The sequence below is a fragment of the Manihot esculenta genome, chromosome 14 (genome assembly GCF_001659605.2).
Source record: "Manihot esculenta cultivar AM560-2 chromosome 14, M.esculenta_v8, whole genome shotgun sequence".
Taxonomy (NCBI): domain Eukaryota; kingdom Viridiplantae; phylum Streptophyta; class Magnoliopsida; order Malpighiales; family Euphorbiaceae; genus Manihot; species Manihot esculenta.
In genome coordinates, this window is record NC_035174.2 from 17,172,937 (window position 1) to 17,245,025 (window position 72,089).

Below are 72,089 nucleotides of genomic sequence, written 5' to 3' on the forward strand. Positions count from 1 at the left end.
TTTTAGGTTGTTGCATTAGAATCTCACGAATATGATGCATTGCATTCTATGTTGTTGATGTGGATGAATGTTGGATGATCCATTAGCGCTCAATATGTATGATGATTAATGAAAGTCCAAGGCTGCCCATGTCCACGCGTCCTGGCATTTTATATGTATGATGATTAATGAAAGTCCAAGGCTGCCCATGTCCACGCGTCTTGGCATTGTATGTTATAATTAAGAGGAAGTCCTGCGGAGCTCCGTTGAGGGCCGGGCATATTGGATATGTAGAGGGTTATTGGTGACAAGTTCATCCGTGATGTGAAATGTTTGTGTTGTGATGCATTCCATGAAAGTATGATTTTTATATATGTTTTATTGTTCTGCTCACTAGGCTTTTTAGCTCACCCCCTTTCCCTTAACTCCCAGACTTGCAGGTTTAGGATAGACAAGGGAGTCTTCAAGGTTGAAGTATGTTATACCTATGTAATAGTATTAGTAGTGGACATGTATTGAAAAGATAGTTTAAGGATGTTATGTAATGCAAAGTAATGTATCGAGGTTTAGAATTTGTGCTTGGTCCCAATGTATAATTAGTCCACTTTAGTACATGATCTCTTTTAATGAAATGTTTTTCTATGATGAGAAATGATAGTCCAAGCTTGATGTATGTTATGATAACCCGCCAGAGCATTTGATGAGAGCTCTAGTTTGGGGTTTTATGTTTATGGTATAGTGCTTGCACAGGTCAGGCTTGGAATATGAAAAGATTTAAATTTTTATGAAAATGTATGATCAGGTATGGGATTTAACAGGTACAGGATGTATGTTAGGCTTGTTACGGGTCTCGGCGACCTTAAGTCGATCTGGATCCTAGCGCCGGTAGCGGTCCGATTTCCGGGTCGTTATAGATTGGTATCAAAGCCCTAGGTTCATATGGTCGGACCTAGATAGTGTGTCGGGCTCATAGATGTTATAGAAGGGCAAGCACAATAGGAAAGAAAATTATGTCCACTAGGATAGGATGTAGAGTCCTATCTTGATAATGATGTGAAATGCCATGATTTCACACATGTGCATTAATGATATGATATTTATGTGTGGGTTCATGTGTTTCCACATGAACCATTTGATGCTAATATTTATGTGTATGTTGTGTTGCTTTCAGAATCAGAATGAGAGGCACTCGTCGATCTGCACGATTGACTGGAGTACCACCGGAGAACGAGGGCATGGATGCCCGTCCTCCTGCATTGCCAAGGGCAATGTCATGCAGATCTGGTAGAGAGAGAGCAGCAAGGGACCCTAGAAGGTCTTTTGATGCTAGTAAAAGGGGTACAAATCAGGGTGAAAGTTCAGCTGATGTGAGGGAAGATATGGATGTGGATCAGAGAAGAGATGGAAGATTGGGTGTAAGCATGTATGAGGAAGGTTCAGGGGAGTCACAAGGAGGCGCTCAGGCCTTGGGGTTTGGTTATCCACCCCAATATCCACCCTTTCCTCAGGGCTCGGGATATCCGATGGGGGGTACATCGGATTTCTCTAGCTTTAACCCATACCCTTCCTACATGCCATACCCTCTCTTTTACCCACCACACCCGCAGCACCCTGTGTATCCACCCCCACCCTTCTATTCAAATCTAGCAAACCCTACCCCAGGGAATGTTGCACCTCCTCCTCCACCAGCAGAGCAACCTACCCCAAATGTCCAATTTCCCAAACCTAGCTCTTCTGGGGGGGACAAGGTGAAGATGACTGATTACCTTAAGCTGGATGCTCCCTGTAATACCCGGCTAGATTTTCGGCATCGAAATCCCTACTTTTCGGTGGAATCTCCGTTGGAATCTGGAATTCTGAAGATGCCAGAGTCTTCTAGAGGGGTAAAATGTGTTTCTAAAATGTTTTCACATGATTTTATGGTTTTAATCGGAAAAAGAAATGGAGTTTTGAAAAGAATAGGCCAAGGAGGAAGGACCCAGGTTCGGCCGCCGAACATGGGGTTGTTTTGGGAGTGCTTTAGGCCTCCGAAGACTTTGAGGGAAGAAACCAGGTTAGGCCGCCGAACATGGGATAGTTTAGGAGGCGAGTTAGGCTGCTGAAGGTGGTGAAGTTGTGGAAGCAACTTAGGCCGCCGAAGGTGGTTGACTGGCCACCTATAAAAGGCCCTCAGACCGAAAATTGGCGAGTTTTCTCTCCATTCTCGAGCTCAGGTGTGTTCATGTCCTCCTTTGGTTGATTTCATGTCTTTCCTTCAATCTCCCAAGGTTTTTACAAGTTTTATGGTTGTTTGAAGAGCTTTAAAGCTTAGATCGAAGTTTTGGAGCTTGGAGATCTTTGAAGCTTGGATTCTCCATATCTTCAAGTTAGGGATCGCACCAACCCTCAATCTTCAAGAGATAAGTGTAGATCCTTGCTTTCCTTCATGTTTAATAAAGTTTTAAGTAAGTTTTACGGAAGTTTTAATGCTTGAGTATGGGTAGATATGCATGTTAGGGTTTATGTGGGTTTTATGCCCAATGTATGTTATGTGATGTTTGTGTTGAGAGGTTTAAGTTAGTTTATGGATGTTGGAGTGTGTTTGCATGTTGGGAGAGAGCATGTGAGGTTTTGGGTGGTTTGGAGGTTGGTTTTGCTTGTGCCAGATTCGGACCTGCTGTTCAGAGGGGACCAGGTTCGGCCGCCGAAACCTGCATGGAAGGCAGCTTTGGCCGCCGAAACCTGCATGGAAGGCAGCTTTGGCCGCCTAACGTGCCCCCGAAGGCCAGGACTTTCGGATCTGTGAGAGGCTTCGGCCGCCGAACCTGCCGCCGAAAGTGGCCCCGAACCTGCATGGCTTTCGGCTCTGGAAGGGACATTCGGCCGCCGAATGTGCCGCCGAAAGTGCCATGTCCAGCCCTTTCATGGTTGTTTTCTATGCATGTTTTGAGGATGTTTTAGGGGGTTTTTGGGGAGTTGTTTATGAGTTGTTTAGAGTGTGTTTAGCACCTCATTCGAGTCCACCTGTGTAGGATCGGACCCGAGGGACCGAGGAGGCCAACAGAGTTAGCTGTCGCAGAGTCAGTCCAGCGTCTGCCAGAGGTGAGTAGAACTAACTCAAATGTTTTAAGCATGTTTCACGCATCATGAATACAATGTATATGTAGTAGGTTGCTTGCGTTAGAAATCACGAATATGCTGCATTGCATAATTTATTATTGATGTGGATGGACCACCCCAATAGCTCTAGATATGATATGTTAATGAAGTCCTGAGGAGCCCGAAGGGCCGGGCATAATGAAGTCCTGAGGAGCCCGAAGGGCCGGGCATAATGAAGTCCTGAGGAGCCCCTTGAGGGCCGGGCACCATGATATGTTACAGACAGAGGGAGTTTTGGTGGTCATGTCCATCCGTTATGTGAAATGTTTGTGCTGTGACGCATTCCATGATAGCATATGATATATTAAATTGTTTATTGTTCTGCTCACTGGGCTTTTTAGCTCACCCCTTTCCCCTAACCCCCAGGTTTGCAGGTCAGAGGTAGTCTAAGAAGACGTCAAGGGTAAAGTTATGCTTATGTAATAGATTAGTTGTAATACCCGGCTAGACTCCGATATCGGAATTCCTACCGTACGGTGGAATCTCGGGTGTCGGAGACCTCTAGAAGGGTAAAATCATGTTTTTATAAAATGTTTTAAGGTGTTTTATGTTTTTAATCAAGAAAGAAATGAGTTTTTGCATGAAAATAGCCTTGGAGGAAGACTCAGGTTCGGCCGCCGAACCTCAAGTTCGGCCGCCGAACATGCATGCCTTTGGGAGCGCTTTTAGGCCCCCGAAAGCATAAGTGAGGGAAGTCCAGGTTCGGCCGCCGAATCTCATGTTCGGCCGCCGAACATGGCATGCATGCGGAGGTACGTTCGGCTCCCGAATGTGGCCTGGCCAGCGACCTATAAAGGGGTCCCTTAGCCGAAAACGGGCGAGCTTTTCCCCATTTTCGGCCAAGGTGAGCTCTCCGCCGCCCCTCACCGATCTTGAGTTTCTTTCTTCAAATCTTTCACGATTTTCACTAGTTTTCACCTTGTTTTGAAGATTTTTGAGCAAAAGGACAAGTTTTTGAGCTTGGAGACCCAAGGAGTTAAATCTCTCCCAACTCCAAGTTAGATCGCCTCTACTCTCGATCTTCAAGAGGTAAGAGTCGATCTCTAGCTTATGATGTGTTTTAAACAAGTTTTATACAAGTTTATGGAATAGAAATACATGTTTAGGTTGTTTTGAGTTTATGGGTTTAATGTGTGTTCTTGAGCAATGTGGTTATGTTGATGTGTTGTAGTTGGGGTTTAGGCTAGTTTGAGACCCCTATGAACTTGTATGCTTGATTGTGTATGTTTGGGAGTGTTGTAGAATAGGTTTATGCATGTTTGAAAGGTTTGGGAGGCGTTTGTGCATGTTGGAGCTGAGTTTCTGCCACTTTGGAGAAACTCAGGTTCGGCCGCCGAAGCCTGCCCCCGAAAGAGGACTTTCGTCTCTGGAAGGCAGTTTCGGCTGCCGAAAGTGCCGCCGAACATGCATGAGTTTCGTCTCTGTCTGGGAGTTTCGGCCGCCGAACCTGCCTGACTTTCGGCTCTGGAGGGACTTTCGATCGCCGAACCTGCAGCCGAAAGTGCCCTGTCCAGCCCTCTTTCGCATATTTTTCTATGAATTGTTTCATGATGTTCTAGGGGGGTTTTGGGGAGTAGTTTAGAGTTATGTTCATGTATGTTTGGTCCCTCATTTGAGTCCACCTGTGTAGGTTCGGACCCGAGGAACCGAGGACCCCAGCAGTGAGTCAGCTGCTCCAGTGTCTGGTCAGAGCTATCCAGAGGTGAGTGGAATAACTCATTACATTTTAAAGCAAATAATGGACATTTTAGCATGATTCACACATCATTAATGCCATGAGATATACTAGGTTGTTTGCATTAGAATTCACGAATATGTTGCATTGCATACTTTATTGTTGTTGATGTGAATGAACGTTGGATGATCCATAGCCCTCGATCTATGATGTGACGATGTGATATGTACGGTACGGAATGTAAGACCAGTGGGACCCATTCTACGTTTGCTGGCACTATGTAAGAGAAAGACCAGGACCCATTCTACGTTCTGGCACATTGGAATGTTATGTTATGCTATGTAAGAGAAAGACCAGGACCCATTCTACGTTCTGGCACTATTAGATATGTAGAGGGCTATTGGTGACAAGTTCATCCTTGATGTGATATGTTTGTGATGTGATGCATTCCATGAAAGCATGAAATATTAATAAAATGTTTCTTTTATTATTCTGCTCACTGGGCTCTAGTAGCTCACCCCTCTCCCTTAACCCCCAGGTTTGCAGGTACAGGGTGGACCAGGAGGTTAGCAAGAGTAATGAAGTCTTGTCTATGTAATAGCTAGTGTGGACATGATAAATGAATATGATGTTATGTAAAAGTACAGTATAGACATGTATTATAATGAGGCTTATGGATGATAGAGGTGTGCTTGACCATAGAATGTTGTTATCCCTTTAATACATTATCTTAGATGTTTTATGATGTTTATGTAAACCAACTCAACATATGTTATATCGCCCATTGGGGCACTGATGAGATCCCACAGAGGGGTCAATGTTTATGATTATGACTATGTTTAGTGTATGTACAGGTTGAGTTTGGTAAAAGAATGAAAGGATGAATGTATGAAAGCTAAAGTTTTAAAATTTTTATGTATGGGTTTAAACAGGTTTACAGGTCGTATGTCAGGCTTGCTACGGGTCCCGGCGGCCTTAAGCCGACCTGGATCCTAGCGCCGGTAGCGGTCCGATTTTCAGCTCGTTACATTAGTGTTTTAGTGTGGACATGTATTGTAAAATTGATGTAATGTATTGCAAGATAATGTAATGAAATGTAACGTAAAACAGAGTTATGTTTATGGATTAGTGTTGTGCTTGGCCCTAAGGCTTGGTTAGTCCCTTTTTAGTACATGATGTATGTAATGGTTTAATGTTGAGTTGAGTTTGAACCAAACTTGTGGCATGTGTTTGCTTACCACGCTAGGGTATTTGATGAGGACTCTAGTGGAGGTTTTATGCTTATGGTTTTTGATGCATGCACATATTAGGTTTTTGGTTCATTGGATGTGATCCAAGCTTGATGTATGAAATGTTGACCCAGCTAGAGTATCTGATGAGGGCTCTAGTATGGGGTCCTTTTATGTTTCCAGTTATGTAGCATACAGGTCAAGCTCGGTTTGTACATCAGATGTTTAAGTTTTTATGTTAATGTTTTGATCATGTATGGGATTTGACCAGGTGATAGGATATATGTTAGGCTTGCTACGGGTCCCGGCGGCCTTAAGCCGATCTGGATCCTAGCGCCGGTAGCGGTCCAGTTTTCGGGTCGTTACACTCCCAAGTATGAGACTGGTGATGATCCATTCGAGTACCTCAAAACGGTGAAAATGATAACTGATGAGTTGGGAGCAAGTGAGAGTAGAGCCATTCAGATGGCGGGTTTCACACTAAAATGTAAGAAAGTCAGGGATTGGTTCAAGAACTATGTGGACCCAAGGGTGGATAGCTTATCCTGGGAGGAATTTGCAAATGAATTTGCAGGATGGGCTTTCCTTGATAGCTCCAAGGAGCTGAAGATGATTGAGTTCGAGCAGCTTAGGTAGACGGAAGAGATGAGTGTAGATGAATACACAGACAGATTTCTGGAGCTGTTGCCGTTTGCAGGGCAAGCTTATGACACAGACCGAAAGAAGGCTAGGAGGTATATCATGAAGCTTCATTCCAGGTATTCCTCCTTGATTCAGTCAGCAGAAAGGGAGAGTTTCCATGCCATTGTGGATATAGCCCGAAAAATGGAGGCTAGTGCAATCATCGAGGGGAAAGTTAAACAGTCAGTGGCACAGCCTTCAGGCTCCAAGACTCCGAGCAGTGTAAAGATGGAAAGATCCAAGTCCAAGAAGAACAAGTTCTGGAACAAGATTAAGTCCGGTCTAGGAATGGGAGGTGGCTCAAGCTCTGGCTCGGGCGGTTCTACTTGTATGAAGTGTGGTAAGCCACACAAAGGAATCTGCCGGGCTGGGATGACTGCATGTTTCAGATGTGGGCAAGAGGGGCACATGGCTCGGGAGTATCCTAGAGCAGCTTTTATGGCACAGTCCCAGCAGACAGGTTCTGGTAGTGTAGCCCAACCAGTAGCTCCAGCCACGACTCAGGGCAGTAGTAGAGGCAGAGGGAGAGGGGCAGCCTCTTCTTCAGCAGGTTCTCGGGGTGAAGGTCCATCAACACCAGCACGGATTTTCACCATGACTCAGCAGGAAGCGAACACATCCAACACCGTAGTGTTAGGTAATCTCATCATTGGTTGTTCAGATGTGTATGCATTAATGGACCCTGGTGCATCTCATTCTTTTGTTGCTCCGAGGGCAGTTGAGAGGTTGGGTTTGATGGTCTCTGGGTTAGAGTGTCCTCTCTGGGTCAGTGGGCCCAAATGTGATCCATCAGTGGCAGAGTTAGTTTGCCGGTTTAGTCCTGTATTTGTAGAGGATAGATGCCTTCCAGCCGACCTAGTGGTTCTAGATTTGACAGATTTTGACGTCATTCTAGGGATGGATTGTCTATCTACCCATGGTGCTATCTTGGACTGCAGAGACAAGATAGTCAGATTCAGAGGTCAGGATGGGTCAGAGGTCGTCTTCACAGGAGACAGGAGGGGTACACCTAGAGGTCTGATATCAGCCCTACAGGCTCGTAGGTTGCTTAGGAGGGGATGTCAGGGGTACTTGGCTCATGTGAGAGAGCTAGATAGTCAGGTCAGGGAACCAGCCTCAGTGCCAGTAGTCAGAGAATTTTCAGATGTCTTCCCAAACGAGCTTCCAAGACTACCTCCTGCTAGGGAGATATAGTTTGAAATAGAACTGATGTCTGGAACCAGACCAATCTCTATCCCTCCCTACAGGATGGCACTAGCAGAATTGAAAGAATTGAAGGATCAGTTGCAAGAGCTGGTAGATAAGGGTTTCATCCGACCGAGTACCTCACCTTGGAGTGCTCCAGTACTGTTTGTGAGAAAGAAGGATGGATCCCTCAGACTTTGTATCGACTACAGGCAGTTGAACAAAGTCACTACCAAGAACAAGTACCGGTTGCCCCGGATCGATGATCTATTTGACCAGCTAGCTGGGGCAGGTTGTTTCTCCAAGATAGATCTGAGATCTGGGTACCATCAGTTGAGAATAAGGGAAGAAGATGTGCCGAAGACAGTATTCAGGACCAGATATGGGCATTATGAGTTCCTAGTAATGCCGTTCGGGCTAACCAATGCCCCTGCAGCATTCATGGATATCATAAACAGAGTTTTCAATCAATATCTAGATCACTTTGTTATTGTCTTCATCGATGATATCTTAGTATATTCCAGAAATGCAAAGGAGCATGCCCATCATCTGAGGACGGTTTTGCAGACCCTGAGGGAGCATGGCTTGTATGCCAAGTTCTCCAAATGTGAATTCTGGTTGAGGAGCATCTCATTCTTGGGGCATGTTGTGTCAGAACAGGGAATCGAAGTGGACCCCAAGAAGGTAGAAGCTGTAGATAACTGGCCTAGACCCACTACAGTGACAGAGATCAAGAGCTTTTTGGGTTTGGCAGGTTACTACAGGAGGTTCGTTCAGGACTTCTCGAAAATTGCTGCTCCTATGACCAGATTAACTAAAAAGAATCATAAGTTTCTGTGGTCTGATCAGTGCGAAAAGAGCTTCGAAGAGCTGAAGAAAAGGTTGACATCGGCGCTGGTGTTAGCTCTGCCTACCAGTAATGAAGACTTCACAGTGTTTTGTGATGCGTCCCATGTGGGACTGGGTTGTGTGTTGATGCAGAATGAAAGGGTGATTGCTTATGCTTCTAGGCAGCTGAAGAAGCACGAGTTGAATTACCCTACACATGACCTAGAGATGGCAACTGTAATCTTTGCACTCAAGATGTGGAGGCATTACCTTTATGGGGTTAAATGTGAGATCTTCACAGATCATAAAAGCCTGCAGTACATCCTGAGTCAGAGAGAGTTGAACCTGAGACAGAGAAGATGGGTAGAACTGCTTAGTGACTATGATTGCAAGATTCAATACCATCCGAGTAAGGCGAATGTTGTGGCAGACGCCCTAAGCCGGAAATCACTTGGCAGTTTGTCCCATATCGCAGCAGAGAGGAGGCCGATGGTGAGAGAGTTCTACAAGCTCATTAATGAAGGTTTGCAGTTGGAGTTGTTTGGTACAGGTGCTTTGATAGCCCAGATGAGAGTGACACCCATGTTTCTAGAGCAGGTGGCTCAGAAATAGCATGAGGACCCAGAGTTAGTGAAAATTGCCAGGACTGTTCAGTCAGGCAAGAATGAAGAGTTCAAATTTGACAGCAAGGGGATCCTCCGCTATGGGAACAGATTGTGCGTACCAGATGACGTAGGTCTGAAGGGAGACATTATGAGGGAAGCTCATAATGCCAGATACAACGTTCACCCTGGGGCCACCAAAATGTACCAAGATCTGAAAAGAGTTTATTGGTGGCCAGCTATGAAAAGAGAAGTGGCACAGTTCGTGTCAGCCTGCGAGGTTTGTCAAAGGGTGAAGCTGGAACATCAGAAGCCGGCTGGAATGTTTAATCCACTACCGATTCCAGAGTGGAAATGGGAGAATATCGTTATGGATTTCGTGGTGGGGTTACCGGCAACATCCAACAGATTAGACTCCATATGGGTGATCGTGGACAGACTAACCAAATATGCTCACTTCATCCCTGTTAGGAGTGGCTACTCTGTGGATAAATTGGCGCAGGTATTTGTTGATGAAGTAGTCAGGTTGCATGGGGCTCCTGTTTTAATAGTGTCTGATAGAGGACCCCAGTTCACCTCCAGGTTTTGGCGGAGTCTGCAAAACGCTATGGGTACCAGGTTGGATTTTAGCACTGCTTTCCATCCTCAGACTGATGGACAGTCGTAGAGGACCATCCAGACAATTGAAGATATGCTCAGAATGTGTGTGCTAGATTTTGGCGGTTCTTGGAGGCAGCATCTACCTTTGGTGGAGTTTGCCTACAATAACAACTATCATGCTAGCATAGGGATGGCTCCATATGAAGCTTTGTATGGGAGGAAGTGCAGGTCACCGGTTTGTTGGGAAGAAGTAGGAGAGAGGGCCTTGGCAGGCCCAGAATTAGTAGAGATCACCAGCAGAGTGGTACCCATTATCAGAAAGAGGATCAGAACTGCTATCAGTCGACATAAAAGTTATGCAGATGTCCGCAGGAGGCAGGTGGAGTTTCAGGAGGGGGATTTGGTATTGCTCAAGGTGTCTCCTATGAAAGGGGTGATTCTATTTGGGAAGAAAGGTAAGCTAGCTCCGCGGTACATCGAACCCTTTGAAATCTTGCAAAAGATCGGGAATGTATCGTATAAGCTGGATTTACCTGCTTCTATGGAGAGAATCCATCCAGTTTTCCATGTTTCCATGTTAAAGAAGTTCATGTCAGATCCGGGCAAGGTTCTTAGCGAGCCTGATGTGGAGATCCAAGATGATCTCACCTATGTCAAGCAGCCAGTGCGAATCCTGGACACGCAAATCAGAAGGTTGAGAAACAAGGAAATCCCGATGGTGAAAGTCCTTTGGAATCACCACAACGTCAAGAAGTGTACCTGGGAGACACGGGAGTCCATGCTCCAGCAATACTCCCATCTCTTTTAAGGTATGTGTTATAGGTTTATGTGTTTCTTGATGTTCTATGCTATGCATGTGTTTGTTTGGTGAACATTCGGGGACAAATGTTCTTAAAGGGGGGAGAATGTAATACCTGGCTAGACTCCGGTATCGAAATTCCTACCGTCCGGTGGAATCTCGGATGTCGGAACTCTCTAGTAGGGAAAATATGTTTTTACAAATGTTTTTCATGTTTTTAATGATTAATTTTGAGTTAAGGTTTTAAAGAAAAGAAAAGAAAGAGAATGAAGGAAGAGCCCAGGTTCGGCCGCCGAACCTCATGTTCGGCCGCCGAACCTCATGTTCGGCCGCCGAACATGGCATGCATGCGGAGGCACGTTAGGCCCCCGAAAGTGGCCTGACCAGCCACCTATAAAGGGGTCCCCTGTCCGAAATGGGTGAGTTTTCTCTCTCCATTTCCGGCCAAGGTGAGTCTCCGGCCTCCCTTGTCGATCTTGTCTTCTTCCTTCAAGTCTCTCATGATTTTTAACGAATTTTATCTTGGTTTGAAGATATTTGAGCAAAAAGAGTGAAGTTGGAAACTTGGAGACTCCAGGAGCTCGATCTCTCCCATCTCCGAGTTGGATCTCCTCTCCTCTCGATCTTCAAGAGGTAAAAGTAGATCTTTAGCTCATTCCATGTTTTAAACAAGTTTTATAAGATTTTTTGGGGTAGAAATGCATGTTTAGGTTAATGTTAGGTTTATGGTTAATGTATGTTGTTTGAGTTGTTATTTGTGTTGTTGTTGGGGTTTAGGATAGTTTGAGACCCCTATATGCTCATGTATGTGTGTATGCATGTTTTAGAAGTGTTGAATGTATGTTTGGAAGGTTTGGGATGCAATGTGTATGTGAGAGGCTGAGTTCTGCCATTTCTGGAAGAACTCAGGTTCGGCAGCCGAAGGCACTTTCGGCCGCCAAACCTGCTTGTGGTGGCATGCTTTGGCTGCCGAACCCTGCCTCCGAAAGTTGGACTTTCGGCTTTGGAGGGCAGTTTCGGCCGCCGAACCTGCCGCCGAACATGCATGAGTTTCAGATCTGGAGGGAACTTTCGGCCGCCGAAGGTGCATGACTTTCGGATCTGGAGGAGGGTTCGGCCGCCGAATGTGTCGCCGAAGGTGCCCTGTCCAGCCTTCCTTTGCCTGTTTTGCATGAATGTTTCGAGATGTTTTAGGGGGTTTTTGGGGAGTTGTTTAGAGTCATGTTAGTCTATGTTTGGTACCTCATATGAGTCCACCTGTGTAGGATCGGACCCGAGGAACCGAGGACCCCAGCAGTAAGATAGCTGCTTCAGAGTCTGTTCAGTGTCAGCCAGAGGTGAGTAGAGCTGAACCATGTATTAAAATAATAAAGTTTTGAGCATGTTCATGCATCATGAATACCATGATATATTTTAGATTGTTGCATTAGAATCTCACGAATATGATGCATTGGATTCTATGTTGTTGATGTGGATGAATGTTGGATGATCCATTAGCCCTCAATATGTATGATGATTAATGAAAGTCTAAGGCTGCCCATATCAACGCGTCCTGGCATTTTATATGTATGATGATTAATGAAAGTCCAGGGCTGCCCATGTCCACGCGTCTTGACATTGTATGTTATGATTAAGAGGAAGTCCTGCGGAGCTCCGTCGAGGGCCGGGCATATTAGATATGTAGAGGGTTATTGGTGACAAGTTCATCCGTGATGTGAAATGTTTGTGTTGTGATGCATTCTATGAAAGCATGATTTATATATATATTTTATTATTCTGCTTACTGGGCTTTTTAGCTCATCCATTTTCCCTTAACCCCCAGGCTTGCAGGTTCAGGATAGACAATGGAGTCTTCAAGGTTGAAGTATGTTATGCCTATGTAATAGTATTAGTAGTGGACATGTATTGAAAAGATAGTTTAAGGATGTTATGTAATGCAAAGTAATGTATCGATATTTAGAATTTCTGCTTGGCCCCAATGTATAATTAGTCCCCTTTAGTACATGATCTCTTTTAATGAAATATTTTTCTATGATGAGAAATGATAGTCCAAACTTGATGTATGTTATGATAACCCGCTAGAGCATTTGATGAGGGCTCTAGTTTGGGGTTTTATGTTTATGGTATAGTGCTTGCACAGGTCAGGCTTGGAATATGAAAAGATTTAAATTTTTATGAAAATGTATGATCAGGTATGGGATTTAACAGGTACAGGATGTATGTTAGGCTTACTACGAGTCCTGGCGACCTTAAGTCGATCTGAATTCTAGCGCCGGTAGCGGTCCGGTTTTCGGGTCGTTACATGTTAGTACCACTTCTGAGCCAAACCTGTGAGTGTGGATGAGAACACTCGGCACAACATGAAGTCATTAACGTTTTGAAGCTACATCGTTGTCCTGAAGATAGCCAAGTGACTTCTGAGATCAGCTATTCCGTCATACTTATCCAAACTTGGCAGTTTGAACTTAGTAGAGAAAATTTCTGCTTGGATCTCTTATGACAGGGGCGAGGCATCGTCTAGGCCGTAGTCCTCCTATCTTCTGGTACCTTTGCACTCATCCTTTAGAGTCTCGTCCGATGATTCTTCATCCTCCAACTTAGCCTTCCCTTTGGACTGCATTTGGATCGCTTCCGTTTGAGTCCTTGGGGTCTCAATGGAAGCTACCTCCCTTATCCTGGGAGCCATAAATTAGGCCTCCTTCCGAGTCTTATACTCCTCGAGAGTTGCTTGCACCTTTTTGATGTACTGGAGCATTTGCTCACTATTTTGATTATTGAGATATGTCTCATTGACCATAGAGGGTGTATTTTGTCCACTGCTAGGGGTGAAAAAAATGATGGCACCTTGTTGCTAGTAGTCTTAGTAGCAGCTCGTGAATTGTCAGCCATTTAGAGAATGGAAGAAAAAAAGTGTCTTTTTAAACGAAAGGGACTAGAAGATTGATTTTAATCCAAATAAATAGAAAGAATCCAATGCAATTTCCCGGCAATGAAACCAAATGATGTGACTTAAATAAAGCTGAGTTGCGATTGGTCAACCTACAAAAGCGAAGATGTGAAGTGGTTGGCACCTATGGACAGCTACTCCAACGATCAAATCAGTAAACTTATAGAATGGATGAATGTAATTAATTGTTTAGAATTCAAAATGAGTGTGTAAAAATGTATATTTTAATCTTTGTATATATTAATTTTTATATTATAAAAAGGTAAAGTTGGTTATTAAATCTCCTAAAATTCTGACTAGTACGGATTAGTGGATAAAGGATTTCACGATTATAGATGTAGTGGGATCTATTGATTGTATCCGCCAACAGTAATTTTCTGTAAAATCTCGTCATGTTCAAAAGAGGCCGAGTCTTAATGAACAAACAAGCACTATAGTTTCTGCGTATTCCTTTTTACAAGTGGTACGCATATCAATTTATCAAATTTTTATCATGTGATCTTGTTTTATGATAATAACTCCTATTTTATTTTGAGCGATTATTATGTCATATCACTGCTTTCATAATTTCATATTTTCTAATCAAAATTTAATAATTTTTAGATATTAATATATTTATATTAAACGTATTACATATAATTTTTTTTTATTAATTTTAATCCTTAAATATAAATTTTTATCTATAGTATTAAAATTTTTTACTTTTTTATGAAATTAAATATTAAAAACAAATAAAATAAATATTCAACATTAACTAAATTCTAATAATCAATAATTTTTTAAAATTTTAGTAAGTTTTAATTATATTTATTAATTATTATTATTATTATTATTATTATTATTATATTATGATTAACTTAAATAAATTAAACTTGTTAATATATACTTTTTCAGCAAAAAAAGAAAAAAAAAATTGTGAGAAATAAAGAGGAAAGGGAAAAATATTGTTGCCTATTCTTATTGACCTGAAAACTTGTAATAGGAGGTAGAAGAGAGCTCAATAATACATAAATTAAATTTAATGTTACGAAAGTTTTAATTAGAGTTAGTAAAATAAAAACCTATTCTTTATAAATTTTTATAATTTTAATTTATATTAATTTAATTACTAATTAAACTTCAAATTTTACATTTTATTTCAAATGTACTCTATCATTACTTTTATTATTAGATATTAATGAAATTACCACATTCTCTAATACGTTATGGCACGTCAGTAAAATTCAGGATACAATCTATAAAATTTAAAAATTTAGAGTGCCATTGTAATTTTTTTAAAATTTAAATTTTTTTATTATTTTACCTAAAATTAAAATTTATACTATTAAATAATAATTTATATTATTATTATATTTTTTTTAGTTTTATCAATGATTTAGGTACACTGTTCCATCTTAATTCAATTCCAAAATTAATCCACTTTCAAAATTATTTTTTGAATTTCACGCTAATTATTATTTTAATTAAAAGGAATAGATGATTAAAAATACGGCTGAAAGTAAAAAAAAAAAAATTGTATTTAGAAAAAGCATATTAAATAAATAAAATTTAATTGGTAATTAAATTAGTAAAGATGCAATTATTTATTAATAATGTGTTTTGTTATTTTTTTTATTTTCAACTATATTGTTAAATATGTATTTTTTTAAACTATAATAATTGAACTGATTTCAGAAAAAATAATTTAGAAAGTATGTTAATTCAAGATTGAATTAAGACAAATTAGTATACCTAAATGATTGATAAAATTAAAAAAATAATAATAATATAAATTATTTTTTAATATTATAATTTTAATTTTAAATAAAATAGTTAAAAAACTTTGAATTATAAAAGTTTATAATTATAATCTAAATTTCTAAATTATGTTAGATAATATAGTAATTCTGTTAGTCTTAAATGGCAAAAGTAATAGTACAGTATATTTTGAATAAAATATAAAATTTAATATTTAATTGATAATTAAATTAGTATAAAATGTTATTATAAAAATTTATAAAAAATAAAATTTTTTAATGATAAACTCTTTTAGTTTATGAAATTAAATTTAATGTAAAGAGTTAGATGTTTTTTAAAGAAAGTCTCGAGTTTAAATATTGTGAATGAATAGTCTAATATCAAAAGTTAAAAGTATTAAATTTTATTACAATTAAAATTATTTACAGTGAAAAAATTACCTTAACCCATAAAATAATTTTCCCTTGTACACTGATTTTTAGGAGAAATTATTTTCTGTTTTTAGAATAAAAAATTATTTGTTAAAATTATTTATTTTTAATAAAAATACTTTATATTTAACATTTTTTAAATTACTTTTAAATAAAAAATATATAAAATAATATTGTTTTAAAAAAGTGTTTTTGCGAAATAAATAGATTTCAAGTCTAATATTGATATCCTCATTAAAATCAGAATTATCCACCTTGCATTTATAGAAGCTAAAATAAAAAAAACAAAACAAAACAAAAACAAAACTGTAGATGTGTGAATGAATAGACTATGGGCAGCAGGGCAGGGGTTGACAAGCATAGGTTTGTAGATTAGGTAAACTACTACGTGGCGTATGATTGTTGGCTTCCCCTTCTAACTAGACATACAGCTGTATTTACACGTCATCCAATATGCCCTTCACCAACTCCAAATTTTCTGCTTAAAAAAAAAAACAAATTTTTTTATAATTTAAAAAATAAAAAAAATTATTACACACAATCAATATATTATAAGAGAAATTCTTATATACATATGAATGTATATATTCGATTAATTTTAAATTAATATTTAATTTAAAATTTAAAAAAAAATTATCCAACACACACAAATATTTGATAATTTCTTTAAAATTCTTCGCAACCCCCTTTTAGCAGCTCTCTCTAACAACACCACCTACTTGTATATTACCTCAACCAAAACTCAAAACCTACCATAGTAAGCAAAACAAAACTCCCACAATCTCATTTCTCTCTCTCTCTCTCTCTTCGGCAATGGAGGCCAAGAATGATCAGCGAGAATTCATTTTCCGCTCCAAGCTCCCAGATATCTACATCCCAAATCACCTTCCCCTACACACTTATTGCTTCGAAAACATTACCCAATTCAAAGATAATCCCTGCTTGATTAATGGCCCCACCGGGGATATCTACACTTACGCCGACGTTGAACTCAAATCACGTAAAGTCGCCGCCGGCCTCCACAAGTTAGGTATCCAACAAGGCTATGTTATTATGCTGTTGCTCCAAAACTCCCCCGAGTTTGTATTTGTATTTCTTGGTGCATCATATCGTGGTGCTATTAGCACAACCGCCAACCCCTTTTACACTCCGACGGAGATCGCTAAACAAGCAACTGCATCGAAGGCGAAGTTGATAGTAACACAAGCAGTTTACGCTGAGAAAGTGAAGCAATTCGCTAAAGAAAATGATATAAAGATAATAACAATTGATTCACCACCAGACGGTTGTTTACACTTCTCAGAATTGACAGAAGCCGACGAGAATGATATTCCCGGAGTCAAGATTAACCCCGACGATGTGGTGGCGCTTCCATATTCATCGGGGACTACTGGTTTACCGAAAGGAGTGATGTTAACACATAAAGGACTTATCACTAGCGTGGCACAGCAAGTTGACGGAGATAACCCAAATCTTTATTTTCATAAGAAGGATGTGATTCTTTGTGTATTGCCATTGTTTCATATCTATTCTCTGAATTCTGTTTTGCTTTGTGGGCTAAGAGTTGGTTCTGCCATTTTAATCATGCAAAAGTTTGAGATCATTTCATTAATGGAGCTTGTACAAAAATATAAAGTTTCAATAGCTCCATTCGTGCCTCCGATCGTTCTGGCGATTGCGAAGAGTCCAGTGGTTGATCAATATGATCTTTCTTCCATTCGAACGGTGATGTCCGGTGCAGCTCCGATGGGAAAGGAGCTTGAGGATACTGTAAGGGCTAAGCTTCCCAATGCAAAACTTGGCCAGGTAATTAATGGCTTAATTTATTTCTAGTTTTTTTCTTCATTTATAAGAGATTATTAGTTTAATTGGAAAGGTCATTTGGAAATTTGTTCGAATTGATTGTTGTTTGATTTGGATGATTAAGATGGTACAAGGTTTCTTTATCTTCCCTTGCCTTGTCTTGATGGGGAAAATTTTTTGTCCTGTATTTGTGTTGTCAATTATTGAAAATTTTAACTTAGATGTGAAGTAAGATAATTAGTTCAAGCCTTTTTTTCTTTTTAAAAAATAAAATTATTTTTTTAAAATGATTTATTTTTTTTAATCAAGAAAATATTTTTTATTGATTAAAATTTTATGAGTATTTTAAATATTGGATAGAAATAATGAATAATTTCAAAATATATTAATTAATATTGGATAATTATAAAAGTGTATTATCTAAATAATTAAAGCGATATATATTTGTGTAGGGCTATGGAATGACAGAGGCAGGACCAGTATTATCGATGTGTCTGGCATTTGCAAAGGACCCTTTTGAGATTAAATCAGGCGCTTGTGGAACCGTCGTGAGAAACGCCGAGATGAAGATCGTCGACCCTGAAACCGGGAACTCACTGCCGCGAAATCAAGCCGGTGAGATTTGCATTAGGGGTAGTCAAATCATGAAAGGTACACAAATTATTTTAATTTATTTACTGTTTAATATTATTTATTATATATATATTATCAATATTTTTTTTTTTATATATTATTTCAAGTTTCCAATAGTTAGTAGGTCAACTGCTTATCTTGAAGCCTGCATATTTTACTTGGTACATCTTTGAAGTCGTATATCCCTAGTTTAATTTATGAAAAAAATAATAATTCAAGAATCACATCACATGGCCTAAATTAAATATTATTGATGTTGGCCTTACCTTTTTTATGGGTTTGAATAAGTAAAATAGGAGAGAAGACTGAAGTAATTTCTCCTATAGCTAAGTTAATAAATGAGATAAAATAAAGGTAATAAAATAAAATATATGAGACATATATTTTGGGGTATTTTTTTCGTAATGGAATATAAATGAATTAAATTATTTATGAGTTGGATTCGATATAATTCGATTTTGTTAGATTTGATTTTCAATTGAATTAAATTCAAATTTAATTTGTAATTTCGTTTAGTAAACAAGTCGAATTTAAATTTTATAGTATTCGACTCATTTCTAAATTTATAAATAGACTTACAAATTAACTCGCGAACATACTTGTTAATTATACAGAATTCAACTTAATAAGAGAATTGAGTTCAAAATTGTATAAATTATCATGAACTAAATTTAAATTTTTTAAAATTAAGTTCTACGTAGTTTAATTATTAAATTATTATTTTCTTAGACCTGTAAATATTTAAATTGTTAAAATTTAATAACTTTATTTTTTATAAATTTATGAGTTAATTTATGTATATATTATTTAATTAAAATTATTTAATTTTAAATTTATTAATTTTAAATTAAAATTTACTATTATTATAAATAAATGAAATTGATAGTAAATTATTCAAAATTACATTTAATAAAAACTTAAATTCGAAATAGATAAATTTTGAACTCGAACGTAAGTTAAAAAAAAAAGAATTAAATTCAAAATTCTCAAAATTCGGTCCAATTCGATTCGTTTACTTCTATAACAACAGTCAGGACTACAATTTCTAATGAAATCAATTTTAATTCTAAATTATCTTCGTATGTATAGATGGATTAAGAGTTTTGTGTTACTTTGAACATGTAATTAGTGGAATTCTCCATATTTTTTTGATAACTAGGTCCATTGATGTAGGACTTCATATGTTTCGGATCCTGTCTGCATGTCTGAACCTCCCCTCATTTGGGTTATGGGCAGGGTCCCCGAATTTTTTGGTCTTTGAATCTCAAGGGATTTAGACTATGATGCCCGAACCAGATTTAAGGGTTCGACCCGACTCAGTGATCCAGACTATTGTTTCAGACCTCACTAGCTGGTTCATTTCAAGTTACCACCACCATATGTTGGTTTCCAAAATGGGATGTCTCATAAATTATTGCGTAATATATATATATATATATATATATATATATATATATATATATATATATATATATATATATTAAATTATAAATCATCAATATTTTAGAAGCTAGATTATTTTTATTAATTTATTAACATACTTTACTTGATATATATATTAGAAGTAAAATTTATTAGTTTTTCATAATAATTTAACAATATAAATTATTTTAATTTAATTTAATAATATGAGTAAAGGATATATCAGCTAAGAAAGACCAAATAAAATATTTTAACTATAATAATTTTATTTTCTGAAAACAAGTGAAAGTAAAAATAAGCTTTTTTATGGGACATGAATATTTTTTAAATGTATACATTTTTATATCTAACAAAATTAATCAATTAAATCGGTTTCTATATATTTTTTATTACACATTTAAATGTCTATTAAGTATGATCGTCTCTTTGTTTGAGATGATATTTCTCTTTATTTTGATGAGATTTTATTAATAGATCAAAATTTTATTAATACAACTAATACTTTTACTTAAAAACAAACAATGTATATATAACTCTACGTTTCAAAATTCATATGCAGGCAACAATTTTTATTAAAAAATAAATAAATATGTCCTAATTATTATTATTATACTGTGAATTTTACTTTTCTCAATATACATTAAAATATTAATAAATTAATAAAAGAAAAAAAATACAATGTAATTTTATCAATTTTTTCTTTTTAAAATTTATAATTTAATTTACATCAAAATAATATTTTATAGTATTGCGGAGTTAGTAAATAATAATAATTTTCACATGAAGTTGCCGTAGAAATTATATCAAAAAATATTATTTCGACACAAATTAAATCACATGTTTTGAAATGAAAATAAGTAAAATTACGGTATACTCAAGTAAATTACAAAGTATTTTCTCTTTTAATTAATAATTATATTTTATTTAACATGTCAGTATTTTTAATAGCGCCTAAAAATTATCGTTGTTCGTTAACAGTACGATATTACAAGATACTATTTTGACACAATGAAACATGATTATTAGACTCTATAAAAAGTTTTAATTAATATTGTTTAATTATGACGAAATTCAGAACGGGATAAAAGCCATAATTTTTTATTAAATTTTTTAAAATTAAAAAGTGTTTCAAATAGACAAGAAAATGATTATTTATAATAACAAAAATTTAAACAGACAAGAAAATGATTATTTATAATAACAAAAATCTTAATGTAGAAATTTATAGAAAAAACTTCAAAAATAATTGAAATGCAAAATTGACTCTTTGAATGATAGAATTTGGATATCAAACTTTGTGATAGACCTATGGCCTTTGTCGTATTTTTAAAAGTTATCCGTTTTGAAATTTCTTTTTCAGAAAGCGATTGTGAGCCTCCAATGGACGTAATAAGCAAAAGTTAAGTCTAGTTCAAGTTTTTCATAAAATCTAAGTTTAATTGCTCTGTATTATTCCTTTTCACTTGTAAAAATCTTGACCTCGAGTTGTCATCGGCAGGGTAGTATTGCAACAAATCTGCCACCTTAAACATTTTTAAAATTTTCATATAATTTGGGAGGTCAAGAATATAGGCATTGTTATTAATTTTCTGAACAATCCGAAATGGATCAATCTTCTTTAGGTCAAGCTTTCTATGTCTCCCACCATGTTCCTTGTATAAATACACCACAACTTGATCACGACATTGAAGGACTTGAAACGCCTATATTTATCAGTTGCAGTTTTATACTTATCGTTGGCTTCCGTACAACATTATTGTATCTGTTTGAATACGTCCACATACTAATTTGCCAAGTTGTTTGCTGTAATACTATTATGAAAACCTGTGGGAAGGGCAATAAAGTCAACTGTATGCGCTAAAATTTTTTTGTATAAAATTGCAAATAGTGATATCTTTGTAGAGCTGTGTACAGAATTGTTGTAAGCAAATTCTGCTTGGACGAGCAAGATCCCAAGCAGTTTTCTTGACACTGCAGATGCAACGCAAAAGATTGTCAAGAGTGCAGTTCACCACTTCAGTTTGGCCATCAGTTTGAGGATGACCAGCATTGTTGTATCGAAGTTCAATCCCAAATCGCTTCCATAAATTCACCCAAAAGTGAGCTACAAACTTCACATTTATGTCAGAAGTAATGGTCTTAGGAATGCCATGTAAATGAAAAACCTCCTGGAAAAAATAATTTTGTGGGCCTCCAACGGACGTCGTAAGTAAAAATTAAGTCCAGTTCAAGTCTTTCATAAAATCCAAGTTTAATTGCTTCGCATCATTCCCTTCCACTTGTAAAGAACTCAACTTCGAGTTGTCATCAGCAGGGTAGTATTACAACAGATCTGCCTCATTAAACGTCTTGAAATTTTTCATATTATCTAGGAGGTCAAGAACATAGGCATTATCATTAATCTTCTGAACAATCCGAAATGGACCAATCTTTTTTAGGTCAAACTTTTTATGTCTCCCACCATGTTCTTTGTGTAAATACACCATAACATGATCACCGACATTAAAGGACTTGAAACACCTATATTTATCAGCTGCAGTTTTATACTTGTCGTTGGTTTGTGTAAGACATTGTTGTATATGTTTAAAAATGTTCACATGCTAATTTGCTAAGTTGTTTGCTGTAATACTATTATGAAAACTTGTGGGAAGGGTAATAAATTCAACTGTATGTGGTGAAATTTTTTCGTATAAAACTGCAAATAATGACATCTTTATAGAGCTATAGACAGAACTGTTGTAAACAAATTCTGCTTGGACAAGAGCAAGATTCCAAGCAGTTTTGTTAATACTGCAGATGCAACGCAAAAGATTGTCAAGAGTGCGGTTCACCACTTCAGTTTAACCATCAGTTTGAGTATGACCAGCATTGCTGTATCGAAGTTCAGTCTCAAATCGCTGCCATAAAGTCACCCAAAAGTGAGCTACAAAATTCATATCTATGTCAGAAGTAATGGTCTTAGGAATGCCATATAAACGAACAATCTCCTGGAAAAAACAGTTTTGTAGGCCTCCAACGGAAGTCGTAAGCAAAAGTTACGTACAGTTCAAATCTTCCATAACACTGTAGATGCAACGTAAAAGATTGTCAAGAGTGCGGTTCATCATTTCAGTTTGACCATTAGTTTGAGGATAACCAGCATTGCTATATCGAAGTTCAGTCTCAAATCGCTGCCATAAAGTCACCCAAAAGTGAGCTACAAAATTCATATCTATGTCAGAAGTAATGGTCTTAGGAATGCCATGTAAACGAACAATCTCCTAGAAAAAAATAATTTATGGGCCTCCAACGGACGTCGTAAGCAAAAGTTAAGTCTAGTTCAAGTCTTCCATAAAATCCAAGTTTAATTGCTCCGCATCATTCCCTTCTACTTGTAAAGAACTCGACCTCAAGTTGTTATCAACAAGGTAGTATTGCAACAAATTTGCCACGTTAAACATCTTGAAATTTTTCATATAATCTGGGAGGTCAAGAACATAAGCATTATCATTAATCTTCTGCATAATCCGAAATGGACCAATCTTCTTTCGATTAAGCTTTTTATATCTACCACCATGTTTCTTGTGTAAATACACCATAACTTGATCACCGACATTAAAAGACTTGAAACGCCTATATTTTTCAGCTGCAGTTTTATACGTGTCGTTGGCTTCCGTAAGACATTGTTATATCTGTTTGAAAACGTCCACATACTAATTTGCCAAGTTATTTGTTGTAATACTATTATGAAAACCTGTGGGAAGGGCAATAAAGTCAACTTTATGCGCTGAAATTTATCTGTATAAAACTGCAAATGGTGACATCTTTGTAGAGTTGTGGATTGAACTGTTGTAAGCAAATTCTGCTTGGTTAAGAGCAAGATCCCAAGCAGTTTTCTTAACACTACAAATGCAATGCAAAAGATTGTCAAGAGTGCAATTACTTTAGTTTGGCCACCAGTTTGAGGATGACCAATACTGTTGTATCGAAGTTCAGTCCCAAATCGCTTTCATAAAGTCACCCACATCTATGTCAGAAGTAATGATCTTAGGAATGCCATATAAATGAATAACCTCCTGAAAAAAATAGTTTTACAATCTGAGAAGTAATATTAGTCTTCTTGCACGGAATGAAATGCGCTATTTTAGAGAACTTGTCAATGACAATAAAAATGGAATCAGATTCATATTGAGTACGTAGAAGACCAAGAACAAAATCTATAGATAAGTCCTCCCAAGGGTATTCTGAAATAGGTAATGGAGTGTATAAGTCCATATTCTGCGAATGACCCTTTCGAGTTTGACAAACTGGGCACTTCTATACCATCAAACCTGTATTCTTTTTTAACTGTGCCTAATAAAAATGCTCCTCTAAACCAGAAATAGTCTTATGACGCCCCAAATGACCACTGAAATCTCCACCATGGACCTCTCGAATTAATTTTTCCTACAGAGAAGAATGAGGAATGCATAACCTGTTCTTCTTAAAGAGAAATCCATCATGTATCGAAAACCTATTAGCAGGCTAATGAGCTTGGACCTTCGCCCATATATCAGCAAAATCATTATTTGCAGCATACAAATTCTTCAAAAATTCAAACCCCGTGACTTCCTGACTAATTATAATCAACGAAGCAGCCCTCATACTGAAAGCGTTTGCTACCTTGTTTGTAACGACCCGAAAATCGGACCGCTACCGGCGCTAGGATCCAGGTCGGCTTAAGGCCGCCGGGACCCGTAGCAAGCCTGACATACAACCTGAAAACCTGTTTAATCCCATACATGATCAACAACATACATAAAATTTTGAACTTTTCCTTTCTTTTACCAAGCTTAACCTGTGCATACACATAACATAAACATAAACCACGCACTGGAGTCCTCATCAAATGCTCCAATGGGGTATCATAATCATGCATTAAGCTTGGTCTAACATAAACATTATAAAACAACATGGATCATGTACACAAAAGGGATAACTATACACATAGGGTCAAGCACAATACTAATCCTCAATAACCTCATTACATAACATAACTATCCAATACTTTTACATTACATCAACATATATCTCATGTCCACATCTAGCTATTACATAAACATGGGACTTTACTCTTCTTGACTTCCTGATCTAGCCCGTACCTGCAAACCTGGGGGTTAAGGGAGAGGGGTGAGCTACTAGAGCCCAGTGAGCAGAATAATAAAAACATTATATTAACATTTCATGCCTTCATGGAATGCATCACATCACAGACATATCACATCAAGGATAAACTTGTCACCAGTAGCCGTCTACATATCCAATAGTGCCAGAACGTAGAATGGGTCCTGGTCTTTCCCTTACATAACATAACATAACATAACATTCCAATGTGCAGAACGTAGAATGGGTCCTGGTCTTTCTCTTACATAATGCCAGCGAACGTAGAATGGGTCCCACTGGTCTTTCCTTTTCATACCGTACATATCATATCGTCACATCATAGATCGAGGACTATGGATCATCCAACGTTCATCCACATCAACAACAAAATATGCAATGCAACATATTCGTGTATTCTAATGCAAACAACCTAGTATATCTCATGGCATTAATGATGCATGAATCATGCTAAAATGTCCATTATTTGCTTAGAAACGTAATGAGTTATTCCACTCACCTCTGGATAGCTCTGACCAGACACTGGGGCAACTGACTCACTGCTGGGGTCCTCGGTTCCTCGGGTCCGAACCTACACAGGTGGACTCAAATGAGGGACCAAACATACATGAACATAATTTTAAACTACTCCCCAAAAACTCCCTAGAACATCATGAAACAATCATAGAAAAACATACAAAGGAGGGCTGGATAGGGCACTTTCGGCGGCAGGTTCGGCGGCCGAAAGTCCCTCCAGAGCCGAAAGTCCCTCCAGAGCCGAAAGTCCCTCCAGAGCCAAAAGTCAGGCAGGTTCGGCGGCACCTTCGGCGGCCGAAACTCCCAGACAGAGACGAAACTCATGCATGTTCGGCGGCACTTTCGGCGGTCGAAACTGCCCTCCAGAGACGAAAGTCCTCTTTCGGGGGCAGGCTTCGGCAGCCGAAGGCTGCCTCCACAAGCGGGTTCGACGGCCGAAAGTTCCTTCAGCGGCCGAACCTGAGTTTCTCCAAAGTGGCAGAAACTCAGCTCCAACATGAACAAATGCCTCCCAAACCTTTCAAACAAGCATAAACCTATTCTACAACACTCCCAATCATACACAATCAAGCATACAAGTTCATAGGGGTCTCAAACTAGCCTAAACCCCAACTATAACACATCAAACATACTCACATTGCTCAAGAACACACATTAAACCCATAAACTCAAAACAACCTAAAAATGCATTTCTACTCCATAAACTTGTATAAAACTTGTTTAAAACACATCATAAGCTAGAGATCGACTCTTACCTCTTGAAGATCGAGAGTAGAGGCGATCTAACTTGGAGTTGGGGAGAGATTTAGCTTCTTGGGTCTCCAAGCTCAAAATTTGTCCTTTTGCTCAAAAAATCTTCAAAACAAGGTGAAAACTAGTGAAAATCGTGAAAGATTTGAAGGAAGGAACTCAAGATCGGTGAGGGGCGGCGGAGAGCTCACCTTGGCCGAAAATGGGGAAAAACTCGCTCGTTTTCGGCTAAGGGACCCCTTTATAGGTGGCTGGCCAGGCCACATTCGGGAGCCGAACGTGCCTCCGCATGCATGCCATGTTCGGCGGCCGAACATGAGGTTCGGCGGCCGAACATGAGGTTCGGCGGCCGAACCTGGACTTCCCTCACTTATGCTTTCGGGGGCCTAAAAGCGCTCCCGAAGGTATGCATGTTCGGCGGCCGAACCTGAGGTTCGGCGGCCGAACCTGAGTTTTCCTCCTAGGTTATTTTCATGCAAAAACTCATTTCTTTCTTGATTTAAAACATAAAACACGTTAAAACATTTTATAAAAACATGGTTTTACCCTTCTAGAGGTCTCCGACACCCGAGATTCCACCGGACAGTAGGAATTCCGATATCGAAGTCTAGCCGGGTATTACATTCTCCCCCCTTAAGAACATTCGTCCCCGAATGTTCCTCAACTAGCACAAGCAAGGCATAACACACATCATACATATAAAACACACATAAAACTAACCTCAGAAGAGATAAGGGTACTGCTGGAGCATGGACTCCCGTGTCTCCCAAGTGCATTCTTCCAAATTGTGGTGGTTCCACATGACTTTCACCATCGGGATTTCCTTGTTTCTCAGCTTCCTGATCTGAGTGTCTATGATCCGTACTGGCTGCTCAACATAAGTGAGATCTTCTTGGATCTCCACATCAGGCTCACTAAGAACCTTGCCCGGATCTGACACAAACTTCCTCAACATGGAAACATGGAAAACCGGATGGATTCTTTCCATTGAAGCAGGTAAATCCAGCTTGTACGACACATTCCCAATCTTTTGCAAGATTTCAAAGGGTCCGATATATCGTGGGGCTAGTTTACCTTTCTTCCCAAAGCGAACCACTCCTTTCATAGGAGACACCTTGAGCAATACCAGATCCCCCTCCTGAAACTCTACTTGCCTTCTGCGGATGTCTGCATAACTCTTCTGTCTGCTTGCAGCAGTCTTGATCCTTTCTCTGATTATGGGTACCACCCTACTGGTGATCTCTACTAGCTCAGGCCCCGCCAAGGCCTTTTCTCCAACCTCTTCCCAGCAAACAGGTGATCTGCACTTCCTCCCATACAAAGCTTCATATGGAGCCATCCCGATGCTAGCATGATGGCTGTTATTGTAGGCAAACTCTACCAAAGGTAGATGTTGCCTCCAAGAACCGCCAAAGTCCAGCACACACATTATGAGCATATCTTCTATTGTCTGGATGGTCCTCTCTGATTGTCCGTTCGTCTGTGGATGGAAAGCAGTGCTAAAATCCAACCTGGTACCCATGGCATTCTGCAGACTCCGCCAAAACCTGGAGGTGAACTGGGGCCCTCGATTAGACACTATTGAAACAGGAACACCATGCAGCCTGACAACCTCATCAACATACACCTGCGTCAACTTGTCCACATAATAGCCACTCCTGACAAGGATGAAGTGAGCAGATTTGGTGAGTCTGTCCATAATCACCCATATGGAGTCCAATCTGTTGGACGTCGCCGGTAACCCCACTACGAAGTCCATAGCTATATTCTCCCATTTCCATTCTGGAATAGGTAGCGGGTTAAGCATTCCAGCCGGCTTCTAATGTTTCAGCTTCACCCTCTAACACACTTCGTAGGCTGACACAAACTGTGCCACTTCTCTCTTTATAGCTGGCCACCAATAAACCTTCTTCAGATCTTGGTACATCTTGGTGGCTCCGGGGTGAACGCTGTATCTTGCATTATGAGCCTCTCTCATAATGTCTCCCTTTAGCCCTATGTCATCTGGTACACATAGTCTGCTCCCATAGCGGAGGATCCCCTTGCTGTCGAATCTGAACTCACAATTTTTGCCTGACTGAACAGTCCTGGCAATCTTCACTAACTCTGGGTCCTCATGCTGTTTCTGAGCCACCTGCTCTAGAAACACGGGTGCCACTCTCATCTGGGCTACCAAAGCACCTGTACCAGACAACTCCAACTGTAGACCTTCATTCATGAGCTCGAAGAACTCCCTCACTACTGGCCTCCTCTCAGCCGCGATGTGGGATAGACTGCCTAGTGACTTCCGGCTTAGGGCATCTGCCACAACATTCGCCTTACCCGGATGGTACTGAATCTTGCAATCATAGTCGCTCAGCAGTTCCACCCATCTCCTCTGCCTCAGATTCAGATCCCTCTGACTCAAGATGTACTGCAGGCTCTTATGATCGGTGAAGATCTCACATTTAACCCCATAGAGGTAATGCCTCCACATCTTGAGTGCAAAGATTACTACTGCCATCTCCAGGTCATGTGTAGGGTAATTCAACTCGTGCTTCTTCAGCTGCCTAGAAGCATAAGCAATCACCCTTTCATTATGCATTAACACACAACCCAAACCCACTCACTGCTAGCTGGCAAAGCTAACACTGGTGCTGACGTTAACCTCTTCTTAAGCTCTTCAAAACTCTCTTCGCACTGGTCAGTCCACACAAACTTTTGATTCTTCCTGGTTAGTCTGGTCAGAGGAGCTGCAATTTTTGAGAAGTCCTGAACGAACCTCCTGTAGTAACCTGCCAAACCCAAGAAACTTCTAATCTCTATCACTGAAGTGGGTCTAGGCCAGTTAGCCACAGCTTCTATCTTCTTGGGGTCCACCTCTATCCATTTTCTGACACTACATGCCCCAAGAACGAAATGCTCCTCAGCCAGAACTCACACTTAGAGAACTTGGCATACAAGCCATGTTCCCTCAAGGTCTGCAGAACTAACCTCAGATGATGGGTATGCTCCTCTGCATTCCTAGAATACACTAAGATATCATCTATGAAGACAATAACAAAGTGATCCAGGTATTGGCTAAACACTCTGTTCATGAGATCCATGAATGTTGCAGGGGCGTTGGTTAACCCGAACGGCATTACAAGGAACTCAAAATGCCCATATCTGGTTCTGAAAGCTGTCTTTGGCACATCCTCTTCTCTTATCCTCAGCTGATGGTACCCCGATCTTAGATCTATTTTGGAGAAACAACCTGCTCCGGCTAGCTGGTCAAATAGATCGTCGATCCTTGGCAGAGGGTACCTATTCTTGGTAGTGACTTTGTTCAACTGCCTGTAGTCGATACAAAGTCTAAGGGATCCATCCTTCTTTCTCACAAACAAGACTGGAGCACCCCAAGGTGAGGTACTCTGTCGGATGAAGCTCTTTTCTACCAGCTCTTGCAACTGTTCTTTCAATTCCTTCAACTCAGCTGGAGCCATCCTGTAGGGAGGAATAGAGATTGGTCTAGTTCCAGGCATCAATTCTATCTCGAACTCTATCTCCCTAGCAGGTGGTAAACCTGGCAGCTCGTCTAGGAAGACATCCTGAAATTCTCTAACAACTGGCACTGAGGCTGGCTTCCTGACCTGACTATCTAGCTCTCTCACATGAGCCAAATACCCCTGACATCCCTTCCTAAGCAACCTATGAGCATGAAGAGCTGATATCAGACCTCTAGGTGTACCCCTCTTGTCTCCTCTGAAGACTACCTCTGACCCGTTTTGATCTCTGAACCTGACTACCTTGTCTCTGCAGTCCAAGGTAGCACCATGGGTAGATAGCCAATCCATCCCTAGAATGACGTCAAAGTCTGTCAAATCTAGAACCATAAGGTCGGCGGAGAGGCATCTTCCCTCAACAAAAACTGGACTGTACTGGCAGACTGACTCTGCCACTGAAGGGTCACACTTGGGTCCACTGACCCATAGGGGACACTCTAACCTAGAGACCATTAGACCCAACCTCTCAACGGCTCTCGGAGCAATAAAAGAATGAGATGCACCCGGGTCCATTAATGCATACACATCAGAACACCCAATGATGAGATTACCTGACACCACGGTGTTGGATGTGTTAGCCTCCTGCTGTGTCATGGTGAAGATCCTGGCTGGAGCTGATGGACCTTCACCTCGGGAACCAGAAGAAGAGGCTGCCCCTCTCCCTCTACCTTTGCCACTGCCCTGAGTTGTGGCTAGAGCTGCTGGCTGTGCCACACTACCAGAAGCTGTCTGCTGGGGCTGGCCCATAAAAGGTGCTCTAGGACACTCCCGAGCCATGTGTCCCTCCTGTCCACATCCGAAACATGCATTAGTCCCAGCCCGACACACTCCCTTGTGTGGCTTCCCACACCTTAGGCATTCTGTACCATCTGAGCCTGAGCTCGAGCCACCGCCTAATCCCAGACCGGATTTCAACTTACTCCAGAACTTGTTCTTCTTCGGCTTCTTGGTGGTATTACTCCACCTCTTGCTACCTGAGATCTGAGAAGAGGGACCTGGCCCTCCTCTACCTGGGGTCTTAACTCCTGAAGACTGGGTCACTGACTGCTTCACTGACCCCTCAACTATAGCACTAGCCTCCATCCTTCGGGCCATATCCACCACAGTGTGGAAACTTTCCCTCTCAACTGACTGGATCAAAGAGAAGTACCTAGAATGCAGTTTCATAACATATCTCTTGGCCTTCTTCGAATCTGTATCTAGAGCTTGCCCTGAAAAAGGCAATAGCTCCAAAAATTTATCCGTGTACTCCTCTATACTCATGTGTTCTGTCTGCCTCAGCTGCTCAAACTCAATCATCTTCAATTCTCTGGAACTGTCTGGGAAAGCCCACCCAGCGAACTCATTTGCAAATTCCTCCCATGTCATACCGTCTAGTCTTGGGTCCACATAACACTTGAACCATTCCCGTGCCTTTTTGCACTTTAAAGTGAACCCTGCCATCTGAATGGCCCTGCTGTCATCTGCCCCTAGCTCATCAGTTATCGTCTTCACTACGCTTAGGTACTCAAAGGGATCATCCCCTGACTTGTATTTGGGAGCATCCAGCTTAAGGTAATCTGTCATCTTCACTTTGCTCCCACCGGCTGAGCTAGGTCTAGAAGGTTGAGTAACTGGGGCTGCTGATTCTGTAGGTGGTGGAGGTGGGGGTGCAGCATTCCCCGAGGTGGGATTTGCCGGGGTAGGATAGAAGGGTGAGGGTGGATAAGCTGGGTACTGTGGGTAAGGTGGATAGAAAGGTGGATAAGGCATGTAGGTAGGGTAGGGGTTAAAGCTGGAGTAATCCGATGTGCCCCCCATCGGATATCCTGAACCCTGTGGGAAGGGTGGATAATGGGGTGGAAAACCATACCCCGAGGCCTGAGCGCCTCCCTATGACTCCCCTGTCCCTTCTTCCGATATGTTGACATCCAGATTCCCATCCCTCCTCTGATCCTCTTCCATAACCTCCCTCACATCTGAAGAACTTCCTCCTCTATCTGTCCCCCTTCTGCTAGCATCAAAAGACCTTCTAGGGTCCCTTGACACTCTTTCTCTATTTGATCTACATGACATTGCCCTAGGCAATGCAGGAGGACGGGCGCTCGTGCCCTCATCCTCAGGTGGTACTCCGGTCAATCGTGCAGATCGATGAGTCCCTCTCATCCTGTTTTCTGAAAAACAGTACACATCACACAAACATTAGCATCAAATGGTTCATGTGGGAACACATGAACCCGCATCACATACATATCATTCATATCATAGCATTAATGCACATGTATATAATCATGGCATTTCACATCATCAAACAAGACAGGACTCAACATCCTATCCTAGTGGACATGATCTTCCTATTGTGCTTGACCTTCTATAACATCTATGAGCCCGACACTCTAGGTCCGACCATATGAACCTAGGGCTCTGATACCATTCTATAACGACCTGAAAATCGGACCGCTACCGGCGCTAGGATCCAGGTCGGCTTAAGGCCGCCGGGACCCGTAGCAAGCTTGACATACAACCTGAAAACCTGTTTAATCCCATACATGATCAACAACATACATAAAATTTTGAACTTTTCCTTTCTCTTACTAAGCTTAACCTGTGCATACACATAACATAAACATAAACCACGCACTGGAGTCCTCATCAAATGCTCCAATGGGGTATCATAATCATGCATTAAGCTTGGTCTAACATAAACATTATAAAAGAACATGGATCATGTACACAAAAGGGATAACTATATACATAGGGTCAAGCACAATACTAATCCTCAATAACCTCATTACATAACATAACTATCCAATACTTTTACATTACATCAACATATATCTCATGTCCACATCTAGCTATTACATAAACATGGGACTTTACTCTTCTTAACTTCCTGCTATAGCCCGTACCTGCAAACCTGGGGGTTAAGGGAGAGGGGTGAGCTACTAGAGCCCAGTGAGCAGAATAATAAAAACATTATATTAACATTTCATGCCTTCATGGAATGCATCACATCACAGACATATCACATCAAGGATGAACTTGTCACCAGTAGCCCTCTACATATCCAATAGTGCCAGAACGTAGAATGGGTCCTGGTCTTTCTCTTACATAGTGCCAGCGAACGTAGAATGAGTCCCACTGGTCTTTCCTTTCCATACCGTACATATCATATCGTCACATCATAGATCGAGGGCTATGGATCATCCAACATTCATCCACATCAACAACAAAATATGCAATGCAACATATTCGTGAATTCTAATGCAAACAACCTAGTATATCTCATGGAATTAATGATGCGTGAATCATGCTAAAATGTCCATTATTTGCTTAGAAACGTAATGAGTTATTTCACTCACCTCTGGATAGCTCTGACCAGACACTGGGGCAACTGACTCATTGCTGGGGTCCTCGGTTCCTCGGGTCCGAACCTACACAGGTGGACTCAAATGAGGGACCAAACATACATGAACATAACTCTAAACTACTCCCCAAAAACCTCCTAGAACATCATGAAACAATCATAGAAAAACATGCAAATGAGGGCTGGACAGGGCACTTTCAGCGGCAGGTTCGGCGGCCGAAAGTCCCTCCAGAGCCGAAAGTCAGGCAGGTTCGGCGGCACCTTCGGTGGCCGAAACTCCCAGACAGAGACGAAACTCATGCATGTTCGGCGGCACTTTCGGCGGCCGAAACTGCCCTCCAGAGACGAAAGTCCTCTTTCGGGGGCAGGCTTCGGCATCCGAAGGCTGCCTCCACAAGCGGGTTCGACGGCCGAAAGTTCCTTCGGCGGCCGAACTTGAGTTTCTCCAAAGTGGCAGAAACTCAGCTCCAACATGCACAAATGCCTCCCAAACATTTCAAACATGCATAAACCTATTCTACAACACTCCCAATCATACACAATCAAGCATACAAGTTCATAGGGGTCTCAAACTAGCCTAAACCCCAACTATAACACATCAAACATACTCACATTGCTCAAGAACACACATTAAACCCATAAACTCAAAACAACCTAAACATGCATTTCTACTCCATAAACTTGTATAGAACTTGTTTAAAACACATCATAAGCTAGAGATCGACTCTTACCTCTTGAAGATCGAGAGTAGAGGCGATCTAACTTGGAGTTGGGGAGAGATTTAGCTCCTTGGGTCTCCAAGCTCAAAATTTGTCCTTTTGCTCAAAAAATCTTCAAAACAAGGCGAAAACTAGTGAAAATCGTGAAAGATTTGAAGGAAGGAACTCAAGATCGGTGAGGGGCGGCGGAGAGCTCACCTTGGCCGAAAATGGGGAAAAACTCGCCCGTTTTCGGCTAAGGGACCCCTTTATAGGTGGCTGGCCAGACCACATTCGGGAGCCGAACGTGCCTTCGCATGCATGCCATGTTCGGCAGCCGAACATGAGGTTCGGCGGCCGAACATGAGGTTCGGCGGCCGAACATGAGGTTCGGCGGCCGGACATGAGGTTCGGCGGCCGAACCTGGACTTCCCTCACTTATGCTTTCGGGGGCCTAAAAGCGCTCCCGAAGGCATGCATGTTCGGCGGCCGAACTTGAGGTTCGGCGGCCGAACTTGAGTTTTCCTCCTAGGTTATTTTCATGCAAAAACTCATTTCTTTCTTAATTTAAAACATAAAACACGTTAAAACATTTTATAAAAACATGGTTTTACCCTTCTAGAGGTCTCCGACACCCGAGATTCCACCGGACGGTAGGAATTCCGATATCGAAGTCTAGCCGGGTATTACATTGTTATTATGGCCAACCTTATATTTTATGATATAATAAAAAAGTCCAAAATAAGTTGCCCATTGAACATGCATCTTATGCATATGTTTTTTGTCTTAAAATTATCAAAGATTGATGATCTGTATGAATAATGAACTCCCACCCCATCATATATTGTTTCCAAGTCTTAAAGGCCTAAAAAACTGCATACAATTTCTGCTCATAAGTAGATCACTTCTTTTTAGCATCACAACAGGTCTATTAGACTGCGATAACACACTACCAATCTCTACTCCATAAGCATTACATTCAATCTCAAATAGTTTATCAAAATCAAGTAGAGTAAGAATAGGGGTATAAGTAAGCTTATTTTTAATTTCTGCACTCTCTCTTTCTTCAAATAATTTGTGATAGGAGCAAAAATGCTGCTGAAATTTCTGATAAACCGCCGATAGAAAATAGCAAGTCCATGAAAGTTGCGAACTTCTGAAATATTTTTGAAAATGGGCCAGTTCCGAATTGTTTCTACCTTCTTCTCATCAACATGTATCCCTTCTGCACTAATAACATATCTAAGAAATAGAATGCGCGCGGTCATATAAATACATTTTTTTAAATTAACAGTCAGCGTATTTACTTGCAAGGCTGTCATGATTTGACGGAGGTGCTATAAATGTTCTTCTTCACTGTGACTAAAAATCAAAATATCATCAAAATAACCAACCACGAATTTGTATAAGAAAGGGTGCAAAACTTGGTTTATAAGTTGCATGAACGTGCTAGGTGTCATCAAATCAAACGGTATAACCAACTACTTGTACAAATCTTCCTTAGTTTTAAAGGTTGTTTTTCATTCATCTCCTTTCTTAATTCACACTTGATAGTAGCTATATTTAAGGTCGACCTTTAAGAAGACTTTAGACCCTGATAACTAATCCAACATGTCATCCAGGCGAGGATCAGGAAATCGATACTGAACCATAATCTTATTGATGGCTCTGCTATCCACGCACATTCTCCAAGTTTCATCTTTCTTTGAAAGTAATATGGCAGGGACTCCGCAAGAACTTATACTCTCCCGAATGTGCCCTTTCTTCAATAACTCTTCAACCTGTTCCTGAAGGATTTCGCTCTCCTTTGGGCTCATCTTATAATGAGATAGATTCGGTAATTTGGATCCAGGAATGAGATCAATCCAATATTGAATATCCTGCAAAGGTGGAGGCTTTGAAGGCTCTTCCACTATTTTAAGAAACTCCTCTAAAAGCTCTTTGACGAGTGGTGGTGAAGAAGGTGCATCCTCCACTTTATCTTTTTCTCTCACCAATAAAGCAAGTGTGTCTCCAGATTTCTTAACTATGCCTAATAACCTTTGCACTCCCGTGAAAACAACAACAACAATTTTCCCTTTCACTTTAGTATGTTTCGAAGAATCAAAAGGTAAAATAGTAATCTTCTTCCTATTCCATGTAAACATTTATGAATTTTCCTTCCCCTTATGCAAAGTATCAACATCAAACTGCCAATGACGACCTAACAAAATTTCATAATAATCCATATGCACAACGTCACAATTAATAGATTCAGTATAAAATTTACAGATAAAAATAGGTATATTATAGATTCTGTTGACTTCAATTGTCAGACCTTCCTTAATTCACCCAACTTTGTATGGCGAAGGGTAAGGCTGTGTAGGCAACTGCAGTTTCTCCAATAATTTCTTAGCTATCAGATTCTCACAATTGCAACTATCTAAAATTAGCCTGCAAATTACTTCTCCCACTCGACACTTCGCTTGGAAAAATCTTCCTCCTTTGCTTCTCGTCCTCTTATTTTGTTGAATATAAAATTTTCTTCACCACGTAGGTAACTTTCCCATCTTTAGAACCAACAATAGACCCATCATCTTCATCCACTTTCTCTTCAGATTCAACTACCTTCTCAACCACATTAACATGTCAATGATCGTTGTTAACTCCTCTGCGTTCTGGACAAATATTCGATTGATGTTCAAGTTGCCTGCAGCAATAGCATATGTCTCCGGTTGGTTTCTGATAAGGATTGATTGTGCCTCATTTGTCTGTTGTATTGATGACTACATTTTCCTTACTTTCTCTCCTTTCTTCCATAGTAGGCTGAGGACCACAATTTACAGTCCTAGAAGGTTGTCCGCTATAATTACCTCTATATTACTGATTTTTTTTATCAAACTAGAATTTATGTAATTAAAATTCTGATTAGACTGATATCGAGGCTACCATTAAACACGTTCTTCCGCTCTTTTAGCCATCTCAATGGCATCTGCTAAAGTGAAAATTGCAGCTACTCCCATCATATAATGAATTTCATGATTCAGTCCCCTCTGATAATGAGCAACCTGCTGAGCTTCATTCTCACAGTTATCGCACCTCACCTGCAACCTCAAAAACCTCTCTATATACTCATCCACCCTTCAACTCCTTTGCGTACAGTCATGATACCGGTTATATAAAATCTGAGTGTGATTACTAGGCAAAAACCGTTGTTCAATCATCTATTTCATCAACAACCAGTTTCATATAGATTCAAACCTCCTGTGATAGCATTCATTTTGAATAGAATGCCACCATGCTACTGCACCACCCTTTAATTTATAAGCCACAATCAAAATCTTTCGATCAAAAAATCAATTAATTTTCGCTAACCAATCAAGGATAGATTCTACATCCAGCGAACTATAAAAGTTTTGAAGGTCTACCTTTATCTTGTAACCTTCATGATAATCCTCTCGATCTCTGTAATAATTCTATAAAAGATTTGAACTTTGCGACAAACCTATGGCCCTCGTCGCATTTTTAAAGTCGTCTGTCTCAAAATCTCTTTTCCGGAAAGCTATTATAAGCCTCCAAACAAACGTCGTAAATAGAAGTTAAGCTCGGTCCAAATCTTTCATTTTTTTTTTTGAAATGGGGATTGAGGATTGGAGAATAGAACCTGAAACCTCTCAAATTTACTTAGATACACTTACCACTAGAGTAAGCATGTGAATACATTGGTCCAAATCTTTCATAAAATCTAAAACTAATTGTTTTGTATTATTTAAATTAAATTACATATTCTAAAGTTACAATAAATATAACCACATGATATTTTTATATTTTTCATTAATAGTTAATGACATATTTTTTAGGAGTATTAATTCCTAAAAGAAAATTTCTTTCATAATATTTGGTTCATAACCAAATATTATAAAGGAGATTAATTGTTAATTTATAAACTATTTTTTTAAAAAGAATTAATTTCACCTGATAAATATCATTCCAAATATTATATTGTAAGAGGTAGTGCAATGAATATGTACTTAATAGAATGATATTTAATTCAAAATCAATTATAATTAAATAATATTAACTATTATTTTATAAAATATAATTCTTTTAATCCCGTATCAGACATACTCTTAAAATAAGAGTCGGATTACTTATTGAAATGACGGGATCTATTTGTTTTTTTTTTTAATGAAAATAAAACAAAAAAACATAGAAATACAAAAATAATTTAATAAAATCAAAATAATTAATAATCAAATAAACATATGAAATAAATAAAATAATAAACCAAATGAATATAAATAATTATATTTAGAACTTTTAATTTTTGATTTCTCATTTTTAGTCATTAAAATATAATTGAAATCTTAGATGAAATTAAGTTTTTATTTTTCGTAATTAAATAGTGTGTGGATGAAGAGAATAGGAGTTGCCATCTAACTTTTGATGCGAAAGCTACATGACCTATTAATGACTTGACTTTAAGAGACACTTCATATCAAATCAAAATCCTTATCCAATTAATTAGAACGCTTCATTTTCTCATGTAAATCACAAGAATGCCATCAAAATTCACAAGAAAAAAAATTTAGTGCACGTGTTTATATGATCAATTGAGATTTTTTTTTAATTAAAAATTAGAGATTGAGAGAGTGAAATTTAAAATTTTTCAGATTTATTCAGATACACTTACTATCAGATTAACTGTGAATATCAATAGAGATTAGTTATAATTTTATTTTATTTATTATATGTATAGAAATTAATTTTCAATCGATTTGATTTTTAATTTATTCAGTTAGATATATTTATAATTTTTTATTTTGTATAAAATATATTAATATTTATATAAAAATTAAATAAATAATCTATAATTTACTTTAAAATTCGTTTGAAAATCATATTAAAAGGTAATAAAAATTGTCAATAATTTGCTCGGTTGATAAAAGATGTGAAATTAATCCTTTAGATTCATTGACTGGGCAGGTTATCTGAATGATCCGGAGGCCACAATAAGCACCATAGACAAAGAGGGATGGTTGCATACGGGCGATATAGGGTACATTGACGATGATGATGAGCTCTTCATCGTTGATCGATTAAAAGAGTTGATCAAGTATAAAGGCTTCCAAGTGGCCCCAGCCGAACTCGAAGCAATGTTGATTTCCCATCCCAGTATCTCTGATGCTGCTGTTGTACCGTAAGATTTCCCATCCTTTTTGTTTTTCTTATATTAATTCAACTTTGCATCGATGGCTATTATTTTATTATACTTTATTTATTTGGGTTTTCTCAGTATGAAAGATGAGGCTGCAGGAGAAGTTCCTGTTGCATTCGTGGTGCGATCTAACGGTTCCAAAATCACCGAGGATGAGATTAAACAATACATTTCAAAACAGGTAATTTTAATTAATTAAATTAGATTAGGAAATTTATTATTTAATTTAAAAAAATTAAATCGTTATGATCAAAATTATATAGATACTAATATCTTTATTATATCGTAAAAATATAAATTTAAGTTCACGCATGATTATCATATCTAAATAAAAATAAAATTTATCTTATTTGATAGTACGCTTCGATATCAGATAACAAAATGTATATAATCTAAAGATATAAAACTAAAATTGTTAAAGATGGAATAAATATATTGAAAGTTCGAAATAAAATATCTTTCAGATTTCAGTTTATATTTCGAGATAGATTTGATTTCAGATTTTGGTAATCCATCATCATTTAGGTAATTTTAGGAAGAGATAAAATATTAATCTTTTTCCTCTAGTTTTAAATCTTTAAATTCAATCATGAACCTCTATAAGGTAATACATGATATTCCTCGTTAGATTAAGAAATAGAGATGAGGTAGGATTTAAAGTCTTACTCGAAATAAGATGATAATCCTGATAAATTTTGCAACTCTAAGTTAGATAGAACTACATGGCCCTTGAAAAGATAGATGTAACACTCTTTGAAGAAAGGAACATCCTTGAAGAGCGAGATTAGACCACTATCTATGAGGTAAAACCAAATCACTATGGTGAGAGAGGAATAAAAACATGACTAGAGATATTGAAACACGATTATAAGGGAGGAAGCTGAATTATTATTTTGAAGGAGGAACAAAAAACCACAAAGATAGTAGAAAAGAATTTCATGTAGATTGGTAAAATTGAAATACCAAGTAAATTGAAGGACACCATTGATGGATGAAATCGAAAGACCATTTGATGGGTGAAGGTAAAAAATCAATTGATGGTTGAATATGAAACACCACTTGATGGGTGAATCTATCTTATTGAACATATAATTGAATCATACTAAAAGAGATTAAAACCCAAAACTTATGGTGACAATTTGAATATGTGAAATCTGAAATGCCAGTTTAGATATCCATTATCAACTTCTTCAAATTCAAGTGATACCTAACTCTTATTTTAGATATTTTGATACGAATTTTATCATTATTAGTCCTTTATTGAGTTATAAATCTTTAAGTTTGATTCAAATGATTTGTTAAATGAACTAAATTTTTTGGGAGAATTAGTGGCATATCAATTATAAGAGTGGCATACTATGTACTTATAAATTTTAAGCAAATCATCGTCTTAGAAATTAACGAATCCATTGTCTTGGATCTTTTTTTCTTTTAGTGAATTATCACCAAAGATATAAATGAAAGATAGTTGTCAAAAAATTGGTGAAAATGTTGTTGATATATATATGAAATGTAGTAAAAAAAAAGGGTAAAAGCAATCGAGTGAAAGAAAGATCACTAAAATAGGTGAAAAGCCACTGGGTAGGTGGAATGTTATTGAAGGATTAAAGGTTGTCAAATCGACTAAACATCACTAAAATAGGTGGAAAGCTATTGAGAGAGCAAAATATCATCTAAGTAGGTGGAGCCACCGAGTGAGAAAAAGATCATTGTAATGGATAGAAAGTCATTGAGAGGGCGAAACGATGCCAAAATAGATGAAAAGTCACCAAATAGGCGAAATATCACCAAAAGTGGGTGAAAAGCCATAAAATGGCGGTAAACTACTGAAAGTGGATAGAAAGCACTGAGTGGGTGGAAGGTCATTAAAAGAGCACGAAAGCCATTAATTGTGTGGAAAAAGCTACTGAGTGGATAGAAAGCTACTAGGTGGACAAATAGCCATAAATTTTTTAGTCTAGTTTTTTCTTTAACGACATCATCTCCATGCTTTCTTGAAGTGTCCATATAATTTTTACTTTCTTATATAGCCTTAAATCCCAAATACTTTTCTAGTAACTTAGCTTGAAAAACTGAGTTTTCTAACATATATTTACGAGACATATTTTCCAATTACAAATTTTTTACACTATTTAGGTTGCCATTTGAGGTACTATTGGCAATTCTATTATTAATTCTAACACTATTATTAGTATTAGTGTCTTTGCTCGCATCAACAATCTCCATACAATGATTATAAGTTATGAATGTAGTGAATGGAAGCTAGAATAGCAAGAAGAAATTAGGACTTCTTCAGAAAAAAAAACTAAATTATTGTTTTCCATAGATGACGTTAATAATGTTGTCTGCATCTCCTATGGATATGTAGAATAAATAGCGTCAAATACATAATTTAGCTCCTGATCTTTACATAAAAAGTCAATTAACTTTTAATAACTTTATAAAGTGTCTATTTCAAAAAAATAACTTTATAAAGTGTAACTATTTAATAAATAAATTTTATAAAATCTAACTATTCAATGCTTAAACTTTATTAAATGTAACTATTTAATCCCTCAAATTTTAGATTATGTGTCAGCCATGTACATGTATAGGGGTTAAATAATTACACTTTTATAAAGGTCAAGTGTCAAAAGTTAATGATGAAAAGATCAAGGTGCCAATTGATTTTTTAGTAAAGTTGAAGGGCCAAATTATATACTCTACTAATAAATATATATAACAAGTGGTTGTGTGGGAAAAACTCTTGGATGATTAAGCTCGTAATATCTTATGATAAAAGAATAAAAGAATGAACTTAGATTAAGAAACATAAACTTATATGGAGGATACTATTTATAGGCATCGAGTACATATTTCTACTTGGATTAGAAGTGCAAGTTATGACTCTGTTTGGATTAGAATATGTAAGTTAAGTAGGATTTATATTCTGGCTAGTATTAAGGGTCATAATAGGACACTACTAACTAACCCATTAATACATTTATAAAACTCTTTGTTTGTTTTCGCCTTTTTATTTTCAACTTAGAAAGATTTCTTGTTACAATATTAATTTGAGATCACTATCAATGCTAAGATTCAGATCAAATTTAAGATCACCGAATCTCGTAGTAAACCTAATATACATCTTGTATACCTGATGATATCCCATATAATCTCAACAAGCATTGATAAAACATATTCATTAAGTAAAACAAAAGTATGTAATGTCTCATTAAATGTAAACATCCATATATAGCCCTCATTAAATGCTGCAATCATATAGTCATTATATATATGCTACAGTGTTTAAATTCATAAAATTACTTAAAAACTTAAGTACATAAAAATATCATGAAATAATTGCGATCTACAAACTAAAACTCTAGGTATGACACAATTCTAAATCACACAATTACTTCATGTCTGTTACAGAAGATTAGAACTTAAACAAAACTATACTCAATTAGCAATTGTCTGACTCTCAAACCTACAAATCTAGGGATTAGGGGAAGGTAGAAGTTGTGGATAGCCTAATGAGTAAAAACATATATATCTATTTAGTTTAAAGAATTAGGATATTAATATGAATGTATCAGAATATAAACATTTCACATTATGATGGACTTATCATCAATGACTTTTCATATATCAATATACTCGCCTATTATGGGTGCTCTTTAAGGACTTTATCTTACAACATAAATATAAGCCATAGTGCTAAAAGTATAAAATGGACCAACCTGATCTTTTTCTTAACATAATACTAGGGACATAGAATGGACCAACCTAGTCTTTCTATATACATAGTCATGTTTTATAACAACATCATTGAAGGGATAGCGGGTCATCCAACATCCACCTTTCAACTACAATTACAAAAAAATACAATGCAACATATTCATATTTTCAATATACAACCTATTATATATAATAATATACATGATGAATGAGCATACTTAAACCATTTAGTTTTAATTAAAATAAGTTTCATTCTACTCATCTATTGAAGACACAAAAACTTCATCTCAACCTACAACTACCTCACTATTATCCTGAACAGTCTCTCAAGTCCGACTTTATATAGTAAGGGACCATAACATAACTTTTATAATTCTAGAACTATTCTAAGAAACTCCTAAAAGCATTAAAAAAAATATATAAGAAAAGTACATAAAGAGGCTGGATAAGGGACTATCAGCAAAACATTTAGTGGCTTAAGTCCTTTGTAAAGAGTAGAAACTTTAAGTTAGGAGGCACCTTAGGCCGCCAAAAGATGCTCTTAAGAAGTACAAGTTCAGCGGCTAAAGACAAGTTCAGTGACTAAACCTGGATTTTCATAAGTGCGAAACTCAATTCTACATAATCTTATTTTGGCCTAAACTTGACTAAAACCAAAACTTATCAATAACCATCTAACAACTTCCAAGTGACTGCGATAATGCAAAAGGACCCACATACATCCCAAAACACATATAAAATTGCTTGAACAAAACATATCTGCTTAATACATAGGCACACACTTTCATATCCATTAACACATATATCATCATCATTAACAACAAGAATTTATTGCTCATTAAAGCTCTAGAAATCTTTATCCATAGACCTAAAACACATGCAAAGCTTTTTAAAGCTCAAAACATCCATCAAACAATGAGTTTTAAGAAAACTATATCTCTCTCTACCCACCCCAAGAGATAGATGCAATACTCTAGATTCATACATTTAAACTTCAAAAAAATAAATTTAGAGAAATAGAAATTGAGCTTACCTTTTAGGAGAAAACCCCAACTCAAAAAAGAGAAGAGATAGAAAGCTTCAATTTCAAAACCTTTGGATCCAACTAGAAATCTTCTTAAAAATAGTAAGGAATTAATGAATCATTTTTATTAAAAATAAAAAAAAATCTCAAAAAGAGTAATTTCTTACATCCTAATCCTATAATGTAAAGCAATCTCTCCATTTTCAGACCTAAAACACATGCAAAGCTTTTTAAAGCTCAAAACATCCATCAAACAATGAGTGTTAAGAAAACTATATCTCTCTCTACCCACCCCAAGAGATAGATGCAATACTCTAGATTCATACATTTAAACTTCAAGAAAATAAATTTAGAGAAATAGAAATTGAGCTTACCTTTTAGGAGAAAACCCCAACTCAAAAAAGAGAAGAGATAGAAAGCTTCAATTTCAAAACCTTTGGATCCAACTAGAAATCTTCTTAAAAATAGTAAGGAATTAATGAATCATTTTTATTAAAAATAAAAAAAAATCTCAAAAAGAGTAATTTCTTACATCCTAATCCTATAATGGAAAGCAATCTCTCCATTTTCAATATGGAGTCCTGTTTGTACCCGTGGCTACCAAACCACATTCGATAGCCAAATGCCCATGTTCAATGGTCAATATTATTTTTATTTCAAACTTCATTTATTTTTGAAAAATATATTTAAAATATACTAAAAATTCATTAAAAAAAAACATTTTACCCTTGTCTAAGATCTCTAAACTTGGGATTCTAAATTTCAACAAAAAAATTCATAAAAAATTTAAAATTTAGACAGGTGTTACATTTCTACTATAGTGATATCACCCAATGCACTCAAAATAATTAGTCTTTTCATTCTTGATTACGGTCTAACATCTTATTTTTTTGTATTGAAAAAATTTTCTAAAGTGCTATGTCATTCTCCTTCTCACTAAAACCCCTCCATCCATCTTTCTTCTATTATATAGAAAATTCTTTTTCAACTCCTTCAATTTTAGTGAACTATTAATACCATTTAGATAAATGTTGTATTTTTTTTATATAAAAAAGTATCAACAAAGGTTTCATAAGCAGCAAACAATATAATACAACTAATGCTTTATTTTCAATACTAATATCAATGTCAGTATTTTTCACGTGATAATGATAGATTTTAATTCATCCTGATGTTCTTTAAATAGGAGTACCTTTAGTCATTTTGATATTTTACCATCTTTTTCTTAAAATAGAGATAGTTTTTAATGATGTTATTAAATATAGCTCCTCTAATTTCATTAATGCCCTAAATGTTAATTTCACAAGTAACCTCTCATAATATTATTGATGATGCTATGAAAATCATACTTAAAGCTCATTCCTTCACATCTACCTCATCAACCTTCTTCATATCTTGTGTAAATTATTCTTAAGTTCTTTTCATAAACTTTGTAAAATCAAGGAACATTTATTTTAATCTTCCACATATTAAATCTCAATCCAACATCAAACTTCTCTACCTTATACCTCTTTGAAGATGGTGCCATCTGTAAGACCTAGATCACATATTCTCACAAGGTTCTGACACTAGTTTATTATGGTAGCCACACACAATAACACAATTCAAATCTAGAGAGAAAGAAAAAGTGGGGTATAAGATTTACATGATACAATTATAAGGTCTACATTCACAAATATAATTTGAGATGAAAATTTCATTATGGTAAAAAGATAAGATTCAATTTCTCAAAACTCAAACCCTTTTCACGATGTGTTTCTCATATTTCTCACAATACCACACAATTTGAAGGAAAGTGCAATATTTATTCTCGAGTTTGTGTCCTTTATTTTCATCATATATAAACCTCAAAAAATATTTATATCGTAATATGAAACTTTCAAATTAGTTCACAATTTGAGTCGATAAAATTATATTTAATTTTAAGCCATATAGATAATATAAGTAAATATATTTTAAATAGAAATCAGAATGGCTCACCCAAATAAATTAACCTAATTTTATGTCATTAAAGAACATATTCATACGAAGGAACATAACTTATTATGAGTAGGAAGTGTAATTAAAATAAGAACTTTAAATAGTTTAAGCTTAATATAATATCATTTTTTAGCTTGAAGCTCAATTTGAACTTTATTATTCAAGCTCTAGGTGTACTTGTTATAAATATATTAAACTTGAAATCAATTCGAACTCAATTTATAATAAGTTTGTCAATATTGTTCACAAACTAAGTTTAAAATCAACTTATATGAAATCTTGATACTTAATTATTTTAAGTTGTAATTTAATTAAAATTAAAAATTTAAAAATAATATAACTCTTGGGATTCGTGAGGTCCCACGATATTACTAAGTCATGCCGATAAAACATCTAAAGGGGAAGGAGGTCTTCCCTATAGGGTGGGTTATATATATATATATATATATATATATATATATATATATATATGAGTTTATCATAATTTAAAAAATATATATCGTACCAAAATTTGACACTTAATATTGAAGGATCAACAGATAGCACGAGAGATAGATATATAATAATAGTTATAATTACATAGTTTAATATTTTTTTGTATGAAGCTAGTTACGTAATTTAATATACTTTAATCTTTTAAGTATTTAGAATTAATTAATGAAAAAAATAGTCAAAATTTAAAAATTAAGGGAGATAGATAACAACATATATTAAAAATAAGAGAGCATTTATTAGTTAATATTACTTATTTCATGTTTGAAATAGTATTTTTATCTATTATTAACTATTTTATATTAATAACATATTTATAATCTAATGTAATAAATTTATTTCCCATGTAGAAATAGCATTAACTTGATATTTCTTTTATTACAAAGTTAAATTTAAATTATTAAACAATTATATTTCTACATATATTCTTACAACTATTAAATATAATATAATTTAATATTATATTATATTTAGAAACATCAAATTTAAAATAAATATAACTACAAATTTATAAAATAAATTATTAATATAAATATTTGTAAAAATTATAAATAATTGAACTCATGAATAATTTAATAATTTTATAATGAGTATATTATTGAATTTATTGACGACTATTATAAATGAGCTTGTTCACAAGACTAATCAATAAACCTACTTGCAAACTTATGAATTTGAAAAAAACTTAAACTTATAAATCTTAATGAGCTTAATATTGTTGAACTCTCGAGTTCGGCTCATTTTGAAAACAAGCTAAGCTTAATTAAACTTTTATTTAGTCAAACTTTGAATAGTTTAGGAATATTTTAGTTTATATTTATACCCTAACTATGAGTGTATACAAATGAAGCCCATTTATTTGTTTTTCAATTTAATGAGACAGACATATATAAACAAAAGTAGTGCAAGTGTATAATTTTTTTTATTAAGAAAAAGAACAAAAAATCTTGCAAAAAAGTATTATGTATTGGATGCATTCTTAGATTTGATCTTGATAACTCTCATCACAAGGGAATTTTTAATTTTATAAAAGATGTCGAGGTGCACAAAATGACTTTCTCTTTTTAAAAAAGAAATTATTTTTCTTAAAATGACTTATTTTTCTCTTTAATCAGGAAAATATGTTCTATTCACTAAATTTTTTAAATGTCTTAAAGATAAAAAAATATTAAAAAATATTTTCTATGCAATAAACGGACAATAGTGAATTAATGTATGGAATGTATTATAATATTTTCTATGAAATAAATGAAGCAATCGTGAATTAATGTATGGAATGTATTATAAAAATTTGATTATACGGTACACTAATGTTATTAATATTAATATCCAAAGAGTCTATGCATGACATGAGTTAAAAGAGCATGTATTTGAGTTTATATGTTGATTTTATGATTTTTTTTAAAATTTTAATGATAATTAATTTGAGATATTTAATTTGATTATTTATATTAATTATATCTTTTAAAATTAAGTAATATATTTTATTTCATAAATATTTTTAATAATATTTCATTGTTATGTAACTATTAGTACAAATTTTATTGTATGTATAGTTATATTGTTAAAGATTATTTAAATAAAATATTTTTATGATAAAGAAATTATGAAACTTTATTTTATATTAATTTTTCACAATTTAACTATGCATAATACTTATATATTTTAGTGAAAGTTAAAAATATAATTTTATTTCTATAATTATTTTCCCGAAAGCTTAGTTTTAAAAAAGTCATTCAGGCAACATTTACTCATAGGAAACTCATATTATAGTTTTTTGATAAAAGTTTTTAGAATATTTTTTAAAAAGAAATTGAAAAATTAAGTTTATTTTTTAATGTGTTGGTTTTTCTAAATGAAGAATTAAAAAATTAATTTTCTAGTTTTTTAAAATTTAGATAGGATTTGAATTATCATAATGGGATTTTTTTTTAAATGAGAAATAGTTCGCTTTTCTATAAAGAATCATATCACAATATTTTCATAACTAAAATTACATAGTTATTTATTAATTATATTATTTTAAAATAAATCAATACGATGTATATAGCGATTATTTAGAAATTATAAGGGCAAAATACTAACTATTTCAAAGTAACATGTACGATAATAAATATTAAAATTAATAAAAAAATTTTTTAACAATATTAATTTTGCTACTATACTAATTAATATATAATAGCAATATTAATAATTACTTGCTAATAATATATAAAAAGATATAGTAATAACAAAATTTGTGAGCATTTAGTAAAAAGTTGTTTTCAGTAATATTTTATTATTACTAATAATTATTTTTAAGTAACAACTATAATTTTATTATAAATTATCTATGATGATCATTTTTTATAATAATAACATGCAGTAATCATATATTATGTTATAAATTTATAACAGCAAACTTTATATTTCTTTTTTAAAAAAAATATTTCAATTGATTTTAGTAGTTTTTTAAGTGATGGACTAAATAATTATTTTTATATAAAGAGACTAGGAATTATTTTTACCAAAACATATGAACTAAAAAGGTAATTTTCTTATATTAAACTTAAATTAGAATCAAAATGCAAGCGGCTATTCCAATAACTAAATAATTCATGTGACAAACTACATTTTGTTGATATATGAAGTTTAATGTTATATTATACACGGTACACAATACTCCACAATCATGAAGGACTATTTTATATTTTTTATATTTTTTCTAGACATATAAATATATAATATATAATATTTTTTTAGTGTATTCTGTTAAAAAATTCACAGAGAAATATAAAAATACTAGTATTCATGAACATAATCAAATTGATAAATCACATTAAATTTATGTATTGTTTACTTTTATGCTTTTTTTTTTTGGATTGTTTGATGGTTTGATATTGACACATTTGAATTCAAGTTTTTGAAACTTAATATATACTTGTGTTTTTAATATAAATGATTTTAATGAATTTTAAATTTAGATTTTTTTAATAAGTAAATATATTATATTAATAGAAATTGAGAAATTTTTGACATCTAGATTGACATATACTAAGCGAATCAAGAGAGTTAAATTTTAAAAGTTTCATCAAACTTGTTGATTTGGGTATATTGTAGGTTATATTTTACAAGAGAATCAATCGAGTTTTCTTCATTGAAGCAATTCCAAAGGCTCCATCAGGAAAAATCTTGAGAAAAGATTTAAGAGTGAGACTTATTGCCGGTGTTCCCAACTAGAATCAAAGTATATAGTAATATTATTTGTTACTAAATCATTATATTTTTTTTATTGACTAGTGAATTTTAATGCTTTTTAGTGATTATAAATATGTTGTTGCTCTTCAAAAGCAAAAAAGAAAAAAAAAGTTCAGACTTTGTAATTTGTAATTATTTTATATATTTTTTTTAGAAATTTAACTTTTACTTTTAAAGAGGTGTTGGACAAAGGTGGAACTCTTGTATTTAAGTTTGGAATATAATATGACTAACTGGATAAAAAAAGCCATATCTTTTTATAAGTTGATGGTTTATATTGAAAATTTAAATTTTGGAATAATTATAAATAAAATCTAATTTATAGCAACAAAATGTAGAGTTTTAGAGTGTGGAATTATTATTTAAATTTATTTTGTTGTTCAAACAAATTGGTGATGACTATAATTTTTTTTTTTATATTAATAAAATCCAAATGTCTTCAAATTAAAATTTTTCAAACACAAAAGTTTGTGCTGCGGTATTAATAAAAAACTTTACCACGAGTGCTAAAAGCATATTTAGAAAGGACGACTGATACATAAATATTTAAAAAAATTATAAATATTTAAAAAAAATTATAAGATGCAAATGCAATGTTTGTGACTTTTTTGACCTTCCAACCCTTTTCTGATTTAAATATTGTTTTAATTGTAACTTTTTTCTTAAGAGAAATGAATTATTTACGTTGAAAGCAATTAAATTCCCAACAAATAATCAAATGATAATAATTAACCGATAAACTAAACTTTAAAAAAATCAAATTTAAAAATAAAATTTGATAATAATTACCTTAAATTTGTCTTGCATTTCCATATTAAATATTGGTTGACTACTAACTTCAGTGGTATAAGATATGTTTGAAAATGCACCATCGTTGATAGAAGTGGATGAAGAAGCTCTTGCAACGTAACTCATCACAAATAAAAAAAGATTTGTCACAAAATTTTATAAATTATGGTGAATTATGATTATAAACTTTTTATACATTTCAAGAAATATACTTTTTAACGATAAAAAAATAACGATTAATTTAATTTTTCCTCATTAATGATATATATATGAAGATCAATATTGTAATTGGTTGTTGTTATGTTAAATTTTAACGACCATTATAAAATATTTTCATTAAAAATGAGAGTGTTAGTCAAAGTGCAAGTGTACATTTTTTTCTCTAAATCCCACGTCAAAAAAATAAGGGATGAGATATCACTTAAAGCACTATAAATTAACAGACAATATGACTTAGAAAACATGTAAACTCATGATAAATACAAATTGAACTTTTTTTTATTATAAATTTTATGTACTCAATTATTATCAATATCTATATACTTTTAATTATTATCACTATTTTAAAATTATTATATTTAAACATTGTCGTTATTAAATTTTTATGACCATATTAATTATTATTAACAAAAGATAAATATGTTATTGTTGTTATAGGTTTAACGACATATTAAAGTGTTGTTGTAATTAGCATTAATAATGACGCCTTAATGACTTAATAAAATGATTGTTAATAATTTTGAACGACCAACTTTTAATATTTAATGATAAAATTTTCTCTCATTAAGAAATATTTTTCCTGTAGTGTTTGATCTATAAAATAAATTTTGTATCGAGGATCTAGTATCACAACCATAACTAAAGACAAGCTAAATTTAGACCAATATTACTTAAAATCATCATCAAATCAGCCATCCTTCTAATGTACTCATCCTATCAAATCATAATTTTTTTTTCAATATCAAATATGCCATGAAAATGGAAAGAAAGTACAAGTTAGCAGTAGGATACTTAGTGCTCGAAGAAAACTCAAGTAATGTTGTAAAACACAATCAAGAACATAATTAATTTTTTGAAATTTTCTTACTCATTTGAATATAAAAAGCCCTTGTAATTAGAGCAAGCTAACTCTAAGTGATAAAAAGTACAATAATGAAAAATAACACTCTCAAGCATAAGAAAAATTCGAGTTTCATCTAGTGGGGATATCTTGCCTCAAGCCTTTTTTGTGTTGAATGAAAAAAATTTCACATGTTAAAAATTTTTATTCTCTTATACATTTTTGACATATTTAATACTCCTAATATTGACAATACAATTTTTTTTAAAGTTATCTTGAAGTATAAAATTCAATATATGAGCCTAACATCTCAAATGAAAGAACTTATCTCCATAAATAAATGTTTTTTTTGTATTGTAGAAACATTGTTTACTATGCATATGGAATAAAAAATTTGTAATAGTTTGTATAGTTAGCACAAACTAATAAATAACTTAAATTAAATATTTGGTTTTATTTTAACAATTGCATCCAATATAGTACAATAACATTGCAATGAGGATATCACAAAATTCAATGAGAGAAGGCGTGATATCCCATCCCTCATTGGTGGGAGAAAAAGATTATAATAGGTTTATACATGATTGTTAGACTTGGACCGACTCCAGCAGTTGGACCGTGATATCTACGAACCAGTCTGATTTACAAATCGATTCATTCTTAACAACCGATAAAGATTAAAACCGAACAAAACCCGTTGGACCGGCTGACTACTCGGTGACCCGTGTTAGCGGAGTGAGTTTGTCAGTTTGAATGGGTTTGATTTAATTTTTTCCATCAAGCAAGTGATGTTATTTTGCTTTAATTTTCTTCATTTGCTCAACTTTGATACACAACAAATATAATTTTGGCTCTCAACAACAGTTAAGGTAGCTTCCTCTCCTTTCTCTCCCTCTCTCCCTCCCTTTCTCTCTCTGGAGCCCTCCCTCCCCTTCCCTCCCTCCTTGAATCTTCAAGTTGTAAATCACATGTGTATACAAATTAGCTTTTAATTTTGTATAGATTAGGTTTTTCATTTTTAATTTTGTTATGAGAATTTTGTGCTTTTAATTAGGTTATTAAATGGGCTTTTTTGGATATGAATTTGGATTTAATTTGTACTTTTAGTGTTTTATAAATTTGTGTTGAATTTGTGCATTTATTTATTTATTACTTAATATTTTTGTTAGATACCATTGATGAAAATGATTCATAATTGAAGAATTTTGAGAACATCGAATTATTTGATGCAATTAATTCTTTTGAAATATTGTTGGTGGAAGTAATTCTATAGAAAGTGATGGTCTGATGATTTTGGTGGATGAAGGTATAATAGAGATAATAATGACCAGTTCAAAAAAAAAAAATAGAGATAATAATGAAGATGAGGATGAAACTCAACTATGAATGATATTGTATTTTTTCTTTGATTTTTTAAGAATATATTATATTTTGGCTACTTATTATGAGTTTAGTTTAGTGAACAATTATGTTCTGTTTAATATTTTAATTAATTTTACTATAAACATTATTTATAGATATTTATATTAAATATGGGATTTGTATTAGAATAGTAATATTACTATATAGGATTTTATATTGTGCTCTAGTTCACTCTCAGTCCACCCGTAATGAATTTTAAACCCTTGACCTTTTACTTTTATCCGTTCTTAGGTCGGTTTAGGTTTGAAAACCATAGATTCACATAGCTAGCTTAAAAACATTTAAATAACTTGAATTAATTATTTTGGATCAAGTGAAAAAAAAGTATAATGACTCGAAAATCGGACTGCTAACGACACTAAGGTTTAGATTGACTGAAGGTTGTCGGAGCTCCTAGCAAGCCTTCTAATCGTTCTGTTACATCTGATATAACCCCAACATAATCTTAAAACATACATAAAATACTTTCATCTCATGAACTAAAACTCGACATGTGCATACATATATAACTGAAAACATAAACCTATACTAGAGCTCTCATCAAATGCTCCAGTATAGTTATCATTACATGTCTCAGTTTGATTCAAATATAACTTAAACTTAAAACTTTTATATAATAAGATCATTAATAAGAGGATCATAAAAGAAAAACTGGGAAAAACAAAATTCTAAACCATAAACATTATATGTCTACAACTAAACTATTATATAAAGGGCTATACCAAAGAACATTGTTGACTTCTCGAGCTAACTCTAGTCCTACAAACCTGGGGTTAGGAGAAAAGGGATAAACTACTAGAGCCTAGTGAGCAGAAATGTAACATAAAATAGTTTGATAAAATATATGCTCAGATGAATGAATCATAACACAAATAATTCACATCAAGATGGAGTTATTACTAATAACCCTCAATAATTCCAATAATGTACGACCCACAATGGGTGCTCCTTAGGATTTCCACTTAAATATAACATAATTATAGTGTCAAAGGCGTAGAATAGGCACCTTGATCTTTCTCTTACAGAATGCTAAGCACATAGAATGGGTCTCGACCTAGACTTCCATATCCATTATACATAACATGTCATATCATGTTCGAGGGTTAGTGAGTTATCTAACATCCATACATAACAACAATTAGATATGCAATGCATCATATTTGTGAATCTAATACAGAATAACCTATTCAGATGTACATGGAATTCATGATGCATAGGCATGCTTAAAACATTTGATTTCATAAAATAAGAGTTTAGTTTAGTTTAGTTCTCTTCACCTCTGATGGACATCGGCCTCTCTCTGAAACAGTTATCTCACTGCTGGTCTCTACGGTCTCCTAAATCTAATTTTACACAGACGGACTTAAATAAGGAACTAAACATAACTTTTATAACTCTTAAAACTACTTCAAGAAACTCCAAAAAGCATACAAGAAAATACGTAAAAAAAGGACAGAAATCGGCTGGACAAGGGACTTTCGGCGGCAAGTTCTGCGGTCTAAAGTCCTTTACAGACCCAAAAGTCCAATCCTTTGGGGCAGGTTAGGCAGGTTCGGTGGCTAAACTTGGGTTCTTACTATAGTGATAGCGGTTGTCGAAGCCGTAAAAAATAAACCTATTATCAATCAACAAAATAATTTGTAGATAGTGGCAATAGGGTCGAACCACAGGGATTTGACACTAAAGATCTTCCTAATTATAACTTGGACAAGTAAATAACAAAAATAAATAAAAAGAGGGGGTTTGTTTTGATGATAGAGAACTAAAATTGAAACTAAGTAGTAAGAGAAAGCAATAATTTGAAAAGATGAGTAAATCAATGGGAGAAAAGCTCTAGTTGAAGTATGGATCTATTTCAGTCGTTTAGAATTGATTATTGATTCTTTGATACTCCTATTTATTTCAATAAATTAGTTTAGGTTGTGGAAGACTCTTCTCACAACCAAATTCCTCCTTAGTTTTAGTTTGACTAGGAAACGTTCGCTAATCAAACACTAGTTAATAAGTTGCCAAGGAATGTCCTCGGAATTTTTTAATTTTCAACTATTAACTGCATTAAGACTTAGAGAAACCTAATTCTAACCTTGCAAACCGCGTGGTCAAGTTTAGATTATGCAACCAAGTGTGCTTGTGTTCAAACAATCTAAGCAATTACGGACCTAAATTATTTAAACTAACAATTTATCACTTATGCAATTAAAAGCAACATGCCTTAATTGATTCTAATAACAAAGCAATAATAGCATGAAGATCAAGTTGCATAAATATTGAAAAATAGAAACTTAACAATGGAGTTTTAAATCTCCCAATTCATCACAAAACTGAAATTTCCCAACTTCAACTAGAAAAGAAGATGTTTAGCCACTCATAGTGGACAAAAATACACAAAAAGAAAGAAGAAAAATAGAAGAAGAGAGCTGCTGTATTTCTGTCGAAATTTTGGAGAGAATCCGATGCCCCCCTGCTGATTTTGGTGCTGTCCCTTTTATAGGTGGAGAGTCCTAATTCAATTAGGACTTGGAATCCTACTTTAACTTGGTCTCTTGATTGACTTTTAATTCCTCCTTGCTTTTGTATTTTATAATGAATAAAATTCCTTTGGTGAAGGATTTTTTGGTGTGACTTTTGGAGTTGTCATAGGATTGATCTTGTAGTGTTTGAAGTAGGATAGGACTTCAATGCTTTTGAAATTTGAAATTCTCTCTCTTCCCGCGCTGCTGGAATTTTCTGGCGTAAGTGTGATTTGGGCCGTTGATTTGGGCAAATTGCTTGCCTAACTTGTTTCTGTGAGACACTTCCAGGCTTTTACTTCAGCCTTCTGCTTCAATTTTTCTGCAGGCGATTTGGCCAAATCACTTTGGCCAAGTCAATTTTCCAGCTTTTTCTGCACTTTTTCTTCAACTTTTCATTTTCTTCCTTTTCTGCAAAAACATCACAAAAACATAAATTAAGCTGAAAAAATGTGTAATTAAACAGTAATAAAGATAATAAAAATGTGGCTAAATTATGCTTGATCAAATACCCCCCACACCTAGCATTTTGCTTGTCCTCAAATAACAAATAACTTAGTCAATCAAGCCCCTTTTTCTTTTGAGCCTAAGTACCACTTAATCAGCCCCTCCTAAACTCCTAAATTGAAGCACTACAGTGTAGAATACATGCACTAAGGTTGTCCTCTCTTTCCTTGTTTCCTTTCACCCATCATGGCCAAAAGTTTTTGATTTGATCATGCTTTATTCTTTCATTTTAGGCTTAATGTAACCCCTAATAGTGACTTGTCCCCTTTAAAGCATTTTTATTCAGCAGCACTTTTTATTCTTGCCTGAAAAAGTCACCAACCTTTTTACGCGAAGGTGCATATTGGTGATACCCACCCCCGGTTACTCAGTTGGTCACTTGTTCAAGTGACTACTAGCTCTATTCATAGTATTTGACCATTGAAACAGGTTATGTTTTGTGCTTTTTGATTTTGCTAAGTTATTTTTTCTCTTTTTTTTTCTTTTTCTTTTTCATAACAATTTGGGCAAATCAGCTCATCGAGAGTTACACTAACTTTTTATTGCATGTATATATTTTTCCTTTGACCATAGCAAATGCAAAGATTCAATTTAAGAGAAAAAACTTCTTAAGTGAAGGTAACACACTGTAATTGATTCAATTTAGGCTTAAAGGGTTGGAGAATTTAATGGGGTCATGAGATAGGAGGCTCTTTTGACCTAGTCATCTATGCTGAGTAGAGTAAAGGCTAAAACAAAATCTCTGTGTGTGTGCATGTGTGTAGAAGCGAAAAAGAAATGTGAGTGAGAAAAAAAAATTTTGGTGTGTGTAAAAGGGTAAAAAAAATGCAAAAAGAAGCAAAAAGAAAGCAAAGGATGAAAAAGAAAGCAAAAGATGGTGCAAACAGTGCAAAAATATTCCTCCAATACCCCCACACCTGGTCTAAACATTGTCCTCAATGTAAAAGATATAAGGAAGAATTAAGAGAGAAAGGGACTTCCTGGCCTGTGGGTGATTTGGTCAGTGATTTGGGCAAATCACTCGGCCAAATCACTGGCTATCATGGTCTGTGGGCAGAAAATTATCCACCAGCAATTGCAGCAGGTGCTCCATGTGTTGCATTCTGTCTTCAATTCTGCTGAGATGAGCCTCTATTGTCTGGTCTTGAGGTGCTTCTGGTGGTACCTCATCTGCTTCTTGCTGTGGGGCCTCTGGAGGTGCCTCCTCTGCTGGTACCTCCACTGCCACCTTTGCAGTCTCCTCTACTGCCACCTCTGCTGTCTCTTCTGCTGAAGTAGGGTGCTAAGAGGTTGTTGGCTGATTGGCTGTCTTCTTTCTGAACATATGCTTATGGCGTGGTATGATAGGTCCTGCAGGTGCAATAGAAAAAACTTCCCCTATTTTGCAAAGCAACCCCATATCATCCAAAGTGCGAAGGTCCAGGGGGGTTGGTTTGTGGGTGGGGGTAAGGTAAGTGTATGCAGGATGCAATAATTTTAGATTCACTGCTTTGGAAGTGATCAAATGTCCAAGGATCAGGGGGCGGTGATATTTGATGGTGTTGGAGAGCTGCGTGGCAACCCAGTAGCCCAAGTGAAGTTTCTGGTTTGTGGACATACTCCACAGGATGTATAACTCTGTTCTAGTCAGAATGTTGGGTGCATCCTTCCTCCTAGAAAATGTATATGCTTAGAACCTGTGTAAATACTTAAGGCAGGGATTTCTAATGTACATGTCTTTGGACTTTGTGGGTGAGTATGTGTCAGGTGGGTTGTCACATAGTTCTTCATAGGCTGTGTTGGGATTGAACTCAGCAGGGAAATTCCAGGTGGAATCAGGGCATTCACAGCCCATGGCAATACTGAACTCATGCAGGGACAAGCAAAATCGCTATCCTAACAGCCTAAATCCAACAGTATCTGGTGTGTGCAGTGTGGTCATGGCTGGCTTGTCAAAATAAAATGTAGTGAAGAACTCATGAATGAGCTCAGTGAAGGCAGGCATGTGTAAGTAAAAGAAAGTGTACCATCCAATTGTATCAACAAAAGAGCGTACCTGTTCTTGAAGTCCTAGTGCTTCAAGTGTGCTGTGGTGGATGAACTTACTTGGGTGGTATGGCAGAGAAGAGACCCTGTCTAGCCTGGAGCGTTCGGATGGTTTGTTGAAGGTAAGCACTTTTGTCACATGGTTTGGGTTTGCTGGTTTGAGCAAATCGCTGGGCAGATTGCCTTCGTTGTGGTTCACAGGAGATGTGTCTGGTGCATCACTATAGACTTCTGGTCGTCGCTTTGGGCTCAGCGGTGGTGATGATGAAGGCATTCTTGGCTGTTTCTGTGCATGGCTGGTGGAAGGGGTGGCGTCAGGAAGCGATTCTTCTTCAGGGATATCTATCGCGACGGTTGGTGTGGCAGGTGGTGGGGCAATCATCGATGCCCTAGTTCGTCGGCGATAGGTCTGGGCGATTGGTCTTTCGATGTTTCTTGTTTCATCGGCCGTCCCTATGTTGGCATCGTCGGCGATGGGGGAGGGTTGTCCATGGCCTCCTCGTCACTGTCGGTGGGAATGCGAATGGGCCTGGGCATCCAGCGCTTCCTCCACATGCCGGGGCCGCCGGTGGCCATCAACTTGGTTTTGGCCATGGTTCTTGATGTCGTCGGTGATGGGAATCTTGGGGAAGAAGAAAGAGATGAAGCAGAAAGAGATAGCGTGAGGGAAAAAAAATAATAAAAAAAAACTATTTAAAGTGATTTGGGAAAGTTGAACTGCCCTGATCATTTAATGCTGGGTCTGTGACTTCTCGGCAGGGTGATTTGGTCAGTGATTTGGGCAAATCACCTGGCCAAATCACTTCCTCGTTGCAATTGCTTGATTGGCCCTGGTCACGCTATTTCTGTGATGGTTGAATCTTGACGATTTGGCTTGTCGATTTGGGCAAATCACCTGCCCCAATCACTTCAGCTGCGCTGCCTCCCAATAGCGCCCTGATTTTCTGTCTTGGGCTGGACTGCCTTGCCTTGATCAGCAGGTTGGGGAAGGGGGATCCAGGGGAACCTCCTCCATAAGGTGCATAGTAAATCCTTCATAGAAGTGCTTCAAATGGTGCCTATTAACCTTGAAAACCTTGCTTGTTTCTGGACTGCGTATATCCACAGCCCCATGTGGATAGATGTGCTTCACCAAGAATGGCCCAATCCACCTAGACCGAAGCTTCCCAGGAAATAATTTGAACCTTGAGTCAAAAAGCAAGACCTTGTCACCAACCTGAAATTATTTTCTGGAGATGTGTTTGTCATGGAAGGCTTTAGTCTTGGCTTTATAGTCCCATGAAGCTTCATAGGCATCACGCTGGATTTTCTCTAGCTCTTGAAGTTGTAATTTTCTGAGGGCTCCAGCTTCTTTCTCATTAAGATTACATCTTTTAACAGCCCAATAGGCTTTGTGTTCAAGTTCCACGAGCAGATGGCAAGCTTTCCCATAGATCAGCCTATATGGGGACATTCCAATTGGTGTTTTGTAGGCTGTTCTATATGCCCACAAAGCATCATTGAGGCGCACACTCCAGTCCTTGCGATTTGGGCAGACTGTCTTCTCAAGGATGGACTTGATCTTTCTATTTGAGACTTTGGCCAACCCATTTGTTTGAGGGTGATAGGTAGTAGAGGTGTTATGGACAATATGGTGCTTTTTAAGGAGAGTTTCTACTACCTTGTTGCAGAAATGAGTGCCTCGGTCACTGATTATGGCTTTGGGAAAACCAAATATGGAGAAGATGTGAGTTTTCACGAAGTCAACATCCACTTTTGCATCATCAGCCCTTGTTGCTTTGGCCTCTATCCACTTGGACACATAGTCCACTACCAGCAATATGTAGGTGTTGCCAAATGATGGTGGGAATGGTCCCATGAAGTCAATGCCCCAAATGTTAAAGATTTCACAAACCATGATGGGTGCTTGTGGCATTTCACTTTGGTTGCTGAGGTTTCCCGTTTGCTGGCATCTTGCACATGACCTACAAAATAGATAAGTATCTCGAAATATGTTAGGCCAATATAACCCACATTCAAGGATTTTTAGGGTTGTCTTGCGTGGACCAAAATGTCCTCCACAGCCGTATGAGTGGCAGAAGGCTAGGACAGAAGAAATCTCTTGATTAGGGATGCATCTGCGTATCACTTGGTCTGTACAATGCTTCCATAGGTAAGGTTCATCCCATACATAATATCTTGCATCTTTCTTGATCTTGTCTCTCATGTATTTGGGCAAGTCAGAAGGTAAATCACCTGTAGCTAGGTAATTTACTATATCAGCATACCATGGTTCTTCTTCTTGGACAGCAAACAGGTGCTCATCAGGGAAGGTTTCATTAATGGGGCAGGTCTCCATTTCTGAAGGTATTCTGCTGAGGTGATCAGCTACAAGGTTTTCCTTCCCCTTCTTGTCACAGATTTCTAGATCAAATTCCTGTAACAGCAGTATCTAGCGTACCAGCCTTGGTTTTGCTTCTTTTTTTCTTGACCAAATACCTCAATGCAGCATGATCTGGGTAGACAATCACCTTTGTCCCAAGTAGATAGGACCGAAATTTCTCCAATGCAAATACTATGGCCAACAACTCTTTTTCTTTGCGCTGTCCCAATACTACACCTACAGCAAAGTTGCTGGCATCACACATAATCTCAAATGGAAGGGTCCAGTCAGGAGGCTAGATGATTGTGGCAGTGACTAGCAGTGATTTGATCAAATCAAAGGCTGATATGCAGCTTTCATCAAAGTCAAATTGGACGTCCTGTTGAAGCAGCCTGCACAAAGGCTGAGTTATCTTGGAAAAATCTTTGATGAACCTCCGGTAGAAACCAGCATGGCTAAGGAATGAGCGAATCTCCCGAATGCTAGTTGGGTAGGGCAGGCTCTTGATGGTGTCCACTTTGGCTTTATCTACTTCTATCCCTTTTGCTGAAACAAAGTGGCCTAGGATTAGACCGTGGTTGACCATGAAGTGACACTTCTCGTAATTCAAGACTAGATTTGTCTCTAACAATCTTTAAAGTATCTTCTCCAAGTTGGCTAGGCATTCATGGAAAGAGTTGCCATACATGAAATCATCCATGAAGACTTCAATAATTTTCTCCACATAGTAAAAAAAAATACTCATCATGCACCGTTGAAAGGTGGCTGGTGCATTGCAAAGGCTGAAGGGCATCCTCCTAAATGCGAAGGTGCCAAATGGACAGGTGAAAGTGGTCTTTTCTTAATCTTCAGGTGCAACAGGGATTTGATAAAATCCCGAATATCCATCTAGACAGCAGTAGTGGCTTTTTTCTGCAAGTCTCTCAAGCATTTGATCCATGAAGGGCAAGGGAAAGTGGTCCTTCCTAGTGGCTGCATTGAGCTTTCTATAATCCATGCACACTCTCCACCCATTTTGCACACGAGTGGGTACAAGCTGTACTTCAGAATTGGGGACAATAGTAATCCCAGTCTTCTTTGGTACTACATGGATAGGACTCACCCATTTGCTGTCAGATATGGGATAGATGACCCCAGTGTCTAAGAGCTTCACTATTTCTTTCTTCACAACCTCCATCATTGGGGGGTTTAGCCTTCTTTGAGCCTCACGGATAGGTTTGCACTCCTCTTTCATGAGTATTCGATGCATGCATGTTGATGGTGAGATGCCCTTTATATCTTCCAAGGTCCACCCTATGGCTTTTTTGTGCTTTCTCAACACCTCTAGGAGACTATCTTCTTCTTGTTGGCTCAACTGATTGGAAACTATGACTGGAAGTATTTTTTCAGCCCCCAAATAGGCGTATTTGAGGTGTCCTGGTAGAGGTTTCAGATCTGGTCTGGTGCTTGCTGTCTGCTCATTGATTTGGGCAGATTTTTTTATGCTTGTTCTGGTGATCTGGTCAAATCACCCTTAGTCGTGTCTGTCTATCCCAGTGATTTGGGCAAGTCAGGATCTGTCTATTCTGTTGATTTGGGCAAATCGTCCGCAACCAGTAAGGTACAGCATGCTGTCTCCCCTGCATCTGTCTTTGTGTTGCTACTGCCCATGTCATCTTGCCTGCATAAACCAGCATTAAGTAAATTATCCTGATCAAAATCAAAAATTTCTTGACTTAAGTCGTCAATAATATCAAGGCCATAAACAGGAGACACATCATTGAAAAATTTCATAGCATCATAAACATTAAACTTGATAACTTCCCCTTCAAACTCTATAGTCAATATGCCATCATGCACATCAATTTTGGCCCTGGCTGTGCTCAGGAATGGTCTTCCAAGTAGGATGTCAAAGGTTGTGTTGCTTTTTTCCTCCTCCACATCAATTACATAAAAGTCTGCTGGGAAGACCAGCTGATCCACTTGCATTAGCACATCTTCTAGGACTCCTTTGAGGTAAACAACAGATCGGTCGGCCAATTGGATTACTATGCTGGTGCCTTTGAGTGTACCTGCATTCAACAAGTTAAAGATGGAAAGTGGCATGACGTTGATTGATGCCCCAAGATCACATATGGCCTTCTTTATCCCCATGTTGTCTATTTTGCATGAAACGGCAAACATTCCTCTATCCTTGCATTTGGTTGGGAGCTTCCTTTGAATGACAGCTGAGGCACACTCCCCCACACTTACCTTTTCACGTTCAGCAAGTTTCCTTCAGTTGGTGCATAGCTCTTTGAGAAATTTGGCATACCTTGGTATTTGTTTGACAGCATCTAGTAGAGGTATGTTGATTTTCACTTTACGAAGTGTCTTAAGTATTTCTCTTTCCTCTTTTTCTTTTTGAGATCTTGCAAATCTTCTTGGGAAGGGGGGAGGTACCTTAAATTTCTCCACTGGTTGCTGGTCTGCCTTGGTCTGCTTGGAGCTGGATTTTGCCTGGGTCGTTGATTTGGGCAAATCAACTTCTACCTTCTCTGGAGATTTGGGCAGATTGTCTCTGCTGGGCAGTTCAGTCTGCCTATCGATTGGGTCTGTGATTTGGGCAGATCGACGACCCTGATTATTTTCTGGCAGATTCTCCTCTGTGACCTGTTTCTGCATTTGCTCAGCCCTGCTGTCTTGCAGCTCTTTCCCACTTCTCAATGTGATGACACTAGCATTTTTCCTTGGATTTATTTCAATTTGGGAAGGTAGATTTCCTTGTGATTCAAGCTTACTCATTGAAGTGGCCATTTGACTCATTTACTGCTCAAGGTTTTGCATAGTGTTTGCTAAGGACTTCACAATTTCTTCAAGAGGTGTATTGGACTTTTGAGGTGCAGCTTGGGCTTGATTTCTTTGCTGGTAGTTTGGATATTGATTGGCCCTTGCATAACTGAAATTTGGGTGGTCCCTCCAACCTGTATTATAGGTGTTAGAATAGGGATCATACCTTCTTTGCCCATTAAAACCTCCAACTGCATTGACTTGCTGGTCTTCTTCTTGAAGGGAAGGACATAGGTCAGTTGGGTGGTTTATGTTTGCACATATTCCACATGGCTTGGGTTGCTGAATTTGCTGGACTTGTTGGGCTTGACCCACAAGAAGGCTACGGACATCATTGGTGAGATCAGAGATTTGAGATGTTAAAGTGGATGTACTCACCTCATTCACCCTTCTTGGTGGCTGTTCTTGGTCTCCAAATTGCTGAGAGGCTGCTGCCATAGTGGAAATTAAATTCCTTATTTCCTAAGGTGATTTGTCTTCAATTGATTCTCCACATGCTGCATCAATAAATTTTCTTTCTGAAGGTAGCAAACCTCCATAGAAATATTCGATGAGTGATTTGTCAGAAATATCATGCTGAGGGCAGCTTGTGCACAACCTTTTGAATCTTTCCCAGTACTCATACAAGCCTTCATAATGCTTTTGCCTTATACCACTTATCTCTCGACGGATGCCAATGGCTTTTGAGGTTAGAAAGAATTTGCTCAAGAATTCTCTCACCATACCAGCCCGTGATGTGATGGATCCGGGTGGCAAGTAGAATAGTCAATCCTTGGCATAGTCATCAAGGGAAAAAGGGAAGGCTCTAATTTTAACATGCTCTTCTAAAATACCTTAGGGTCTCATGGTTGAGCATACATTGTGGAATTCCTTCAAGTGCTTGTGGGGATCTTCATTTTCTAGGCCTCTAAATTTGGGAAGGAGATGGATCAGGCCTGTCTTCAATTCAAAGGGTGCTGTCAGTGGGGGATAGGCAATGCATAATGGTGCCTGATCTCCTGTTGGTACAACTAGCTCGCGGAGTGTTCTCTCCCGTGGCTGTGGTGCACGGATTGGCACGTTTTCAACTTCAGCTTCAACTTCTCCATATGCAACAGGTAGTTCTGCCATTGTTTGATTTTCTGCAGCAACTTGGATTTCTGTTTCTGGTTCAAATACAGCAGTAATAGGTGCGGCAGTTGGCGAATCTGCTGGTGCAATAAATTTTGGAGCAGGGGTAGTTGCTATTTTATCAGATGGTTCAACGGCAGATTGAGTGGTAGACACCCGATTTGTTGCTGTCACTGATGAAGATGCTTTTGAGGCTTGGTTCCTCAAGTTTGCTTGCTTCCTTAAGCTCTTGGCAGTGCGTTCTATCTTCAGATCGTAAAGAAGAGTTTCTTTACTGCCAGCCCTGATCATAAAGAGAAAATACGTTAGTTTAAATCAAATCCCTGGCAACGGCGCCAATTTTTTATAGCAGTTGTCGAAGCCGTAAAAAATAAACCTATTATCAATCAACAAAATAATTTATAGATAGTGGCAATAGGGTCGAACCACAGGGATTTGACACTAAAGATCTTCCTAATTATGACTTGGACAAGTAAATAACAAAAATAAATAAAAAGAGGGGGTTTGTTTTGATGATAGAGAACTAAAATTGAAACTAAGTAGTAAGAGAAAGCAATAATTTGAAAAGATGAGTAAATCAATGGGAGAAAAGCTCTAGTTGAAGTATGGATCTATTTTAGTTGTTTAGAATTGATCATTGATTCTTTGGTACTCCTATTTATTTCAATAAATTAGTTTAGGTTGTGGAAGACGCTTCTCACAACCAAATTCCTCCTTAGTTTTAGTTTGACTAGGAAACGTTCGCTAATCAAACACTAGTTAACAAGTTGCCAAGGAACGTCCTTGGGGTTTTTTACTTTTCAACTGTTAGCTGCATTAACACTTAGAGAAACCTAATTCTAACCTTGCCAACCGCATAGTCAAGTTTAGATTATGCAACTAAGTGTGCTTGTGTTCAAACAATCTAAGCAATTATGGACCTAAATTATTTAAACTAACAATTTATCACTTATGCAATTAAAAGCAACAGGCCTTAATTGATTCTAATAATAAAGCAATAATAGCATGAAGATCAAGTTGCATAAATATTGATAAATAGAAGCTTAACAATGGAGTTTTAAATCTCCCAATTCATCACAAAACTGAAATTTCCCAACTTCAACTAGAAAAGAAGATGTTTAGCCACTCATGGTGGACAAAAATACACAAAAAGAAAGAAGAAAAACAGAAGAAGAGAGCTGCTGTATTTCTATCGAAATTCTGGAGAGAATCCGATGCCCTCCTGCTGGTTTTGGTGCTGTCCCTTTTATAGGTGGAGAGTCCTAATTCAATTAGAACTTGGAATCCTACTTTAACTTGGTCTCTTGATTGGCTTTTAATTCCTCCTTGTTTTTATATTTTATAATGAATAAAATTCATTTGGTGAAAGATTTTCTTTGGTGTGGCTTTTGGAGTTGTCATAGGATTGATCTTGTAGTAGGATAGGATTTCAATGCTTTTGAAATTTGAAATTCTCTCTCTTCCCGCGCTGCTGGAATTTTCTGGCGTAAGTGTGATTTGGGCCGTTGATTTGGGCAAATCGCTTGCCCAACTTGTTTCTGTGAGTCACTTCCAGGTTTCTGCTTCAGCCTTCTGCTTCAGTTTTCTGCGGGCGATTTGGCCCTGCAAAAACATCACAAAAATATAAATTTAGCTGAAAAAAATATGTAATTAAATAGTAATAAAGATAATAAAAATATGGCTAAATTATGCTTGATCACATAGCCTCCAAAACATTAACAAAGCCACATGCAATAGCTAAAAACTATAACTTAACATCTCACGAAATCTAAGACCACTCAAAACCATAACAAACTTCAAAATGTATCAACAAGATGAGAATTTATCCAAACAAAACAAGCCTTGAACCTATCCCTCAAAACTTGCATGTAAACCTTAAACCCTTGAAATAACTTAAAATCTCTTTAAAAACTCAAGTAACAAGAGAGAGGCAAGGATTCTAACATACCTCTTGGAGAAATAATGACATATCAACAAAGAATTCAGAGAAGAAGAAGAAATGAACTCCAAAGGGTTTCAATGGCTAAAAACTCAAAAATCCAGCTTGATTCTTCAAAACCAAAGATAAAATCATCAATTTTCCAAGGGTTTTAAGGAGGTTTAAAGCGAAATCACAAAAAAATTTACATTAACTCACCTCTACCTAAAAATGAAGAAAGTCCCTCTCCATTTTCGGGTTAAGCTCAATTTATAAATGGGCTGGAAAAGCCACCTTTGGCGATTGAATTTGAAAGTTTAGCAGTCAAAATTTAAAATCTTCTAAAATATTTTTTAAAAAAAAAATTTTTAAATACTTCAAATTTATTTTATAAAAACCCATTTTACTGTTTTAAAATTTCTGGCATCGAGATTCTGAATTCCAATTGAGATTCCATCGGCATTTTAGAATTCCAACACTAGAGTTTAGCCAGGTATTACATTCTTCCCCCTTTAAGAACATTCTTCCTCGAATGTTCAACCAGACATCTAAAAGACAACATACACATCAAGGAGCACATAAAAACTATTTAACAACTACTTTAAAAAAGATGAGGGTATTGTCTCAGTATCGACTCTCTGGCCTCTCAGGTACACTCTTCCATATTATGGTGATTCCATAAAACCTTTACCATTGCAATTTTCTTATTTCTCAGTTTTTTTATCTGTATGTCTACAATCTACACTAGCTGCTCAACATAACTGAGATCTCCTAGAATCTCTACATTAGGCTCACTAAGAATCTTGCCCAAATCTGACATGAATTTTCATAATATAGAAACATGAAAAATCGGATGGATTCTCTCCATGAAAATAGGGAAATCAAACTTGTACGATACATTTCTAATCTTTTACAAGATTTCGAAGGGTTTGATGTACCTTGAAGCTAGTTTACCTTTCTTTCTAAAACGAATCACCCCTTTCATAGGAGACACTTTAAGCAATACCATATCTCCTTCCTGAAAGACAACTTGCTTTTTACTGATGTCTGCATAGCTCTTTTGTCTACTCACAGCTGTTTTGATTCTTTCTCTTATAATGGGCACCATTCTATTATTGATCTCTACCAATTCTAGCCCTCCCAAAGCCCTTTCTCCTACTTCTTCCCAACAAACAGGTGATCTGCACTTCCTCTCATATAAAGCCTCATAAGGAGCTATCTTAATGCTAGCATGATAATTATTATTATAAGCAAACTCCACTAATGGTAGATGTTGCTTCCAAGAACCACCAAAGTCTAGCACACACATTCTCAACATGTCTTTTATGGTTTGGATGGTTCTTTCTGATTGTCCATCAGTTTGTAGGAAGAAAGTAGTGCTAAAATCTAACCTTGTACCCATAGCATTCTGTAGACTTTGCCTAAACCTAGATGTAAACTGAGGTCCTCGATCTGACATTATAGAAATGGAAGCCCCATGCAACCTAATGATCTCCTCCACATACATCTGTGCCAACTTGTTTATAGAGTAACCACTCTTGACAGGGATAAAATTAGCATATTTGGCCAATCTATCCACTATTACCTATATAGGGTCATGTCTGTTGGATTTCAATGGTTATGCCACTATAAAACCATTACCATGTGTTCCCATTTCTATTCTGAAATTGGTAGTCGGTTGAGCATTCTAGTTGGCTTCTGATGCTCTAACTTCACCCATCTAACACACCTTACAAGCAGACATGAATTGAGCCACTTTTCTTTTTATAGCAGGCCACTACTATACTTTCTTTAGGTCTTGATACATCTTGGTATCTCTAGGGTGGTGACAGTGCGGTTGTCGAAGCCGGTCAAAAATAACCTTCTTGGTTACCTACAATTTATAACTGCAGATAGTGGTGAAGGATCGAATCCACAGAGAATTGATTACCTATTTATTTTTCTCAATCAAGACCAAGAGAACTAATTGAAAACACAATTGAAAGCAAGCAATTGAAAGCTGAATGAAAGTAAAGTGCAATAAAAGTAAAAAGGGGGGTTTTGAGATGATTTGACTAACAACTATTGAAAGCAATTAAAACAGTAAGTAATCAAAATAAAAGAAGAAATCAATATGAGAAAAGTCTAGTTGAAGATATGGATCCACTTTGGTTGTTTGGGTTGATCATTGAAACATGGTTATCTTGATTGATTCAATAGGTTGGTTATGGGGGTGGAAGACGCTTCTCACCACCATGTCTTTCCTTATGAACAAACTGATTAGGGAACGTCCTCTAACCAATTACTAATCAACAAATTGCCAAGGAACGTCCTTGGGCCATAGGCATCAAAACAATTGCCAATTGCATGAAGAACAAGAAAGATCCAAACCCTAGCTACTCAAACGCATGAGATGTTGCTAGATCATACAATTTCTTGGGTTTTTACTCCAAGTGTTCTTAGATCAGAATATTTTCAGCAATTACGGACTAACAAATATCCTAATCAACAATTAATTAACTTTGCAATTAAGAATCAAGTGGCCAATTTGATCAAAACAACAAAGCAATCTTGGAATCAAAGCACAATTGCATGAATATTGAATAAAATCAAAGACAATACTTTATGTTCAGATCTCACAACCTTTTAAACAACCTTAGTTTCAACCAAAATTCAACTAGAAAGAAGGTTTCAGCCACTCATGGCTGAACCAAAATAGAAAATAGATGAAAAGAAAGCAAAAGATGAAGAACTAAGGTGGAGAGAGCCTTGGGGAGGCCTTGCCGATTTTGGAGAATGGAAAAACTGCCTTTCTTGTCTTCTTGAAGCCTTTAAATAAGTCTTGAGATGTAACACCCCTTACCCTATCAAGTGTAGACAGAGTAAAGAATGTCACAAACTATGCCTTTTTAGACATATCAAGACTAAACAATTTCCTTTATCAGTAAATACCAAGTTTCAGATAGTCCAAGTAAATTGTATAAAGTGATTAAGGTAAATGTTTAAACCGAAATTTTCGCAGAGTCTCATCTGTTTCATCAACATTTCAACCTGTAGCATATATGAAAAACACATGCAAAAATATGAACTGTTATTTGACATCTTACTATTCTTTGATTTACATAACTTTCACAACTCACTCTATTTAATATGTACATGCCAAAATAAAACTATACTATGACTCAGAGACTCAAAACAACCAGCTATGATAATGGCCTTGATATCTGATGTAAACCTCTGATGAACTTCGCGTGCCTACTCTATCTACAACCTGCGTGAGGTAAAAACCAACACGCTGAGCTAATGCTCAGTGGGTGATAACAAACAAATAACGAAGTAGAGCAAACAAGTTCACGTATACAGATAATCAGGTAAATAATTACAAGCTAGTAAATGCAAACATGTTAACACTCACTAATAAGTTCACAAGATCAAGTATCAATCTTTATTAAGATCTTAGCCCTTATAAACACATAGTAGGATCGACTAGGTAGATAAGGAATTATAACGGTAGGCACAGGGTGCCGAACGGTAGGCTCAGAGGCCAAAACTGTGATAGCAGGGCTCTGTGGCCATACTTATGAGGTACCTGATAAGTAACCTCAAATATAGATCATGTATCGGTAGCAGTACTGCGAACTCTGTATGTTTATATGGCATGCCATACCCTTAAGCTAACCTCGACTCCTATTACGTTTACCAGGGCCAAGTATCATTAACTCAATGTATCAATGTAAATGCATGTCATTTGAAGCTATTTGATTTCTTTTTCCAAAGTACATATATCATATGCCAAGGTTTACAATATGGAAAACTCATGGCAAATAGTGCAAAACTTTATTGACTTAGCATTTCAATATAGAAAACTACATTCTGCCATATATTGCATAAACTTTTCAAGCAGATTAGAGTTACAATTTGACTTCAGTTTCTTCATAAGAAATGTACATTTATGTCTTATCTTTCCAACAAGGTATGGTTCATGAAAATCTGATCATCCTAGCTTAAGTTATGAATTTTTCTTTATAAGCTGCTCAATAAGGTCTTAATCAGTCCAGTATTGGTACTTGTTTATAGTATCATAAAACTTATCAGATTCATGCATTTCCATACAAATTCAAGCTTAAGTGTCTTCTAAAAAGTTTTAGGTATACTTCTTAAGATTCATTTGGCACTGGTCTTAACAAATTTCACTGAGTACATAATTAGTTATGGTATACTCAATAAACTCTGTTCCGGATGTACTACCACTGTATCCAGTTTAAGTTCACTTGCCATTTTCATCATCTTATCTATAGATTCCGAATTTGGTCAATTCATGAAAGTTTTAGATATTTGTCTTAGCTTTCATTTGGTATATCTTAGGCCTAATTTCAATAGAGACACAATAAGTTATGAAGTTAGTACTACAAGCTGTCCTGTTACAACCTATTCTGCCAGATTTGCTCTTTTAGCTCTCATGTTAAATTTCTTTATTCTAAGCCTTTCAAACATCATTTTAACATGCATATAACATATTTATACAATCAAAGCAACATTTACAGCAAGTAAAACCAACCCCTAATTTCACTTATTCATGGCAGAATCAAAGGAAAACAGAAAATCAAAGAAACACCAAACCTTTCTTGAATTCCTCTTTCTTTTCCTCTTCTATTCTCTAGCTATCTCCTTTCCCTTTGATGTTCCTTCACCTAGGTCAGTTTTATGTCTTAGGAGAAGATTGAATAAACTATAAATTAAAGCTTTATAATTCAAATTCATGCATGAAGAAATTAGTAGATGTTATTTCCTACACCTTTCTAAGCTTACCTTTGATTTTCAAGCTTGGTGTATATGGAAGCCTAAACTTTTCTTCTTCAATTCTTTCACTATATGGCTATTCCTTTAGCTCTTGATCTTAGGATGAATTTTGGTTAAAGAAGGAAGTTGATTTGGTGAGGTTTTGGCTTGGCTTTGGTGGGAGAAAGAAAAGCAATTCTTTTTCTTTGCAAATGGGTGACCTACGGCAATGGTGGAGGAAGAAGATGACAACCCACCTTTTACATTTGCTTGGTCATTTTTTTCATGCATAATTAGGTGACATATGGAAAGTAAGTTGAATTTTATGTTTTAACTTTCCATATTTATACTTTGACCTACTAAACTCTTTCCAATGTTTCAATTTAGTTTTCAAACTTTCAATATTTATAGATTGACCTACTAAACTATACATTTAGCCTTTAAAAGTCCTTTTCACTTAAGCAAGCATGACGCAAGCACCTCAAGCAAGCACGTCGGGAAACCCTAAGCACCTCCCGAAATTGACTCGTTCCCGACTCGCTAATCACACTGTCTGTTTTATTTCTGGATACGTCCGTTTCTTTATTTGAGTTTTCTATGATTCAGTTATTAGCAGATTAGAGTTATGCTAGCACCTCCCCTAAGTAGCTCGGGGTAAGCTAGCACCTCCCCTAATGCCACTTACTCTAATAGTGAAATAGTCTAACCCATATCTAATGATGGCACTACTCTAACTATAGGTTTGAGGATGTTACAACTCTTCCCCTCTTAAGAAATTTCGTCCTCGAAATTTTACCTGCTTTGAATAGCTGTGGATATTGTTGCTTCATCACTTCTTCACTCTCCCATGTAGCTTCTTCTGGCTTGTGATTTCTCCACAACACTTTCACTAAGGGAATCTTCTTATTTCTTAACTCTTTTACTTCCCTTGCTAAAATTTTCACTGGTTCCTCTTCATAGGTTAAATAAGACTGTACATCAATGGTTTCAACTGGAATGACATGTGAAGGATCAGATCTGTATCTTCTTAACATAGATACATGGAAGACATTGTGTATTCTGTCTAACTCTGGAGGTAAAGCTAGCCTATAGGCTACTGGACCCACACGTTCAATTATTTCATATGGACCAATAAACCGAGGGCTTAGCTTACCTTTCTTGCCAAATCGTAGCACTTTCTTCCATGGAGAAACTTTTAAAAACACTTTGTCCCCAATAGCAAATTCTATATCTCTTCTTCTCAAATCTGCATAGGATTTTTGCCTATCTGTTGCAGCTTTCAATCTGTCTTTGATAATTTTCACCTTCTCCTCGGTCTGTCTTACCAACTCTGGACCTACAAGTTTAGCTTCACTGAGTTCTGTCCAGCACAATGGGGTTCTACATTTTCTTCCGTACAATGCTTCATAAGGAGCCATCTTAATACTAGCCTGATAACTGTTGTTGTAAGCAAATTCTACTAGTGGGAGATATCTTTCCCAGCTTCCTTCAAATTCAATTACACAACT

General features: G+C 36.4%; 1 protein-coding gene across 2 annotated transcripts; it reads left to right on the forward strand.

Annotated features, from left to right (window-relative positions):
- The first annotated feature begins 16,551 nt into the window (after positions 1 to 16,551).
- Positions 16,552 to 49,464, forward strand: LOC110631250 (4-coumarate--CoA ligase 2). Of its 2 annotated transcripts, XM_021779016.2 has the most exons (5): positions 16,553 to 17,637; positions 18,087 to 18,285; positions 38,628 to 38,841; positions 38,938 to 39,040; positions 49,175 to 49,464. In XM_021779016.2, exons 1-5 carry the CDS (start codon positions 16,645 to 16,647, stop codon positions 49,292 to 49,294), a joined length of 1,629 nt encoding a protein of 542 aa, XP_021634708.1. In that variant the 5' UTR covers positions 16,553 to 16,644; the 3' UTR covers positions 49,295 to 49,464. The 2 variants fall into 2 exon arrangements, with proteins under 2 accessions (XP_043805991.1, XP_021634708.1); XM_043950056.1 differs by lacking the exons at positions 38,628 to 38,841; positions 38,938 to 39,040; positions 49,175 to 49,464 and adding an exon at positions 21,667 to 24,439 and having other exon boundaries at positions 16,552 to 17,637.
- Positions 49,465 to 72,089: the final 22,625 nt, after the last annotated feature.

Coding starts and splice junctions, on each gene's coding strand:
- LOC110631250 (XM_021779016.2), top strand. CDS start 16,645: ATGGAGGCCAAGAATGATCAGCGAGAATTCATTTTCCGCTCCAAGCTC. Junction 17,638..18,086: donor CCAATGCAAAACTTGGCCAG/GTAATTAATGGC, acceptor ATATTTGTGTAG/GGCTATGGAATGACAGAGGC. Junction 39,041..49,174: donor AACAATACATTTCAAAACAG/GTAATTTTAATT, acceptor GGTATATTGTAG/GTTATATTTTACAAGAGAAT.